General features: G+C 43.0%; 1 protein-coding gene across 2 annotated transcripts; it reads left to right on the forward strand.

Annotated features, from left to right (window-relative positions):
- Nucleotides 1–32,176: 32,176 nt before the first annotated feature.
- On the forward strand, nt 32,177–50,151 carry LOC111846186 (cadherin-10-like). Of its 2 annotated transcripts, XM_023816137.2 has the most exons (12): nt 32,177–32,313; nt 36,261–36,610; nt 39,329–39,623; nt 41,830–41,949; nt 42,312–42,479; nt 42,628–42,815; nt 43,312–43,565; nt 45,051–45,187; nt 45,901–46,022; nt 46,320–46,428; nt 46,643–46,894; nt 49,163–50,151. In XM_023816137.2, exons 2-12 carry the CDS (start codon nt 36,404–36,406, stop codon nt 49,651–49,653), a joined length of 2,343 nt encoding a protein of 780 aa, XP_023671905.1. In that variant the 5' UTR covers nt 32,177–32,313; nt 36,261–36,403; the 3' UTR covers nt 49,654–50,151. The 2 variants fall into 2 exon arrangements, with proteins under 2 accessions (XP_023671905.1, XP_023671906.1); XM_023816138.2 differs by lacking the exons at nt 32,177–32,313; nt 36,261–36,610 and adding an exon at nt 37,865–38,436.
- Nucleotides 50,152–64,584: the final 14,433 nt, after the last annotated feature.

Below are 64,584 nucleotides of genomic sequence, written 5' to 3' on the forward strand. Positions count from 1 at the left end.
CTTACCCGTGTCCGGTGGGGTCTGAAGAAGTTTCCAGATGACTTATAGTATTCTGGCATATTTAATCGACGGTGCTTGTTCATTAGTTGTGAGTTAGTGAGAAGCAGAAATTAAATGACACTAGGAACCTTCTAAGCCCCCCCCCCCCCAGAAGTTATTCAAGCACTTCCAGGAAATGCAACACACAAATATATATAATAATAGATGGTTTGACATGAACAAATGAAAATAATACAAGCAGATGAAATGCAATAAAGACATTGATAATGTGTATTCAATACCGAATAGCAATTTGCTCATATATTTGCTCATATATTACATATTTGATCAGTTACTGGCTTTTATGGTGGTCATTCACATACATATTGTTCATTGATTTGTTCACTATGTCCCTGTTTTTGTTCTACCAAATTTATTTGTTGCCATTAATAAACAAAATAAGTATGAACAGAACCACACCGGCACCACCGCCTGCCGGGCCATTTTGCCGTCTGTGATGGTCCTTCTGTCCCTGGTGTAGACCTCCCCGCTGGCTCCACCTATCAGTAGATGGGGAGCAGGTGCCAGCACGTGTCACCATGTGTCTCCTCTCTGAATGATCTATTGATTTAGCTCACTGACAGGCACTGCGAGAGACATATGAAAAAGCTCCTTCAAAACCAGCAGGGGGGGGCAGTGAATATTGATATCCCACTATTCAGTCACACGTTCCGAGCCACACACACACACACACACACACAGAACAAAAGACTTGCTCATAGCTGTTGCTCAGAATCCGCTTGGCTGCAGCCCTTGCACAGAGTAAATGGTCCGACTTTGGCCATCTCGTACTGATTTGCTAATCGTAAGCGACGGGAACTTGAAGGAGGCTGAATCCCGCTCCCTTTCTGCCTGTCTTCCCCCCCTTCGGTGACAGTTTTACTCCAGTTTTATCCTCTACTAATTTATACTGCAGCCACATCCGCACATCTGCGGCGAAACAGCCGCACGCAATGAATGCGATCTGTAAGCTCACGTCAGAATTGTCCATTAACTTTCTAATTTTCTTTTCATCAACTTGCCAATGCTTCACATCTCGGCGGGGTAAAATTTATCAAGTCGATTCACCCCTGTTTTTACCGTACTTCTTGTATAATGCACGGTATTATTTGCGGTAATAGGGCTGTGTTGGGAAGAGCCTTCGAATCCACAAATCTATGGGCCAAGATGAACGGATGCAGGAAAGCCTGTTCCACACCTTTTGTCTTTCCTTTGTGTCTTTCTGTGCGACTATGATTGAGTTTCCAGTGTTTACAATCAGTAACAGGCTCTCGCTCAGATCCCCATTCAGAAGGGCCCTCCACTATAACGTCCTTTATCGCTTTTCTGATTGACTGCTCTATCTCCATCTTTTCCTGGTAAAAGTGAAATTTCACTCTGGGAAAATTGCTGCTTTACATAAATGGTATTTTAAAGGGGCCGCATTGAAAAGTCCAGCCACAATAATTGCCCTGAGGTGTTTTATTTTAATAAGATGTTTGTCCCGGCGTGGAGTTTATTTTTCCTTATATCAAGCGGTCACAAAAACAAACGCCAGACAAGTGGGGAAGCAGTTCCTGAGAGACTAGAATATTAGCATAGATTTCATTTTGCCTTGTTGCACTGGGAAAAAAAATCAAAACAAAATTTGAGACAATAGAGTATGGTGTGTTAGAAGGAGCAAGACCTTGTCTTCAAGATGGTTAAAAAACAAAGAAGTTCAACACATCACTGACAATGTGTGGTGACCACCATCTAACTCAAACACTAGCTAGACATGATTTATTTAGGGTTCTCGCGGTCCACACTGCATCAGCCTCTGGTTATATATAATAAAATATACTGTTATCTATGATGCATAATTATTATGATGCTGAAACTCAATTATTCATTGGCCAGGAACATGGCCGCGCTTACAGATGTGAAGGACTGCAATTACGGGCAATCGCAAAATGCCTAGCCGCCTTCATACGATAAGACAACATGTAACGAACCTGTAAAGAAGAGTCAGACTATTTTGAGACTTTGAAATCTTGTGTTTTACTGCTTGGATTTAGTCCCACTAAATGTTTGAGCAGATTCATAACTTATTTTTTTTATTCTGTTAATCCATTAACAGGGCCAGGCTTAAGGAAAGTAAACGGTTTCTGAAAGACACCTGCCACTCCTACTATGAGGTGTCATCATCCGTCGACGTGAACTCTGTTAGGCTGCTCGCAAATCAAAGGAAGAGTGCAGCCATTTGGGAGTTTGGTTCCGAATTCTAGAGTTTCTGCGCTGCTGGAAACATTTATGTTCTGCAATGTTTGTCACTGAAAGATGAAGACCAGTCGGTGCAGAATCAATCCATTAATGTAGCTCTGAAAGACTGCAGCAGCCTTGCCGATTGGAGAGAGAGAGAGAGAGAGAGAGAGAGAGAATAATAATCCAGAGGTGAAGGTGTGTGAAGCTGACAGGGAAACAGCTCCAGGGCCACCAGCTAAGGGAGTATTGATTTGCAAATTACATCAAGGTAGCACCATGCCAAGCTTCTCTAAGCTAGAGTGACTGAGGAATGGCCTGTAATGAGTGCTAACATCACACTTACCGCTGAGCTGCACGTTTATTTGCACATGTGCGATGTGAGCAAATCGCTGTTACAGCCAACAACAACAATTATAACAACAATAATACTAATAGTGATAATAATGCTGATGAATACAGGCCTCGGAGTCAGTCATTCAGACCCTCGTACCGTCCTTTGTTGAGAACCCCACCCCCCTGCATCTTTCCTCAGGGGTGCTGTGTGATAGTTTGGGTGGCTTAGTGAACAAGACAGCGTGACATGGGCTATTTTCAACAGACCAGAGGTGTATTTTCCTATTTCCCCTATTCAGGAACTGACAGAAAGAGGGAGGGATGCAGTTTTGTCAAATCTTTCTATGGGAAAGAAAAAAAAAAGCATAAGGACACAACATCACATACAAAGAACCGCAGCGGGAAGGAAAGAGAGAAGGACAGGACAAATGCTGCAGTCACCTGCCTATCTTAGCAGTCACCGGATGGTTGGTGGGACTAAGCCCATCTAGGGTCAGAGGAAGATATACATGTGTTAATCGTGTTAATCGATGATGAAATACTGTATTTCAATATATTTAAGAATAAATGTTAAAAGACTGAAATAGGCTGACCCCAATATGTGGTGAAAGCCAGTTTGCTGCAATTACATACACATATACTATATATATATACATATCTCTCGACTTAACACATTTTTGTCCGCTCTTGGGGCTTGGGGAATTATGGGTAGCAGTACTCAAGTCTTTCCACAGGCTTCCATGGATTAAAGTCCTTCATGTTTACAAACTCCAGCTTTCCAGAAATCAAAGTGTTATTAGTCAGATAATCACATTAAAGTATAAGATCGATATGTGGATAGCGCAGGAAACGTGCACGAGACACGGAGGTCGGCCGTATCTCTGCACACAGAAATTTAATTGCTATTAGCGTGTCTTATTTGCACAGTGGCAAACGTCTTGGGGAGACTCTGGGAAGAGCCCGAGAACAGGGTGGATAAAATGATACCAGTTTTTATTACTTGGAGGATTTTCATGCATTTCATTTGGCTAAAAGTTTCAGTTATGTGGCCAAATGGACAAGTTACAGCTTTAGCCATGTAAAAATACTCCATAGATAGATATGATAGATGGAATGGGGGAAATTCCCAAATTTCATGAGCACTTCCTGTGGATGGGCCTAGCTAGCTATCTGAGGGACACGCACTCCGCGTTTGGTGATGGGTCCTGCTAGCCGTGCGTCAAGGGTTCGCAGGGAGCTCTCAAAAGGTTTGAGCCTGTCTCTCAATATGAGACCTCGTCCCCAATTTGTGTCCTAGTTGTTTGAGATTTGAAGTGTCTCTGTTTGCTTGTGAGAGTCTCAGGCCAACCTCGAGGTGGACCTCTGCTCCACACCCTACACCCCACAACCTTCTAAACAGTAATGCTGTGGGGGGGGGTGATGTTTATGTTGCCATGGAAACAGATGCTGTTTTTCCTCAGAGTTCAAACCGAAATGCATCCAGTACCAATCTTGCTTTATCACTGGTTTACTAATGCTCAAAATGGTGTGCTTTGCTAGGATGTTGCGGGAATGAAAATGCTCCTCTTCGAGACACGTTTCATTTCTGTTTCATCCTTCTGAAGGTCCATAGTAAATGTACAGAGCCTGATTGCAGTCTGTCTATGTCAGTCTCATTATTTTCTGTTAGAATTTCACTGTTATCTTAAATGGGTCCCAGTCTTGTTTGGCTAGAGAAGGGTTTATTACCATATAATTTCATCCACTGTTCCTCTAACCACTTGTACTATACAGGGTCATAGGATCAATAGAAATACTTCTATGAAAGTTTCTTTTTTTTTTTCCAACGGCAGGTGAAGTTCTTGAAGACTCAGGCTTGTACTTTGATCGTTGCTTCTTTTTGTTTGAGCCACAGGAAGTGCTGAGGTTCTCTCTGCTTCAGCAGGTCTCTAACTGGGATGACTGATGATCACCTGGCTGCAAAAATGGATGCAGCTGTAATTTGCTTCAGATAAGAGGCAACAAAGAACTGAAGCCGCAAGCATCTCCAAATGAAAGCGTGAGCGCAACAGTAGAGTAGCGAGTCGAATTTGAGCTTCCGATTACAGCAAATTCATCGAGGGCTCAGCTGCTCCAAAATGGCTTCTACAGGCTGAGGTTAAGGACCCCTAATCAGAAATGGTCTTTACATTGTAGCCCCAAGGATCCATGGGAATCATAAAATCCAAAAGCGGAAATGGATACGCGATCGGCTTGATGTTACAATCACTGGGTGGTCAATCATATGATTCGATCATTAATTCACACAATCATATGATTCGATCATTAATTCAGACGCAATTAACAGAACCCTCCAGATGAGTGTGGCAGCCTTTCCCTTCGAGGCGACATGCCGACGCGCTCTGCACATCGCCCGCTAGCCTGACTCTGGCCTAAGAGTACTGCTTGCATACAGTTTTCTATTGCCTAGCAACCGCTTCTTTCTTGACCTGCTCTGGGACCTGTGTGGACCTATATTCTTTTTTACGGTTCCTTTTCTTCTTTTTTAGGAAGCATGGAATCTGAATACACCTAGTCTTCGCCTAAAATATTTAATGGAAGGACAGTGGTACAAGCTCAGACAGAGGGCTGTTTATGAGGGTTGTCGGAAAGTGTGAGCATATCAGAAGGATGATCCACTATAGATAGAGAGATAGATAGATTAGATAGATAGATAGATAGATAGATAGATAGATAGATAAAAATATCCATTACTGCTTTTGCTATTATAGGCTACTGCTCCAACTACTGAAAGGATGTAGGAACGAAAGAGTACTTAAAATGGTTAAATTGCACCTATGGACTCCATACCTTCTGCCTGATGGGTAACGACTCATACTGGGAGAACAGAACATTGTACGGGTCACTGATGATTCTCTGTACCTGTTTGAGTACACAATGTTCAAAAATAGAATGAAGATTATATTGATCTGTATGACTGATAGCAGTCTGTACCAGATGCATTAACTTTGATTTTAATGTAGCAGGAAGATTCTAAAACCATGCAGTTAAACCATACCTACAGTGTAATTACATTTTTTTAAGGCAGCATGATAAAACAGAAACATGATTCATGTGGCAAAGCCAGTTCATAGTCACGCGACATGGACAGAGTCACGTGACATGGACGGGATCACGTGACATGGACGGGATCACGCGACACGGACAAGCTGGCGAAAGCAGTTGTCAAAGATTCAGGTGGAGCTGTCATTTTGACAGGGACTGGCAAGATTAGCAAGCCCCTCAGGCCCAGCCGATGAAGACAGTCATATATATCACCTGGGGGGTGAAAGAAACACCCACTCACTGAAATAACTATGGGAGGAAAAGATCGACAAAAAAACACATACAGTAAATGGACTATCTCTCCCAGCATGGACAGTAACCCCCCCCCCCCCCCACCATCATAAACCACGTTTAGAAACACCTCATAGTCAATGCAATGTTGAAGTGTTTTTCAGCAGCCCAATCATGATGAATTAGTTAATCACACAATTAAGAGACTGTTGTAAGGCTGAAGTAACAGGGGAGTCAGTCACAGAATGGGATCTTAAATGCATCAGATGTTTAAAGGGCCTCTGACTGGTGCCCATGAGCACGTAATCACACGTTTACAGCACCCGGGTTACTAAGCAACCGACGCCAGGATACAACCCACTGCCCCTGGCAACTTCACTTGTCTTTAATGTTTTCAAAAGAGATGATAGGAGCACTACATGTGTATGTGGAACGATTTAGGAGGAATACGATCGTGGTGAGAAGGAGAAAATAAATAAATAAATAAACAAACAAGTAGATATGCACAGCACAGTCCAGGTCCCTGGATACACAGTTTTAATGATACATCATCAACGACATCATCATCAACAACAATGACATCATCATCATCAACAATAACAACAATAATAATAATAATAACAATAATAATATTAATAATAATAGTGGTGATACAGTTTGCCACATGACTCCAGGGTCTGTCTCCTGACTCTTCGTGACGAGAGTTTGCATGTTCCCCTTGTGCTGAATGGGTTTCCATTGGGTGCTGGGTCCCCAGTTGTGTACTGTGGTGGAATGTGTCAGTGGCAACAGGTGTTCCAAGATGGTGCCCCATGGGATGAATTGTCCAATGTTCTACCTCCAGTAGGCTCAGGGTCAGCCCTGCGATGGAGCAGACCCTCCTGCAGAGTTTATTCAGGCATTTGGAATCATCTGAGCTGACCTTGCTTCCCCAGCAGTCCACAGCACAGAGAAGCATACTGGCTACTCCATACTGGTAGGACATCTCCAGCAGCTTGCTGAACATCAAAGGACCCGAGACTCTTTAGAAAGTACAGTGTCACTGCGTTGTCCGCCCAGTCCAATCTGCTGTTCAGGTGCACCCCCAGTTACCTGTGGAACTACATCACCTCCACTCCCTCCCGCTGGATGGCGGCGGATCCCAGGAGCTCCTTAGCTTGCCAGAATACAGCCACCAGCTCCTTTATCTTGCAGATGTTGAGCCGCATGTGGTTCTCCCTGCACCACAAGACCAAGTCCTCCACTAGCCTCTGATACTGTGACTCATGTGTGAGAAGAGAATGGCTGGTCTGAAGTCCTTCTTTGGCAATGAGGTTGCACAGGATGTCCAGAGCTGGGGCGCCTTCTGCGGGCTCAGGAAGTGGGAGAATAGGTAGTGAAGAACCCCGCAGAGTTGCTTGGCACATGCCTCCTGCACCCGGGGGCTGATTCTCTCAGGCCCTGCGGAGTTTCGCCAGCTCTCTCTGCACCTGGTCAGCAGAGAAATATGGTCTGGGAAGTGAGACGGGGGTGTCGACCCCAGGTGTGATGTCTTCAGCGGGGAAGTTACATGGAGGTGTGAAGATAGTGGAGAGGGGAGGGGCAGTGAGGGGCCAGAACCGCCCCCCCCCAACCCCAATCCCAGCAGGCACACTGAGGCTGGTGGTGTGGTGGTAAGGCCAGACTGGCAAGTGCGAGTCAAATCTGTTGAAGAACAAATTCAGCTCATTAGTCCTGTCCACGTTCCCCTTCACTGTGAGGTTTCTGGCCTACTTGTCCTTATCGCACTAAACATTTCCTTCATGATGTTCTCCTGATCTCATCCCCGTAGTGGTTTTTCTCCTTGTGGAGTTGAATCTTCAGTTCCGCCTGCTCCCGCTTGATCTCCTTCTTGTCTCCAGACCTGAAGGCGCTCTTCTTCTTGACTAGTAGCTCCTTCAAGTCCTTTGTGATCTACTCACAGAGAATGTCCCTGTCTGTCTCCTCTGAGCCATACCGCAGAGCCTACTCATCCTCCTTCATCCACGCCCTGTCAGTCCGGCAACAAATTCAAACCATTTACAAATATATTTTGAAATTACATTTCAACACAGCTAAAAGCGAAACCTTATTTTATGGCTATTGAAACAGAATAGTGATGAGCTGAGTGTTTGTGTAATCAGAGAGCCGTGCGTGTTAAACTACTAAACGTAGATGTCAAAGATAGTTTGCAAATCTATCATGCATGTATAGACAACGATAATGACCTTGGAAATCAGATTCCGCAATTAGTAGAAATAATCCAAGTTTGATATAATCTCAGATACATTCAAATGCATTTTCAGTTGGATCAAATAAGATAAAGGTTCAGTTAACAAGCCACTTAATAAGGCACTTTATAAGAGCCTTGTTAATTTTTATTTGTTTTTATTTATTTAAAATCAGGCACACGGTTCTGCAAAGGGATGCAACATTAGGCAGCGCACACATAAAACTGCACATTGAACGCGATTCAGAGATGCAGGCGGCCGGAAATGAGACTCTTCATGAAATAGGGAAATTATGTGTTAATGTTCTATGATGCTTATGAGGTTGCCATTTACTGCCCCACTGCCATATAGCCTCGTTCTTTTTAATTACGCAATTCGTAGCGATGTGGTGTCAATCACCGCTGTGGCTACAGAGTCCTTCAGTTTCATCTCAGCGCCTAATGCTAGAAATTACTGTTCAATGCCTGTTAGCCTCACATGCAATTAAGACAGATGACTTTGATCTAATTGAAAGGAAATTGAGGTTTGTTTGGTCACTGGAAATTAGACGGATTGTCTTTGAATTTTAGAAAGGAGCTTGTTATGATTCGTTACTGGGACAAGAGCAGACTGATGGAGCATATCTGAATGGTGATGTGGACGTGTATTGCTATGCACAGATTTGCAAATTATTATATAGAAGACCACATGTACAAATAAAATATAAGTAAATTTGTGCTATAACACTGACCAGATTACACAGTTTGAAGATGGATGGATGGATGGATAGATGGATGGATGGATAGGTTAGACCTGTTACATAGTAGGGGTACAGGACTTCCAGTGATGTGTGATGGTTCTTAGGGCTGCTGAAGATAACAGAAATCCTGAGGCCAAAGTGTGATATGATCAGCAACAGTGCTTCCCAATCCGGTCCTCGGGGGCCCACAGACGCTCCACGTTTTTGCTCCCTCCCAGGTTCCCCAGGGACTGTCTGGCAGGGACGTCCCGAGGGCCGGATTGGGAAACAGCGAGCTACAGGATATATATCAGGACCTTTTTTGTTGTTTAAATGTTCACATTCAGAATAAATGGCAAAGTCCATCCAATCACTGAAAGTTTCGTATACTATTTCGATTTTTTTTCCTATTTGATTTTAGCATTTTTATTTTACTTTCAGATGCTGTCGATTATGGATGATAAAGTTCTGCTGCCTGCTTAAATTAGCCGACACGCACGCTCGCATGCACGCACACGCAGCAACACCAGTAATATCAGCCTTTGAAAGGTACTAAAGGCCCAGCGTCTCTCACCGTGTCTCTTGCGATGAACGAGGACGAGGTTGAGCCATCTTCTCCAGGAAGAGCTGAGGCAGCTTCCTCTCAAAATCCACCTCCCTCTCTCTCTCTTTCGCTGTCCTTCTCTCGCTGTATCTATAATATGTGCGGAGGTCATGCTACAGTCACAAAGGTCTAACAGGTTATTCCAGATAAGGATTTAAGCCAACAAATTCCATCATCGTGCCAGAAGGTAATCAAGGTTATTCAGTCAGACGCTTATACCCAGCAAAAAAGAAAAATATATCTGATATTTATATATATATTTTGTGACATGTATTGCTTAGTATTAAATCAGTGTCACACTGGCCACTAGCTAGTACGAATGACTTTCAATCTCCTGCATGCAGATGAATAATTATTACTTATACTGTGGAAATCTCTCTTATTGACAGACATGTGATAGCTCGATGTCACACAATGGCGATGATGTTTTAAGCGGCGGTTTGATTTCTGATACATTTGACCTCCATTTCACGATTTCAGGTAGGCGGCGGATATTTGAGTGTGTTTAGAGGACAAAAATATTTACGTGCCATTCGAAATGGTATGCTTCAGGGTTCACAATGGCTGTGCTCGCAGGCACTGAAGATAATGGTTCATGCAAGTCAAAATGGAGACAAACGGCGAGGGCCGAATTACGAGGCTCTTCCTCCCAGGATTGCGACTTGTGGAGACCGAGAAGATTGTGGCTTTTCACTTTGCCTCGGTGATCCATTGGTTATATTGACGGCTGAGGCGCAATCTGAACCTGGAAATGGGGGACAAATGGGGCGTTTGTAGAAGACGAAAGGGATTTAAAGGCTTTTGCGAGGTAGCTTATGTATCGGTCACAGAAATTCAGGGTCTCTGTTGGCTACATTCCTCCGGAAGATTCGTTATGTCTTGCCGATATTCCGAGGAAAGCTTCGGTTTCTCACCAAGAAAAGCACACCTAAAGTAAAAACTATAAAATGCTCAGCTGAATAAAATAGATAGTAAGTCGTATAATAAAATATTTATTTTTAATGTGAACCATTTCCACCGAGTTTATTATTTTTCCCAGTCATGGAGGACTTTATTCTTTGATAAATATATTGAATTTTACTGTAAAGCCAAAGGCATTGTGTGGCAGAATCTTCAGTAAACGTGAGTTTTCCATGAGTAAATGAATAGTGTTTTCTCAGTACACAAAACATGAATTTAACAAATATAAATGTAATCAAAATGATGGTCTGAAAGACATAAAGAGTTATTGACTTTGAGGCATTAACCATTACAATATAATCTGAAAGTAAAACGGTCCTTGTTTGCTTCTCTGAATTCTGAAAAGTACCGACACAGAATTAATTTCACACTATGGAAATAGTTTTTCACCTCATTCTCGTCGGTCCCCTGAAACACTGCCTTTATGTCTGGAGTAGAGGTGTCTGTATCTGCCCATTCTGCCCAGAAATGTGATAAAATATTTGTAGTCTCTTCAATTAAAATATTACATTTTGGTTGGCTGGCAGTAGCTTAAAAATGATAGTGATTTCTTAGCTGACAGCAGAGAGCATTTCTCGAATCTTGAGAAACGCAGCTGTGATCAAACACCTGAGCCCTGTCCTTACTCAGCTTTTACTCGGTATGACTCAAATTCTTCAGAATGTGAGCTAATGACCCATCTCGTGACATCTATTCTGTGCGTAATCATCATCTTTAAAACTCACGAAACACATAGCCGACGTATAATGGAGAGTTTGGCACCGAAACGACATGTGAGGTTTATTCTCTCATTAGCTGATGATGCTAATCGCATTATGAATAACAGGTACCATCAGTCACCAACTTATGGAAACCTTCTCAGCGAAAGCTGAGCTGTTCTCCTAATGGGTTTCTGCTATTTGTAATTCCTCCAGTTGCTGGAAAATCTAATTAAACACGGCCTTGACTTCGAACTGGTGTCTATCTTTGCCCCGCAACATACGCTGTGAGATATTTTCAACAGTAAAGCACTGTTTCCCCAGAGTTACTGGAAGGCAACACTCGTTTCAGAATCAGAGCCTGAATCCTTTAATTCGCTGTGTGCAAAAAAAGTACACGGAATTTGTTTTGGTCCTGGTGGTGGGAAGAGTGTAGAATTTAAAACATACCGTCAAAAATACACAAAACAATAAATAATGTAAAGGTAAAAAATAGAGATAGAAAAATAAAAAGTGCTATTATTAAATAACCAAATAAAGATGAAGATGCATAATCAAGATGCAGGGAACAAACAGTGTGGCTGCTAATAATATAGGAGTATAGGAGAAAACAGTGGGTGACTAAGGATACAGTGGGTGACTAAGGAAGGACAGGTCCCATAGGTACCAGTGTGCTACTCAAGGCTCTTTGTTCTTTGGGAGTCCAGACACTGCAAGGCCACCATATCCTGAGCGAGTCTAAAGTGTGCTGCCAGGTAGATGCCTGGTCTCATTTGCAGGGATCCCGTCTGCCAGCAGAGATGGACTCATTGTACAGGTAGCTGGGCCCATGCTGGGCTGAATCTATGCACAGGCCTCATCATCCCTCGACATGTAAAATATCCACTTACAAGATATAAAACCCACAGTATCTTAAATAAGTAAAACATACATACAGTAGGCTTAGAAAGAACACGCATGTAACACGATCCGGACATCCCGGTTTAAGTGTATCGATTTTGGCGAGGTGGACATTTTGCAGGCAGGATGATGGGGGGGGGGGGGTGGTTGGTGGTAAAATCTGTCGACTTTCGGTGGCCGGGGTTCATGGTAATATTGGCCAGACGTCCAGAAGATTTTAAATGTTTACACGATCCTCTATTGGAGTACATCGACATCTTTCTAGCCGAAGTATCGGAGAAGATTTCTCATTGTTGTTATTTTTGTGGGTTATATTTTTATACAAATGCAGGACTCGGGACTCTGGCTTATAAGGGTGCTTTTCTTCTTTGTGCTCTCAAAATAGAACACTTTTACTAATGATGTACAGTAATACTAATAATATACAGCACACAAGTGACAGTTTACACAAATGAACAACCTTAACCCTAATCCTAATTATGTTGAATACACTACAATTATCAGTCAACAGACATAAGCCTGGTCCACTGTGGCGTTCACAGCAGACGGCTTAATGTTAAAGGATCAGATCATATACACCAAACCGACACCTGAACCAAGACTGCTTGTGCTGACATCTATAAATATCAAAGACCACATGTGTCTATGCGGAACATGTTAGCTAATTAAATGAGATACCCACAATGCAACGCTACACGACGTTTACATATCGAGGAGATAGACAAACATCAACCTGCTCGAAAACCGTCACATTTGATATACCCCTTTACATCCTTACGATGATCCAAAATTCAGCATTTAATCATAATCCCTATGAAAAATTTAGCTAATCCTCTTTAAAATTATAATCAGAATAATAAAAAAAAAAAAGATGTGGGAATCTCGTCATTATTAATTTTCGAGAAAATGTGGAGCCTTTGTAGTACTTCCCTGCAATCCCCCCCCCCCCCTTTTTGATGTGTGTCCCCCTCCCTCCGATTTAACATCACAGCTTTTTCGGCCCATATCAAGGACTCGGTGAATCGCTTCATGTTCTGGGTGATGGAGATGAAACCAAGCCAAGGAGGAAGGGGATCAAAAGGATGCCTTGGACTGGCAGCCTTGTGAACCATTAACCTGCAAACAAGAGGCCGCGAGCGGCACAGACAGGGGCGGCTTTAAAAACCTCTAATTAAGTAACACACCCACGGAGCCACACGGCGACGGCCCTCTGCGGGCAAACCTTGCATAACAGCAGTTCTTGGATATGCTTCACTGTGGCAATTTATTTTTATATTTAATTATTTTATTTATAACGATTTCCAGTCCGCTAATCCTCACAATTTTATCATTAACCTGCAGAAAGCACAGTTTGGTATGTACACTTCTGGTAAATAGCATCAGGTATGACTATACTAATAACATTTATTATTATTATTAGTAGTAGTAGTAGTAGTAGCAGTTTACACATATAGGCAAGTGTATTGGTAGTACAGTCAGGAACCATCCCATGCAGAGTAGTAATGTGCAATAGGGATCAGCTTTGATTACAGTTAGAGGAACACAACGTAACTCAATATTATTACATTTTTCATATCTCTACATTCCACATGCATAGAAGTTGACATTATTATTATTATTATTATTTAATAGAATGACCAATAATGACAATAATAATACTTATTATTTTTATTGTTGTTGTTCTTATTATTGTTGTTATTATGGATGCTTTGTGCCGCATTATAAAGGTATTTACTGTATGTTATAGATCGAGCCTCATAAGGCAGTCATAATGCATAATAAACATGGCTATAATGTGTTATGCCTTTTTATAAATATTTTTACCAATGCTTATAATGCTTTATGAATGCATTATGAATGTGTTTATGAATTAAAACATGCCCTTAAGTAAAGTGTTAACAATAATACTTTTGAATTTGGCCTTGTTGGGCGATGTGGTGTGGGTAGGTCCAACTGAACTCTACACTTCAACAGTTGTCACTGAACACTATTCTATTTTCTGTCATGGTGTTGTGCTTTTCATATAGAACTGAACACCACCCCCTACACATCAAATACCCCCCCCAAAATCACACTATCTTGGCGACTGGAAGTCCAGAGTTCCTTCTGCTTCTACTAACGTGGCCGCTTGAATGCGATCTTGGGATGGTCAGGAGTTTGCATCTGAAGCCTCTTCTGCACACACCATTCAGTGACCATCTCAGAATCTTCTGGAGGTAATGGCTACTGTTTAGAACCTCACCGTTGGAAAGCGGTCACCATCTTGGAGAGCATTCGCGTCCGGAGCGTCCATCTGTTGCCTGGCTTACCTGTAAATAATTGGCATGGATATATCTCATCCAGAAGGAGATTTAGAATGAGAGAAATATCTACATGCACACTGCAGTGCGGTACAATTACTGACAACAGGGATGCTGTACAGGTGTATGAATTTCCAATAAATATCATAAATGACTTAAATGGGTCACATACTGTACAACTAAAGAACAGACTGAACTCTGTTAGGTATAAAGTGTAGACATAAAATACATAATGTGGCTTGGGACAGGGACAGGGGACAGCACTAGAAGGCATCAGTGAGCCTTCTAGGTGCGTTTATTGAGTACTATTACGCGGTGTAGGAAGGTGCTGGGTTAAGTTCAGGCTGAGGTCCAGAAGTCAGGTCCTGACTGTGTACCATGGAGAAATATCGTCTCATACTATGTGTGTGTACAGCTGCTGATGACAATAAAGTGCCTTGAACCTTGAACCTGAGGTCAGTGGGCTGAAGCGCAAGGTAGAGGCCAGGGCGAAAGCCTTTGGACCTTTCCGGGCTGTTGGTTCCCCTTGACGTAACCAGCGATACAGCATAATAATCTAAGAACCGTCTCATTATCTTGTAAAGTGCGCATAAGACTGTATGATCACGTGGCACATTTATCAAAATCGTACCGTGATGAGTTCTTTGTAATTCCGGTTTATCCTGCTCCAGTGGTGCCAGTAGCATTTCGTTATCGTCTTTAATGGTCAGGCCCGACATCAGCTATCCCACGAGGTGAACTCTGCGACTTCACTTACATGCTCATAGCGACGAGGTCACGTTGTTCAGAATCATCGCTGGTACCCTTCACTAGAGGATCACCCTGCCGCAACTTTTTCAATTAATTCCGAAGCCTTTGTCAGAGTATAACGATTTCATTCATGTTCATCCTAGCAATATATCACTTATGTGACTTGGGTGCCGTGGTATTACTGGGGAATTTTATAACCGTATTCATGTTAGCTTAGCGGTTTGTTAAATCATTAAATCATGCCGTCAAGGACCTCCAAGCTACTCAGGATTGTAAAATGAATAGGAGTAAATATTTGAGAAGGAAATGTAATGGTCTGTAGACTTAGGGGATGTAAGTTTAAATACGGAAAGGGATGTCAGTACGCCTTTCATCTTAGCCAGCCCAGATAAGCACATCAGTTAAAGCAGTGTGTATTTATGCTGAAATGCTAAGCTAAGAAAACTGCTGGTGTTCTTACAGATGGGCATCTTATAACATATCCACACAGTCCATAGGCATCTTCTTTATTCATTCAGCTTCCAACCGCTTATTCTGGGGGGGGGGGGGGACCTGGAGTCTGTCCCAGGCAGCACAGGCCATGAGGCAATAGTACACTCTGGATGGGATGCCAGTTCATCACAGGGCACATACCCACACACAGCCTCCCACACACATTCACCACACATTATGGGGAATTATACAGACACCAGTTAACCTAATTGCATGTCTTTGGACTGTGGGAGGAAGCAGAAAGATCCAAGGGAGACGCACTCAGCATGGGGAGGGCTTACAAACTCGACCCACGCGGAAAGTGGGTGCAGTTCGAATCCTTAATCAATTAGAATCAGCTTTAAAAATACAATCAAAGGTCTCCATCTTGGATGAAGAGCAGATCTCATTAGTGAAATATTAACAGCATCAGTGTACTCTATCACTTTAACATAACTTTTATGACAATTATTCTGCAGTTGGACATTTTCAAACAATAAGAAGAAAAAAAAACATCAACATGTTGACTCAAATGAGTATTGCCAACTTTACCCCAATTCTTCAAAACGATTTCTCGTAATAACCGAGTAAAAAAGTACAATTCCTTACAGCCTCTGTGTGCCGGTGAGTAAATTAACTTGAGTTGCAGGTTTAATGGAAGCCGTTCGATAAACAGCTTCATTACATCAGGTGTAATTGGAGTCAGAGCCATATATAATGTCATTTAATGGTACATACACCTGTCGTGTCAATTATATGGTTTAAAGGCTAAAAATTACACTTATTTCATTAATGTTCTGCTACAGAATTTCTCAATTTGTTGCGATTTTCTGCTGCAATGTGTAAAACACATGTATCAGTCTGTGCATGTGTTTTGGCCCCTTTCGGCTGCATGAAATATTAAATATGTACTCTTCCATGTTATTACGTACATGCTGAACAAGTACATCGAATATGGGATGGAAAAAAGCACCGAACCCCGGAATTAATATGTGCCTTTAATTATTAACATACCACAGGCTGAAACGGCTCAGGTGTATTTTTAGATAAATGTAAGATTTTCGCATGCTATCTTTGTGAAGTGCATTAAAAAATGTGTGAAGACAGTGTTGGGGTGTTATGAAACAGTTTCACATTAATTTTGTTTTTATCAAACCCCCACCACTCCACCCTCATCCACAGTGCCTCATTAAGATCTTAGGTGTCACGTCCTACATTCCTGACCCTCCCGATTCTTCCCCAAAGTCAGCCTGATGGGCTACGCCTGTTGCTTGTTACCCCTCCTTGGTCTTTCTATATAAGACCCCCAGTCCAGTCATTGATGCTGAACCCTCTTGTTGCCTGTGTCCTTCCTTACCCAACTCCCCCCGTTTGATCACCCTGTTTATTTTCTGTCTCTGTTCCTTGAGTCCGGCCGCGGCGCCTGCCCCCGAGTTGTGACATCACGCGACATTTCAACAACGAGAAGCCCGCCTGTTTTCTCAATACACTTTAGCATGAATATACTTTTTGCGTATAACTCTATAAGAATTAGGCTAATAGCCCATAATGTTGTCAGGATAATGTTTTACCTGTGTTGAATAGGCCTATGTTTAAATTATAAACTGAAAGATGATTCATGGCAAAATGTCCAGATTGAGGTTCTGCACTATATTACAAATCCATCAATATTCATTATGCATTTTATCCAAACAGAGGCAGTGCAGGTAATTGTCAGTAATTAACTATTTATGTCTATGAGTCGGAAATGGTTTCTGCATCCGAAATCCTACAGAGGAGTCCAGCACAGACCAGTGCCTTGGTATGGAAATGGTACCTTTTTAAATATTCCAAAACTGTACGGACAAGCTAATGGCTTTGCCATCTACCAGCATATCCAATTACACATTTCACTTTAACGCATAATGAAATGAATGAGCAAATAAACAAAATTAGGCAAAATAGCATTTAGCTGTTCGACATTTGCAAGACTGTTCAACTACCATTATCGTAATTTTCTTTCCAACCACCAAATTGACAAACAGAATGCTGATAATCATTACCTAATTATTTTGGGAGATGTTTCTTTTAAAAAGAAACACGCACAATAATATTAGTCTGGAAATGGGATTTATAGAACCAAACCCTATATCATTATTACCAAACATCCTGTTATCTACACATTCACAGGAGCAAAACCAATTATGTGACTTCAGAATAGGAGCATAAGAGTAGAGGGTACAATGGATGGACAGTTAGAAAGGATGTTTGGTCAAGGGAAATCAATGGCGCAAGATGACAGGAGGGCAGGGAAAAGTCAGCTGACAAGCTCGGCCAATCATAATCCTACAAAACAGTCATCTGTTTGTCAGTGGCCCTGACAGCTCAAACCTTATTCTACTTTGTCGTTTCCTGTCCCTTGTCTTTCCTCCACTATTGAAACTGCTCATTCAGATCTTTATAAATGAATGAGATCTAAATACATGTAGGCTACTTTGTTTTACATTTTAGACCTGTTTAACCTTGTTTTCTGTGGTCTCATCAAATTTCAGATCTGCAGCAAAAAAAAAAAATGTATTGTGTGATACTACTTGATAAATCCACAAAACACTCATGTTCCGACTGGGTAAGTCCTTTGACAGATCCTTTTCATTAGTTAAGCATTATTATCTAAGTCTGTCTTTTTTACAGACAGATGGATGAAAACAAACAGCGATTAAAAAGAAGGAGAGATAGAGGAATTGGTGACCAACATAAACTTCCACTTTGAGATCCACAGAGGAGCTGATCTCCACCATAAACCCCCCACCATGATGTCCACAGAAGAGCTGACCTCCACCCTAAACCTTCACCTTGAGGTCCACAGAGCAGTTGACCTTCACCATAAACCCCTACTATGTGGTCCACAGAGGAGTTGACCTTCACCATAAGCCTCCACTTGAGGTCCATACAGGAGCTGACCTCCACCATAAACCTCAACTATGTGGTCCACAGAGGAGTTGACCTTCACCATAAGCCTCCACTTGAGGTCCATACAGGAGCTGACCTCCACCATAAACCTCAACTATGTGGTCCACAGAGCAGCTGACCTTCACCATAAACCCCTACTATGTGGTCCACAGAGGAGTTGACCTTCACCATAAGCCTCCACTTGAGGTCCATACAGGAGCTGACCTCCACCATAAACCTCAACTATGTGGTCCACAGAGGAGTTGACCTTCACCATAAGCCTCCACTTGAGGTCCATACAGGAGCTGACCTCCACCATAAACCTCAACTATGTGGTCCACAGAGGAGTTGACCTTCACCATAAGCCTCCACTTGAGGTCCATACAGGAGCTGACCTCCACCATAAACCTCAACTATGTGGTCCACAGAGCAGCTGACCTTCACCATAAACCCCTACTATGTGGTCCACAGAGGAGTTGACCTTCACCATAAGCCTCCACTTGAGGTCCATACAGGAGCTGACCTCCACCATAAACCTCAACTATGTGGTCCACAGAGGAGTTGACCTTCACCATAAGCCTCCACTTGAGGTCCATACAGGAGCTGACCTCCACCATAAACCTCAACTATGTGGTCCACAGAGCAGCTGACCTTCACCATAAACATCCATCATGAGGTCCACACAGGAGCTGAACTCCACCGTAAACCTCCACCATGTAGGTCCACAGAGGAGCAGATACCCCAGCGTGTGCAAAAAGATCATTTTTTGTTGTCTATCACACATATAGTCCCCCTTGAAAATCAATGTAGGGGGGCCTGAATCGCAAAATATACCAAGGGCCGACCGAACCACCACAAAATTTATTTCTGGTTATAGGCCAGCAAAATGCTGAAGGTTATCTCCTGTGTGGACCTCAAGGTGGAGTTTCATGGGGGAGGTCTGCTCCTGTGTGGACCTCATGCTGGAGTTTTATGGGGGAGGTCTGCTCCTGTGTGGACCTCATGCTGGAGTTTTATGGATGAGGTCTGCTCCTGTGTGGACCTCAAGGTGGAGTTTCATGGATGAGGTCTGCTCCTGTGTGGACCTCATGCTGGAGTTTCATGGATGAGGTCTGCTCCTGTGTGGACCTCAAGGTGGAGTTTCATGGGGGAGGTCTGCTCTTGTGTGGACCTCATGCTGGAGTTTTATGGGGGAGGTCTGCTCCTGTGTGGACCTCATGCTGGAGTTTTATGGATGAGGTCTGCTCCTGTGTGGACCTCAAGGTGGAGTTTCATGGATGAGGTCTGCTCCTGTGTGGACCTCATGCTGGAGTTTCATGGATGAGGTCTGCTCCTGTGTGGACCTCAAGGTGGAGTTTCATGGGGGAGGTCTGCTCTTTTGTGGACCTCGTGGCGGAGTTTCATGGGGGAGGTCTGCTCCTGTGTGGACCTCATGCTGGAGTTTCATGGGGGAGGTCTGCTCCTGTGTGGACCTCATGCTGGAGTTTTATGGGGGATGTCTGCTCTTGTGTGGACCTCATGCTGGAGTTTTATGGGGGATGTAACTGGAAATTTTGGGTCGCCTGACAAAATGCCATCTTGCCCCCCCCCCCCCCACTTATATAATTTTAGGTAAAGTCTTGGGCCCTCTTGAATCTGCCAGGGTATCTATGCCCCTACAGTGCACTTTCACACACACACACTTATACACACATGCATATACAAATCTCCTTGAAATTCCCATTCATATTCCCGTTCAGATTCCCATTCAGATTCCTGGTCAGATTCCCATTCAGACACTTTCCAGGTTTATAATATGTATAATGCAATGGGATGCACCAATGAAACAACTATTATGAATAAAAATAGCCATTCAAATAGGTAAAGCATATGGATGTCTAAATGTACCGTAAGCCAACATGACCAAACACAATTAGCAATTAGATGTTTTACTTTTTATGTAAATAAAGTAGGGAAAATGTCATGTATTAATGGGTTTTTACTCCTTTGAAAATGTGCAATAACATATTCAATAACATATGGTCAATAATATGTTTTCAAAATTACATTAGCAAAATTAGCATTTTAGACATTGAATGTAAGCAGTGCATTAGAAGGCAAAATGACGACGTTTCCCTGATTGAGGAGATCTGCAGTCGGACAGCCATCTTGACACAGAATCATTTCCTGTCTCCATTGGTAGTATTGAGAAACATGGCCCCCAATACTCCCCCAATCTGCAACAATGTCGTACCTGTATGGCGCATGATATGGTTAAGTCCACAAATCACCCGGACTGTTTTGAGTTTCTGGTGCGAGCCGCGATGATTAAATCCTCGTTTGAATTATGGAGATGTTCCAGCACGGTGGAAGTGCATGTGGGTGCCTCTGTCTGGAAATGTGGGCAATTTTATCATTTTGGCAGATTTATATTTGTAGTTGGGCAGTAATTAAATGTGCATCTGATCGCCTACAAAGCCAATCATAAGAGCGCAACGAGATTTTACTTCCAAGTTCTGATGAACATTGTGCAAGCTGACAGAAAAAAAAAACCGAAGCTGAAAATGGCGTAGAAGTAATAAAATTAATCAACTCATCTAAAAAGTAAAAAAAAAAAACAAATAGAACATTGAACCATTATCATTACGCGGAAGCTATTGAAATGAGGAGGCCAATTGAAATGAGTGTTTAGTTGTTCCACGGCTTAAGTGCATTTACAACTAAAGCTTTTCCCCCTCTAGCTGGAAGAAACTAAATAAGATGCTTTGTGGCGTCTTTCAGAAACCCACAGAGCTCTAACATAAATTCTGGGTCTACAAGTAATTAAAATCTTGAATTTGATTCCAGAAGGTACTGCAAGGGACAGAGAGGAATGCCAGGAGGACAGTAATGCGATTCCTCTGGCTGCTTCTGCTAAGGAGCCTCACAGCAGAATTTTGCACCAACTGTAGGCGGGATAAAGCCTGATGCCTTGGACCGCTGTATAAAGAATTACAGTAATCTCGCCTAGAACTAATAAAGGCCGGAATTACCTTCGCTGCGTCCCTGGAAGACGGAGAAGATCTGCCTCATGCGAGCATCCTTCATTCCTGCCGCACTATAGATCAGGACTCGTACTCGTTTTGCTGTGAAATTGTCAAAGAAAAACAAGCAGGCAGGTAATGCTTACATGAGAAATTATTAATGTAAAGCTAAATCAGTCCATTTTACAAATTGCCTACCTACTGTATGTGGCATTATAATGAAAAATAGCATTTCTGTGTGTTCTGAGGATCAAAGTTTCACCGAGTAAGAGTAAAGGGGAGGATATGGTCAGCAACAGAACAAATCTTGGGCGGGGCCAAGATTTCCATGGTGGGGGGGTAGACATGCCCATGTGAGAGACCAGACTTTTTTTCAAATAAAAACCTTTATTTGAAACACAAACACACATTAAGGATGTTGGAAGGGGCACGGATAATGTAGTATTATACTGTTACTCGTGTATTAATTAACCATAAACTAAGCCTTAGTTACACACTGATCTCATGTTAATTCATCATTAATGAATCGTGACGCCTGTTTTATTCCAAGCAGTTACTATATTTAAGGGTCCAAAGCACGTAGTGCTATGGAACCTTATTGTTTTTGTTATTATGTCTGTTAATTCTGTAAAACTGTGTGAACTACTGAGGGAAGAAGTCAGGAATAACACAACAAATACTCATCTTTTGTTCATTAATGAATTGTGATGCATCTTTAATCTCAAGTAGAAACTATATTTGTTCACAATTTATACCTCAGTTGTAACTGAGTTACTTCTAAATATTTGTGGCCCCTCAAGTGAAATGTTACCGAATTAAAATAGAAGACGCTGTCCTTAGTGGGTAGTGTTTGGAGTGGGGGGGGGCTGCATGGCCCCTGAATGACCCCCCCCCCCCAAGACACTAACCCTGGTACAACAGATCTATGCAGTATCATGACAAGATTGAGCAAAGCACACAGACAAGAGCTGCATATGAACCAGATTAAAATTAAACTGTCCATGATATCTGCACTTTATGGCTACAAAGCCGTTAGAGATGCCATTCAAACCTGCCATTAGCACCTTGAAGGAGGGAGGAGACTATTTGTTATTCATAGCATAATAGCAGCATGACAGACAGAGAAGCCGGAACAGAGACATGACATGTAGAGGCTGTGAGGCTGCTCGTTCACTGCTGATGCTGAAAGTGCTGGGAAGAAATCCTGATGTTATGCTAAATGATACTGTACATTACACCTGACTGACTGAGAGTAAGTCTGGCTATTATAAAACGCACAATTCGGCTGAAGTGTCGAAATGACAGATTCCTTAGAAATGTGCCCACTGAAACCCGCTCTAACTCTGAAGGATTCCGCAGCGTATTCATTTCCGCCGAGTACTTATTCCAAATAGCAGAAGTCCGCCTCTTAATGATCTTCTGACAGGTTGCATTTTAATTTCTTAGTGATGCCAGAGGATATGGGAAGAGGAGACATTTAAACCGGAAAACAGCGATGAAGAACAGAATGGCTTTTTTCAGAAGCCTGAGGTGGTGTTTGCGTGCGTATGCATGCGCATGACGAAGGAATCGGTTTTGGGCAATATGTTCACACACTGGTACACTTATATAACTAAATCTAAATATTTTCCATTGCTTAATGAGCTTCAGAAAAAAAAACCAATCAGTTTCAGAGCTGCTGTATCAGTTTGTACATGTAGTGCACAGATCCCTTCAAACAATCCTTCCAAACTGCACTGCACACGATCTTCAGAAAATCGCGAATATCTGTGTACTTTAAATATGTCTTGTCTAATATACATATTCACAGAAACACCATGATAGACTACAGATGCCCAATGCTTCTTAGGTATAAGTATATTTATATGGACTTCACAATTGGTTCCTGGTTATCTTCTATCCATTTAACTTTCCTTGAAAGTGGAGAGAGAATCTGACGACCAGATGTGGTTCAGTGAAATGAGGTGCTGAACTACCTCTGGTCCTCAGACTCCCTCTCCACTTTCAAGAAACGCTTCAAGACCCATCTGTTCCCGGACTACTTCTACTAGCCTGGAACCTCTCCATGTTCCCTGAATGTTCTTAATGTTGCACTTTTGGTCCTTGAATAGTCTTATTAGGTTCTTGCTCTGTTAGAAGTTGTTGTGTAGTTCCTGCTCTGATCCTGCTACCACTGGACATTCACTGGACACTCAGCCAAGCTGCACTTAAGCCTATTCGACTCCTTGACAGCTGAATGTTTGTAATGTGCTATTTACCAAACTTGTACATTGCCTTAGACAAAAGCATCTATAGTAAAACTTTACTTAAGGCCATGCTCTTAGTAATTTGTAAGCATATTCATAATAAATAATAATGCATTCATAAAGAATTATAAGCATAGCTATAAATACTTACCAAAAGACATAACACATTACAGCCATGTACATTACGCATTATGAATGCTTTACGAAGCTCTCATCCATAATGCGCTATATATACCTTTATAATGCAGTAGAAAGCATCCTTAATGCTTATACTGATCATTATTATGCGTTGTAAAGGTATTTATAGTGCATAGATACCTTTACAATGCATTATAATGATCAGTATAAGCATTAAGGATGCTTTGTACTGCATTATAAAGGTATATATAGTGCATTATGGATGAGAGCTTCATAAGGCAGTCATAATGCGTAATGTACATGGCTATAATGTGTTATGTCTTTATACAAATATTTATAGCCATGATTTATGAATGCTTTATGAATGCATTATAATGCATTAATAATGTGTTTATAAATTACCAAAAAACAGTGTTAGCACATCTGTTAAATGAAAGTATAAAATGTAAATGGAAAATAAGTAGTAATCTAAAGCCTGGAAGCACAGAGCACAGTTTGCCCTGGATGTCACAGAAGCACATCGCAATGCATTTGTACACACTTGTAGGTTCCATGACAATATCAGGTGCAAGGTGTAAATCAGTTTACCTGAGCTGACATTTGTACTATGCTACAGTGTAGTAAGTGTCACAAGCTGTTTGCAAACTGCAAAATGCTGATCACCAGTTTGTTTGAAAACCTGTTATACTGTACATTATACATTTGCATGTTTAATTATAAGCCAAATGATTTTCTTTTTTTCAGAATGCGAGACAAAGTGCTTTTAGCTTTTACTCCTCTGTTATTGACTTCCTAATTCAAGAGCTGAATGTTTTTTTTATTTTTGAAATGCGTAAGCAATTAATTGAAATATTTTCCACGTTTTTGAAACAGTGGCTTTAGTGTTACATTCATTATGGCACTGAATTGGTTTGGGCTCGTAGATAGAAGCTAAATAAATTAAAACTGAAACTAGTACAATGTCATATCGTTTATTCGAAGGTATGGGAGGGAGCGTTTTATTCAGCGCTTCTCTTTGGGATACATCCCCCCTCAGCACTACTGTTTGAAAGTGGAATTTCCTTACTTTCATCTCTGTATCACATATTCTATCACACGGAATTCATAAGCGCTTCCGTTTTACATGGCATTGATACGGCCATATCTTTTATTGAAGCGATTCAGATCAAGCACATAACGTAGGCAGACAATAGAGGCGTCTGATCAGGATTTTGACTCGCAAAACGCGGGTCTCTTCCTTTTATTCTGATTGAAAGCTCACTTAGGGCTGAGAGATTTCAGTTAATAATGTAGGGATACTGATATCTTTCTAATTGCATCGCATTTTTTAATAAATTTAGCCGTCACATTTTGTCAGGTGAGTTGTGCTTCTATTTGCCATATTGAAATAAGCTCGAATAAAAGTAATAGTGAATATTCTCAGACTTTTTCCCCGCGAATCTGTGCAAAGCGTGCAGAGCAGTGCTTTTAAAGAACCCGATGAAGCCAGTGTCGCAGATACTGAACCGTTCATTATCCTGCACTGGCCTCTTGATTGAACAGATCATCACAGCCGCTGCTTAGAAGAGCTTTTTTCATTATTTTTTGCTTCCTCAGCAGTCGTCATGCACTTAGTGTCCACCCGCCTTCCTGCTTCTCATTCAGCACTGAGTCTCGAGAACAGGCGTAATATTAAGGCTGAGAGGACAGCTAAGGCATTTCTACCTTTTAATGTTTGCTGTTTATAATGAAACATCTATTGTTTCTGCTAAATTCACCCCCATACTATATCTGATGACCCTGCATATCTGTATCACATCTTGCTGTTAGCACTCTTGTTTTTTATGCATTAGGAAATCCCATAATGCACCTGTTTACCTTCACTGCAGTACATAGGATGACCATGTCAATCCATGTCAGTAGGGACACTATGAGTTACTTTAGTTTTTACAAACTACTTTAAGACTGAAAGGCTCCTATGCATGGCTGAATTGTTTGGTTCGTCTGGTACTTTTACTGGTTTGTTTCCTTGATTGAAAGACTCATCCAGCTCTGTCACATTAAAATTAGTGACACACGTATGATTGCTGGAGATCGACCAATCAGCACACAGCAAGGACTCGGTGCTTAAGTGAAATCTGTGTTCTTTTATTTGAAATGTTTGAAATGGTAGTTTACAAACCCTGTCGCTCATAGTGTCCCTCCGGATATGGATTAGGTGGTCACTCGAACCGTATAACGCAGGCCTGCTGTCTTGGCGGTGTGGGGGGGGGGGGGGTAACTGGGGAAGATGTCCATGGACTGGGCCTGAGGAGAGGCAGGAGAGGGCCCATGGTGGGAGGGGTTGTGCATTACAGGGGCCGGGGCATTATGGTAAGCTTGGTCGACCCGCCATATTTATCAGCATAACACTCAGGCCTCGCTTCTGCCGTTTCCTCGGCCTCCTGCTCCAGGCCATTTGGTCCTGATCTAACTGATCGTCAGCTGCATGCCCAGGAAACAGATCCATGCAGTGTGATGATCCACAACATGGATATGATCTTCGGGCTCCGCTCACTCTCACTCCTCACGCCTCCACTGGATCAGCAGATCACGGTCACTCGTCTCTCGTCTGCTATCAATCTCACCCACTTGCATTTTTCACAGCCGAATTATTCTGTATTTTTATAGATACATTTGCTCCAGTGGTTCTTTGCAGTTGGGAGAGTCACTTTCCATTTGCAATATTGTTGTTTTGGGAATTTTACTCTCTACGCCATTAAAAATTCACAAAATTACATTACGATGGATAGACTGAATTAATAATCGATACTATTGTCATTCTCAGCCACTGAACGATATTGCAGGTAGTAAAATTATGGTTTGAACCCCCCCCCCCCCCACCCCCGAAATTTTGCTCTGAACCAGGCACATAGCCAGGTACTAAAATAACGAGTTTGAACTCCTTTCCATATTTTTCAGTCCGCTCTTGAAATTTATTTCTAGCTACAGGCCTATTCAACTAAAAGGTCGATTAAAGAAAATTATTTTTTTCACTTCCATTTGTTTAAATTGCATTTAGTTTGCATCGCAGTAATACATGAAAAAAAGTATCACACAGACCCAGCTACAAAAGTCACAGATAGCTTATTTCTCCGCAATATGTTAAAATAACATTACGCATTATGCGCTATACTAACGCACGCAGTTTTAATGCCACTTGAATCCTCCCTTCCGTTTAACCCCTGCTGAAACATGGTAGATTAATAAAGAACTGAGAACCAAAACCAGATACTCTGCGAGGACCACAGATGTGGCATTGAGTCAGATTCTCACTATTCCTCATTCGATTCTGCTCAAAATTGTTCCTCCTTTAACCATTGTCTTCATTGCCTTCATCCTGCTTCAGCGATGCTCTTCCCCCGAGGCGCCAGGCCGCGATGCACGAGTTTGCCGGCTCACGTTAGCTGCAGACGGACCTCCCCGGGCTGCTGGATCACCCCCTTATGTGTGATTAAGCTACTTGGGGGATTGGTGTTGAGAGAGAACCGCGATGCTGGCTTGGTGAGCGGAGTGATGCTGCTGCACTATGAGGTAACGTGAGGAGCCCCTCAGCTTCCCATTCCATTCTATTTCTAATTCCATTCCAGTCAGGTTGTGGCCCTCAACATGCGTTTCTCTTTATCAGTATTAGACTCTCTGCATCTATATGTGCCGGCTAATCCACATGGTGACTAAATACTTCCCCAGCAGTTCTGTAGTCCTCCCCTGCAATGACTACAAATGAATAGCTTGGCCTAGTCCTTTGAGGCAGACTTAGGGCATAAGTGACACAGTGCCTCTCTGAGAAAATCCATCCCCGGCCATAAATAGGATGTGACTCCTTTTGCTTCCTTGGTCTGGCTGCTCCCCTGTTTATCTGCCCCCCTCCCATCGCCATCGGTGAAGCTCACATCTCCGCAGGTTTCCGGGGGCCTTGATCGGCGTGGGATCATTTGTGGGTCCCTCTGCCTTCTCCGGAGCGCAGATAAAAGACGTGGGTCTGGATCAGGCCATCGCCTCGCTTCCCGTGGCGCAGAGCTGCTTAACTTGCTGGTATTCTGCCGGGAAAGGACCCGCGGTCGCGCGGGACTGTCCTCTCCAACCGTCTCTCGGCGCAGTGCGCGGACGACTAAGGACAGGACCCGAAACCGCAGCCATTAGATGTAGGGTTTCTGACAAAAGGACGGGCTTCCACGTTTGATGCAGAAACGGCATCCTTGAAGTATGAATACATAATTTCGAAATAACATCTTTGCCCAAGCAGCCACCCGTTTCAACATAAAAAAATAAACACTTATTTACAGAATAATGAGGACACTTCATGCTAGTGTCAGTAAAATTAACAGAAATGTACATATTAGCAAGGGAAGCGCTTCTGTGTTTTTTGTCCGTCCAGCATCTTTCCATCTTGTTCCACTGGCACGGCTGAGGTGTGCCTCTCCACACACATACAGTTCAAGCAGATTTCGGAGGAATCTCGCAGCAAAATTATTTACATGAAATGAACCGCCAGCTATTTGAATCATGTTATTTATTTTTTTGTGGCATTTTTTTTTTTTTTCAGATGCAGGCTGGTGGGAATCACTGCATTTATCACAGGAACATTCACACCCCTGGGCACCAAGTCCGGCTGGAAACCCCAGGTCTGCAGCTCTCTGAACTCACCGCCGTCCTCGGTCAGTGTGAAGACCAGCTGCTGAAATTGATTGGAGGTGCTGAATCGCTCCCTGTATGAGGCGGGTCCTCACCATGGGCGAGCGTGATGGATCTCTCCAAATCGACAGCATTCGGGGGGGGGGGGGGTATCGGAGCAGCCTCTCTGCCTCCTACGTAAACATCGTGGGCATGGCCCATTATTGAGTTTCACGTGGGACTCTATCGTATCGCTCCAATCGCCGCTACCGTGGGCTCGTCTCCGAAAAAGTTAGCGATGAGGCCTCTTTGTAAATGAGTCATATCCGCAAATATTTCCCCCTAATAGACTTTTGGGTTTGAGAGGCGCCAGCGAGCGGCCGGCAAACCCCAGGACAGCGCTATTGATCTCGGCCTTTGATCGCTAAATCAAAGCGAGGATTTCACGCTGCCGTCCGCACCGCTGGTGTTACGCTCCTTGCAATGCAAAGACGTGCCAGTGCCGTTTCCCGTCGGTCACGGGATCAGACACGACGGCGACAGAACGGTCCGTGCGGAGTGGCGGGAGGTACGCCGCACCGTTTAACGAAGAATGGAATAAAGATCCAGTCGACACCCTGAATTAATCACATACGTAACAATCACAACGATTTAGCCTTGGGGATAAAAATGTTAAGACCTGTTAATATAAGCTGTTAATTTCTTTTTCTTTTTCATTTCCAAGTAATGTCACACCAGGCATCCGAAGCTTAGCCCCAACCCTTGTGGCACTGTGCTTTTTCTAATTTTTTAAAATGTGAGGCATACGTACCAAGTACGTCTCATTATAAACCTTCTGCAATTAAAGTTTGCGGCAGGGTCAAATCCCGGCACAGCCTACTTCATTTACGTGATAATTGTGATAAAATAGTGACATGCTTGCACCTTGATTATTTTCCATCTTGATCACATAAAATGAAAAAAAAAAAAAAACGTGAAATCCTGCTTGGTGCTGAAAGTTAGGCCTCAGTGATTACAGACACATGTGGAAATTGCTCCTGACACTATTTCCAGCACATGCCACTGACTGGTAATCCCTGGCTGCAATTAGATTAATATTTATCCACAGATTGTAAACTGCTGAGCTCATGTGGGTGAGGATGAGGCGGGAAACGGCACGTGATGCTAAACCCACATCTGCAGCTTGGAAGCCCGTGGCTCACTCTTCTTCATACACACATTGGATTTAGCTACTTATCCGAAAACATTTAACGTCTCGCATTTGCGGCTTGGTAGCGATTAATCACTTAAGTAAATGAAAAGAAGAAACACATATTTTTTCCCTACTTAAGGGGATGCGTAAAATGTATGCATACCATTGACAGAAGTGTTATTAGAAATAGTCAGTTGCAGTACTCTTAGGTAAAAGTCTTAGGTAGTCAAAGAAAATGTTTAAAGCTATTTATCGGGGTAGTAAGTGTATATTTCCTCAAAAAAAATTACGCTATTTAAAATCAGTACATATGGAAATGTATAATAATTTTATGCAATTAAAGCTATGAAGAATTTCTTCACTTCTCCATAAAGTTACTGATACCATGGTGGATGGCTAGATGGACACCGCTTCAGCTCCCAAACCTCTCCTCAGGGGTGCCACAGCCAATCTATGTGTCTGTTAAACTTCACCACCAGCTCACTTAATTAATCCATTCATGAAATTATTTTTAAAAAGTCAATGAGGTATTGATCAGCCATAGTAGGTGAGCTAGTGATTGAGTCAAAATATACTTTGGTGTGTTGGACGGTTGCCGAAAACGCTGGGGTGACCTTAGGAGAAGTTATGAAAATGGTTAACCTGTCATACTGTGACAGACACCAAGATGAAGATCATTTAAACATCATTCTTCGACGGCGTAAGACTTTTGCACGATACTGTACGTATGCATTGGAACACTGCGGTCACACATTTAGACACACTGTGGTTACAGTACGGCATTGCCACAAGCGAACCCTAAAACACAGGCCCAGATGAATAGAATCATCATGCTTGATCATGACTCATTCTCTGCTTACCACACCTAAACAATAATGTTGCTCAGGTAATTTAAATGATTTTACTAACGGAACAATTACTGAGACAAATTCCTCCGCTAATCAAGCCCTGCTATCACAAGATATGGAATGGTAAATATTCAAGATAGGGAATTAATTAGAAAATTAGCATGCATTGGGGGGGGGGGGGGAAACAAGAACACAGAAGGTGGACGTCTTCATTAGACCGCGGGGATTTATTTTGCATGCAGACCATTCAGTTTCAGCTTCATCGGATATTCTCGGCATGTACACCTTTGGAAGGATGATTTTTTTTCTTCTTCTTTGCTTTTGTTGTGAAAGGCTTCAGCTGTTAACATAACAAGTGACCCTGTAGCATAGAATTAAATCTCGGTCATACAAGGCTTTCTTACTGAAAGTTTCTCGTGACCTACAGGTAGCAAGAATGAGGAAGATAAAAGAATGGTAGAATCCCATTACAGAACGGTGACAACGGAATAATGCGTCTTTACACAGACATAGAGTACATACAGGAGAAAGCCAAGTATCTGCTGAGAATGACATAGGAATGGGGAACCGTCTCCGGGACCTTCTGTCCCAGCACACTTCTGGTTCTCTGCCATTGTAGCTGCCGTAATCAACTCTGTGCACTGAAATGTGTGGCGATTCAAACAGAGCTACGTCGATGTGCGTCACTATGTGTTATTACATGTGTCTAAGTGATATTACGTATGAATGAATAATGTACTTTAAACCTAAACCAATCTCTCACAAAGGAAGACATAAGCCAAGCAGGCATGTGATGAGGCAAAGAACTGTGCCTTAGATTTGCACTGGCGTTTTCACTGAGAATGTCTTACTTATTGTCATAAATCCCCTGTGATGTCTTATCGAGATGGTTATTCGGGCTCATGCCGTCGGCTCCTAAGTTGTGAGATAATGATTTGGCGATTAGCACCAAGACAAACTGTCTGGTAAGAAAAGAGCCAAATGCAAAATTCTCTCCTACGTCTGTTGATCGCATCCGGGAGAATTAGACTGTATATCATTTCCAAGCGGCAGAAAAATGCCTGGATGGTGATAAGATACATGGAATCGCCCTCTCGAAGCCTTCCAGATAGGGCCGGATGATGAAACGCTTCGAGTGAGCGTTTCTGCTGCCCCGCTCACAATTGCTCAACAGCTGCTGTGAGGAAGTGGAAAATAGCATCTCCTTTGCAAGTGATTTACACGATAGCGTCCTCTCTCAGCCGGTTTTATCGCCGCGGAAAGAGGATTAAATTGGGCCGATCGCTCGAGGTTCTGAAGAACAGAGAGTCAGTCTATCACAGGGGCTTTGAGAGAGGCATAAGTGCCTCCTGTTTGCCCAGGAAGTCAACCCATCTCACTGGCGCTGACCTCCGGGTCCACGGTTCTGCCACGCGGTCGGGGGCATCTACTTCTCTGTACGGCGAGGTTCTTTTTACTCCTCTTTACCCCCCCCCCCCCCCAGCTTTCCTTTTTAATCAGGGTAGTTGCAAATGACAGCCAATCAGCAGTCTCGTCTCCGCCTGTCCAGCCACTGTGCCTTCCAGAGAAAGAGAGCGAGAGGGAGGGAGAGAGAGAGAGAGAGAGAAAGAGAGCAAGGAAGACAGAAAGAGAAAGAGAGGGCGAAAGGAAAGGAAGGGTGGGAGAATGAGAAAGAGCCAGTCTAACTGTAGTCAGTCTTGGAGTCTAGGTGCTGCGGTGACGGAGTGGGAGAGACACAGAGGGACATGGCTAATGCGTACTCACAAGGACAGTAGACTGTCACGCAAGGTAAGAGGCTCCTACAGCTGTCATATATCAGCATTTATATTTATTTATATGAAGCAGGCGTGGGTCTGAAATGCAATCGAGAGCAATTATCGTGGCATTAGCGGTAATGACGTGTCAATGTGGTTTTTTTTTTTCTGGAATGGAGCATCATGAAATGAAAAATAAACTTGCCCTGTTGCGATGCCACATAAAGAGAGAGCGAGACGGAGGCTGCAGGTTGTTCCTCCTGCCTTTTTCTTCTCATAAGTAATCTCCTACTGGTCCTGAGGCTGTTTAGCATTACATAAAACCTGCAGGCAGGAGCTCTACGGTAAATGTGGTCTCAGGTAGGTGGCTGCATCCCTGTAGTGTTTCAAATGCTGTTCATGGCACCCATGCATTTTTCTTTCAGTCTTCATGACGTGTAATGAGTCAAATTAACGATGTCATAGAGAAGTGAGGAAAATGAAGTAAGGTGGTAATCAACTGGCTTCAACTTCAGGAGGAATATTTGGCAGCTTGATAACAGAACAGAGCAGACGATCTTATTGAATTTTAATAGCCACCGACTGTTGGAATTGGGAGTTAAGTTCCTAGTTTTGGTGCTAATTATCAGAAGTTTAACAAGGCATATGGGTGGTTATTAATGTACCACTGCTTCGCTACAATCGCACACATGTGTTGCATCTTGTTTGCCGACGTTATCTTCGCTTTCGGTGCCGGGTTGGATGTTATTACACTCTTTCTATAGGTTCACTTCGTGTAGTCGTGCGTGTGATGAACAGCGTAAATACTGGCGAGTCCGACGGACGGCAATGCTCCGCGGTCTTCGTGCCGGGGGCCGTTCTAAGACACCCATCCCGCTGCCCGTCGGTATCATGGTCGAGGTCCGAAAAGTGCGTTAGGTTTCACGTTAACGATATGGCAGATACTAACAAAAGCTGCTAAAGTACTGCTTAAAAGCAGTGCCTTGTGTTGCGTGAACAATAAAGTCTCACCATATTCAGATAAGCAGATCTCAGATGTAAAAGACGTCTCGTGTTTGTCATATATAAGTATGAAGTGTGAGTATATTGCACATCTCCAGGCTGTAATGTTTTGTCCTCTGCCTGATTTTAGCACATAAAGTTCTTGTCTTCTCCTAGACGTTTGTGATTTATGACGGTGGGCTCTGGATGACTGATCGCACAGTGCCATTACTGTTCCACAGAAATTAAAGCATGCGCATCTTCAGCATCGTAATTACCTTTCAGCGCAGAGATAAGGGATGACTTTATCTCGCTGTTTGAGGCAAAAGCCCGAGTATGACAGGTGGGGGGATCGGGGGGGCAAGGCGGGACACTGAAGAGCGAAATCAAGTCGGTCGTTTAATCTCATCGGGACACAGTGGCCTGTTCATTTCAATAGAACAACGTGCGGGTTATATCGGTGATTTAAAACAACGGCCGTGTTTAATCAGAGTCAGGACGGCATGGAGGCAAGGCAGCTACCCTGCTGGGAATTTGTCTCGTTTCAATAGACGGCCATTTCAATGTGCTATTGCAGCTTTCAAATCTGCATTTTAACCCAGGCTGCTTCTTGTGGAAATTTTGCATGTTACGGTGCATTTATCTTCGAGGCTAACGACACGTGGGCAGGAGCTGAAGTCATTAACTATAATTCAGTCTAGAGACAAGCGGAGCGTTTTTCATTCCGAGTTTCAGTACATGTAATAATTCGCGAATGTATTCGCTTATTTAGCCCAGACGTAATGAGACGGCTTCGCTATACAGTATTCAGTCTGCAAAATGGTTAAGGGAGCAGCTGAAGTCACCCAGGATGGTATTTTTACTGTTTGTATTGATTTAAAAACCCAGAGCCCCAAATGGGGCAGTTTAAGTCAGAAACGGTTAGACAAACAGCAGGGGGGCTGAGGTGGTGGGGGGGCATACAATATGCTGAATGTCTTCCACTCGTTTTACTGATCCTACTGCTCTTATATTCTTATCCCATGTCAGACAAACAGGGCATTGTATTAATATTTTAGATGAAAGAGAATTTATAACTGCCATTTCATCTGGGTGGTGATGGGGCTTGTTTATGGGCTCTGGGAAGATCTTGGGCTCCCCCAAGTGGTGATGTTTTTCATCTGGACAGCAGCACCGCGTTGCTCGTACTGTATCTGCTGCCCATTTTAGCGGTCTGGGCCTTAGAGCACAGCATCCTCTTCCCCAGGCATTGGCTGCTTCCCAGGTTAAATCTGCTCTCCGTGCCCCAGAAACACATCTCAAGAGTGTTTGATAATCTCCAGATATTTTTTATTTTTTTTTTTGCCTTTTTTTTTATTATTAGTGTTTCTTTTTCTTTTACTCCTCGCCGTTCGGCCGTGATTGACTCACCTGCTGCTCCCGTCGCAAACGTCACCTTCCGATGACACCGGTGTCATTGCCTCCCGCCGGACTTAAAACTTGGTGCCTGATCACCAGACACAGCTCAGCTAAGCAGGGAACAAAACAGTCCGTGCCAGTGTGCCAAAGAGGAACAACCAAGTGCATTTAGAACGTAAGGAGCGAATGCGTCCGCTTGTGAGCGAGGCCTCTGTCATACGGTGTGTTACACCCTGGACAAAAGCCTACCTATACCCAGCTAATATATCCTTATTCAATGAGACGGACTTCCACTGGACAGGTACCTTCCTGTACATTCATTCTCTGTTTGAATCCTAGAAAATATCTGTGATTTAGTAGTAATAATAATAATAATAATAATGATAATAATAATAATAACATCAATAAAAGAGATCAAGATTCCAGCAGACATGCACCCATTCAAAGTGCATCAAAGAATAATGAGTATTTAAACGGCAGGGAATCCTTGAAAGATAATTACAATCTTCAGGCAGCCTAATTAATCAAAGGATTAATGGCTTGAAATACGCTTGACTCCCGTGCCCTCGCTAGCTATGGGGGATGGTAACGGTAATACGGACAGCGTTACCGGGGACCGTAACGGGCGGGCTTTGATCCACGCCGGTTAGGGGTGCGAGGCGGCAGCTAGCTGGCTAATGCTTGTGTCGAAGGTTGTGGTTTCGGATCTACTGTCTGTGTGGTGTCACATTTATTTTACTCTAGTGGTGTGGTTTATTCCGCTTTTATACGTTAAACACACGAGGAAGCACGCGGCTGTTTTGGCGTCAAGTGAATGAATGGGAAAACAGGGGGTGCTTTGTGGCTGTAGGTTAACACGCTGCCTGTGACCGGAAGGTTGCTGGTTTAAATCCCAGTGATTTTGCCATTGGCCCCTTGAGCGAGGCTCTTAACCCTCAATTGCCCCCGGGGCTGGCTGACTCTGCTTTTTCAAAAAAATGAGAAAAAAATGTCAGTTTGGATAAAAGCATGGTCTAAATAAGTAAAAATGTAAATGATTCATACAGGCACTGACAGAGATTTTAAATATGTGGACTTTGTGAACTCATAAAGAAAATGGCTCTTATGAATACATGATTACAGCTGCATTTTCCTTAGTGCCTAGTTAACATTCCTGTTACTTATACCCATTCATTTACTTAAAGTCAGCAGTGTGACCTGTACTCCAGCGGCCAATCAGCACTTGACACCTCATTTTTCACGCACAAAGTACCTCAGTCTGCCCCGCCATGATTTAACAGGAAACAACAGTGACTCTCAGGAAGCCATTGATATTTTAGACAAAGAGAGTAGAATAGATCTCGGCCAGTCGCAGTCAAAGGGCTCCTGAGATGATCACAGACAATGTGGCAGTTCTGTGAGACCCTGCAGGGATTTATATTTTAGATCCAGTTTCAGAAGTGTGAAATGGACAACTGTGGCCTGTCTTTGTGTCGGTTTGATATTGTTTTTACTGACTGCTCTCTGTCTTTCCTGTGAGTGCCATCCACTATGTATCTATACTTTCTAACATTTCTGTTTGTTTGCTGTGTGATGCTATTGTCATCGTTGTCGTTTTTACAGGGCTAACAAAAAGATGAAAGAGAGGGTCACACTGGCACATTCGGTGACACTGGACCCCAGCACTGCCGCCGAACTCAACTACTTTTCCTATTAAGGTTACTCTCTCCACAAGAGGCCTCAGAGATTAATTGGATACAAAGAAGATGAATCGATTTCTTCTGCTGTTCCTGCCGCTGCTTTTCCCCCATGCGATTTCCGTGGGACTTTTGGCGCCCGTGAGGGGGAGGCAGCTTAACGATCCGTCGGGAGAAGGCGGGAAGACACTGCAGCGCTTCAAAAGAGGATGGATGTGGAACCATTTCTTCCTGCTGGAGGAATACACCGGAAATGACTACCAGTATGTGGGCAAGGTGAGGCCCCGTGAGGGTTCCGTGCATTCGGCGTCGCTCGTGTCTACGAAATGTGTAGCAGTTACTCAATTAAATAGCGTCTGATGATGGGAATCATGAATCATCAGCTAGTACAAAAGATAACAGAGGAAAATACGGACAAAAATACCCAGATTTATGGCTTGATTATAGAACTGCAATACGCTTTATGTATTAGTCAAGACAACAAACGTGCAAGACAACAAATATAACTCAAAAAAACATGATTTAAAAATCAAATGTATTGACCAAGGTCAAAATGTGTTCAGCTAGCTCACCTATTGAAAGTTACATTCCTTAGGAAAGATGGATATCTCGTGTTTAGAAAATCACATAAAAGACAGGCTTATACTCTTATGCTATCTTTTTTTATTCATGGGCTCATGAAACAGCAAATATCAAATTTTATCCTACTTAAAGCTTGACTGCACTGTATACATTAGCTGTAGCTTACCCTGTAAAGAGGATGATTAAATTTCGCAAAGCTGAAAACATGCACGCTATTTATAAAATTATATCACATCAAGTACAGCATAATTAATCTTACATATTCCAGGTGATGCTGGTTACACTTGTGTCATGAGTCCATTACAGATGTAATTGCATTATTGTGTAATTTAACAAGAAGCAGCTTAATTAAAATGTCATGTGGTATTAATGAGCAATATGTGTACATCCTGTCCAAGCAGTTATTTTCTTTGGCTGTAACATCAAGTGTGAAGCAACTTCAGTAAAAAAGCAGAAATGCACACGCCAGAGAATGCTCTCTAGGGATAACATTTTCGTGTGAAAAAATAAATCAAAAATAAACATCTCTGACAATAAATGCAATTCTCAGAGACAGAATGAACAATCCAAGACATGCAATGGAAACATTAAGTCACTCTTAAACCATAAACACACAACGAAGCTGTCCAGCAATGTTACTAACGCTGAATAAAACGGCATCAGGGGAATATCTGCAGTGGAGTTACGCCGCTTTGACTGCAGGGTGAGCAGCACAGAGGCGTGTGAGACCGTCCGTGCCAGTGTGCCGTCATCCTTCTCCTATCTTCATCCTGCAGCAGCAAGTGCTCCAGAGTTTACTGAAGCCCGCAGAAGAGTCGCTCGGATTTGCTCTTCTCTGACTCCCATCCCTTTGTGTCACTCTGCGCGCGCCCGTGTGTGCGTGCGTGCGCGCGCCTGTATATGCAGACGGAATTTCAATTTGTCGAGTTGTACTTCTGTCAAGGGCTAAATATGGTCCCCGCTAACGAGACAGCGACTCACTTTAATGCAAGTGCATTATAATGCATTAAATTTTTAGTGCGGTCCTGGGCGCTTAGCAGCTCTGTAATTTCTGTAATTTCGTATAGACGGAAAAGGCATAAAAATAAAATAGAAAACATAAAAAACGGGCGGCAATAGATTGGAGCAAGGGTTCGACCTCAAGGTTCTGAGACGGTGGGGTTAGTTTTCTTACTGCGAAAAGTCCCACATATATTCTAACATTTCACTTGCATAAAATGTGCTGCCTGATTTCTTTTTCCACCAGTAAATGCCGTCATTATCTGCGCGCTTACGGCGTTACGTAACATTTGTCGCTGTAATGTTTTCATATTTTTAAAATATACGGCGACTTCCAGTGTGAGGTGCAGAAACGGGTGCTGGAGTATTTTCAGGGTCACTCTTCGATCGCAGAGCACATCCTACATTTTTACAGTGCTGTGATCGCAGCTTGCGATTTATACTGATTCTGGTTTGAATATGCAAAGACGCGGCGTAATTTAACTCGACCTCTACACGTAACACCTACTAGTTATACGAAAGTAAGTTGCAACAACAGAACTATTATTAGTTATGAGTCATCTGTTGATATCACATATTAAAAACCTGGTTATATATGTCTTAATTGGTTCCCTCCATAAAGCTTTCTCTGATCTATATATCTGCTTTGAATGCAGTTTTTTTTTCTTTAAAAACAAAAATATCTCGTTTTATTTTCACTTAACGTCAGATTTATGCTATCCCACGCCATTCTCATTCTACTCAGAGATAAAGGGCACCACAATGCATATAAAATAAACTTGCAGAATTTGATTAATTTTATCGTTCTGTATCTGCCAATTTGTTACTTCCGCTCATTAAAGTGTATACTTCTAAAGTAGTTGAACTACTTACAGTAGGTTACATGTTGATTTTCGCTTGCCGGCACCACAGAGGACATGAGTATTTCTAAGGACGCCAGCAATGTGAAGTTGGCTTGCTGGGGTGGCGTCCCTTCAGAAGACGCACTAGGCTGTCACCTGCCGGGTTCACCGGCACTTCACGATGGACAAAAATTCGTTGATGGTGCATATAAACCTACATTAGAATGCAATTTTCCCACATCTGTAGGATGTAAGTGCAGAATGGGCATACAATGAACTGGAGTACACAGGTCTAACTGCTTCCCTGAGATGCAGGAATTAGTGAAGAGTACAGCAGAGGTGGGGCCATTCTAAAATGCAGTCGTCAGTTCCAATCCCATCCAATCCATTTCCTGATTTGGATTAGAATTGATGAATGCATTCCGGAATGGCCCCAACCCTGGAGTACAGACAGCTAATAGGAACATCCTGAATGTAAGATTGAAATATGGATGCAGAATTGCATTCCGTATACATGGATGAATTTCATTCCCAAGTTGCCACCTGTTAGTAATGCGCATATCCTCCCCAGCTTCACTCTGACATGGACAAAGGCGACGGCACCGTGAAATACGTCCTCTCTGGCGAAGGGGCCGGCTCTTTATTCCTCATCGACGAAAACTCGGGGGATCTTCATGCCACCAAGAGGCTCGACAGGGAGGAGAAGGCCTTCTATACGCTCCGAGCTCAGGCCGTCGACAAGAAGACGGACTGGCCACTGGAGCCCGAGACGGAGTTTATCGTCAAGATCCACGACATCAACGACAACGAGCCCAAGTTTACGAAGCCGATGTACACGGCAAGCGTCCCCGAAATGTCAGAAGTAGGTGCGTACGTAAAGTCACGTAAGCGGGAGTGGTGTTTCCATTGTGTGAAGATTTGAGCCACCAACTACGATATAGAGCTCAGAATGCTACACGTGCGACAATGTTTTTAACGAGTTAGCATTCTTTTATAGGTTCTCTCTTTTGGCCTTTCTTAAGGCTGTGATTTTCTCTGCACATTGGCTGCTCACGTGACTTAAGAAGGTTTAAGTGGGGATGTTTCAGTTTGGTCTTTGGTTGTACAATTCCCGAGGGCACATGGATTCGCTGCAAATGGTGGAACAGATGAATGATAAAGAGTCATTAAGGAGAGGATGACACAACACAATCAAGCATCATTGGAGGTCGTTTCAAATTGACTAGTGCTTCACAAGAATGAAGCTGAAAAAGGACTAAAAGAAGAAAAGCATTGAACAAAGCATTTTAATTAGCTTAAAAAAATTTATTGTGAAAATATCAGTTATCTATTTTTTCCTCCTGAACCACTGGAAGGAGGCAAAAGTGCATCTGAGCCTGATCAAAGCATTCGCGTGAAATTCGGTCAATAGAACAGATGTCCTGATTAAATGATTAGCTGAAAACTGGTGGGGGGATGGGGAGGGGTTCAAGCCCTGATAAAATTTAAGAAATAAAACAACCCACTCGCACAATTGTTACGGCAATTACGGGACAGCTGTGGGACGACGGCGTGTGAAGATAAGGACGGCCCAGATCAAAGTGTAGATTAAATCTGGCGCTATCGTTCTTCACAGACCTCTGCGAGGAACCGCTGTTCTATAAAAGTGCCAGACTTCTGTAGTAAAGGTCAGAGACAGTGAGGGAACACCGGGAATTCAGGTGACATTTAAGCACCGGATATCAATTCACATGGAGAGTTTTGTTCCTCCCATGAGAGGAATGTCGGTGTCACATGGGGGTGGATACTATTATTGAGAGAGTTGGGATTTGTATAGTTTTCCAGTGACGAGTCATACGGACCCTCTTGTGCTTGTGTGGTCAACATCATCAAATTATTAAATCATCAATAACATGCCAAATATTTGCATGTACATTACAGATAGTCTGGTGTTCTGTGTGAACCTTCATACTGCATGAAGAAAAACATTGGGATTCTATCTTTATGATTCATCGTTATTTTATGCTCTTTGTCTGATTTTGAATGCATCAAATTATTCAAGAACCTCTAACAGAAATTCTAAGATGTTTTTATTTATTCTTTAACAAGTGAGCATGTAAGAACTTTGAAGTGAACACATTGAGTTATTAAGAGCAGAGCCTCCAGTTAAAATATCAGTGGGGTTGTGCATTATTTAAGCTCTTTTAAATCTTGCAAGAAAACATTTACACTCCAAAGAAATGCAATTTCCAAATGTTATGTTCTTTTAATCATGTCTTCTTCTTGCAGTAATATTGCAAAGAAAAGCCTTATATAAGTAATATATCAACTTCTGACTTGCATTATATAAATACATAGACCGATATCGTGCTCTGCTTAGATATGCTGTTTAGAATATTATCTATTAAAACAATCAGATAGCAAAAGCATTAGTTAAGCAGTTTGTTTTTGTATGATTTTTACTAATTATATCCATCCAATCCATTCACCTTCTACCTGCTAATCCTGGTCAGGGTTGGTTGGGGGGGGGGTGTGTGGGATGGAGTACACCCTGCCTGGGGTACACTCTGCACTATGCACTGGGGTACACCCTGCACCCTGCCTGGGGTACACTCTGCACTATGCACTGGGGTACACCCTGCACCCTGCCTGGGGTACACTCTGCACTATGTACTGGGGTACACCCTGCACCCTGCCTGGGGTACACTCTGCACTATGCACTGGGGTACACCCTGCACCCTGCCTGGGGTACACTCTGCACTATGCACTGGGGTACACCCTGCACCCTGCCTGGGGTACACTCTGCACTATGCACTGGGGTACACCCTGTACCCTGCACTGCGGTACACCCTGCACCCTGCACTGGGGTACACCCATTGTACTATTAGGCTCCTACCAGCTCAGCACTTTGCATTGGATCTATCTGTTTGCTTGTTTTATGGAGTATGTGTGCATATTTGGTCCTGACCCTGCACAGACTCACTCCTACAGTCAGGCACTGTGCGTCATTTCGGTTGCCGACAGCTACAATCGCTTTCTGAGTCGTCACCCGTTAACCTTGTTATCCCCACCCCCACCACCCACTACCCACAGGCACATTCGTAGCTAGAGTGACAGCCACGGACGCCGACGACGCCACGTACGGAAACAGCGCCAAGCTTGTCTACAGCATCCTGCAAGGCCAGCCTTACTTCTCCGTGGAGCCGGAGTCAGGTGTGTGGAGTGGAAGGAGTCCGAGACCTTGATTCTGGGGAGATACTGGAGTGCCGGCTACGTGGAGAAGACGCGTCATCTACGATGTCCTTCCCTTGGACCGTGTGGATCTTAGGAATGTCTTTATGATCCTTTACCGACTCCATATATTTATTTCGTTGTTTATCTACATATTTATTTTAATAAGGGAATTTTCATTATTTGGTGAAAGGCTCAAAGTGTATCCCCCCCCCCCCCCCCCAGCCCCTGGAGTCCACATACTTCTTCTCTGTTGGCTGCTCTGTTGGTGACGCGAGTTCCCTGGTGGGAGCCGGGAAGTCGAACGATGATGTCATTGTGTTTTTCGCTACGGTACTTTCCAGGAATCATCAGAACAGCCCTGTCCAACATGAACCGGAAAAACAGGGAGAAGTACCAGGTGCTCATCCAGGCGAAGGACATGGCTGGGCAGACGGGGGGGCTGTCCGGAACCACGACGGTCAACATCACCCTCACGGACGTCAACGACAGTCCTCCGCGCTTCCCTCACAGTATGCAGAAATATCTGACTGTTTGTCTTCTAATAGAGCCTCTTAGGGTTGCTCTTAAGGTCATCGGGACCTCAGAAGGCTTGTCAGACCTCATGTTTCCCAGATCCTTACGTCAATAAGCCCGTTGTAATGTCTGCTGTACCATTAGGCTCCTACCATCTGAGCATTTTGGAGTCCGCTGAGATTGGGTCGGCGGTGGGTCGCATTAAGGCCAACGACGGGGATGTCGGAGAGAACGCCGAGATTCAGTACAGGATCATTGACGGGGACACGGGAGACATGTTTGATATAGTCACCGACAAAATGACGCAGGAGGGTATTATCTCTGTAAGGAAGGTGAGAATGGTCTGCCTTTCATGTTTGGGAAATCTATAGGAAGCCTAGATCTCAAAGGGAGAGTGTTATGCTCTTTCGACATTGTGTCTGTTTTGAAATTGGTAGAATGTTCTCTCTATTTCCATGACATGGTAATCATTTCAGAAATGTTTCTGTTTTGGTGATGTGTAATTCTGTTGCCTGTGGGAATGTGCAACGAGTGCTGACCCTCTGTGTGTGTGGGGGGGGGGGGCATTCCTTACTATGTTACATTACATATGTATAAATATATAGATACATGGATGAATGAAGATATACATAATGTCAGTTTTTAAGGTTGAATTTTTTAGTAACGAAATACTTTAGCTTGACCTGAACTGCATTTCTTCAATTTAGAAACATATGTATTTGAGAGGTACCGTCATTTTGCCGTAGCACGGTTGGGTGAGGAACAGAGTAGGTCTTCTGGCTGCAGAGTAAGCAGAGGAAACCACGGTAACGGCGGTAAACCTTTCAGCTGCTCGACTACGAGAGCAGGAGGACGTACACGCTGAAGGTGGAGGCGGCCAACAGCAACCTGGACTACCGCTTCACGCACCTGGGGCCCTTCAAAGATGCAGCCACGGTGAAGATCACGGTGCAGGACGTGGAGGAGCCGCCCGTGTTCGGCACCACGCCGTACGTCATCGAGGTTCACGAGGACACGGCGGCGGGCAGAGTCGTCGGGGTGGTGACGGCGTGGGACCCGGACGCCACAGATCACCCTGTCAGGTCGCTCTTTTATCACTATTATTACTTTTGGAAATTGACCCTCAACCTTTGACCTTTAACCTTGCGGCCATATTGAATATCCTCTACGTTTCAGGTAGGGCTGCGCAACGACCTGATATAGCGCTCTAGAACCAGTTTACAAAACACTGAAACGGTTTAATCCGATTTAAACTGAGTTTCAGTAGAGAGTAGTAAAGTGTTTCGCTGTGTTAGATCATCCTGCTAATATACCACGTGTTAGATCAAAGCTTGCTAAGAAGGACACACTTCGGTCTTGTAAACGGTTTAATTTATTTATCGAAAGCTACACCAAGCAACGACAAAACAAAAAAAAAAAAAACAGACACTTTTATTTAGGCTGCATCAGATCGCATCACAGTGGGAGTGGCACTACAGCCGAGGTACCCATTTGCATAAACCCATTCACAAAAATCACAATCGGTAATCGGGGCAGATCGGCGAGCCACCCAAGGCTGTTTGTCCTCGGGCTGTGAGGGGAAACAGCTGATAAACGGCGGAACTGAGCTCAAAAAAAAAAGAGAGGAAGGAAATTCCCAGCAGGCATTTGTGGTCTTGTGTATGTAATTCAGTTCCGTTTCCAGGGGGAAGGTAAACAGTAAACAGGGCTCACTCCATTACCTCTGTTTACTCACAGAGACCTGAATTACTCCTGCAAATTGAAACTGACTGTTGGGGGAGCAGGTGGCCCCACCCAGATTCTTGCTGCTGTCTGCAGATACTTCAGGGATTCTACGCTTTAAATGTACTTTTTAGTTGAATTGTTAGTTTTTAAGTTGAACATCGTGAAAGAAGCATAGTGTTGGCAGCCTAATGTTTGAGATACCGATGTTGTTCCCGGGAGTTTAAAAGTACAGCTTTAATTGCTGGCAGGTATTAGCCGTGACCTTGCGATGAGACGCGTAAATAATATTCCACAAAACGAATTAAAGGACACAAATGTTTCAAACTAATTTTGAATTCCACTTGTAAATTTATCCAAAAAAATAATAATAATAATAATAGCAGGCATCTGAGAGGGTCTCGGTGCTGCTTTCCCACTTATGACTATCTCTGTAAAAAAAAAAACAAAAAACAACAGCTTCACTACTGGGAAAGGAAGCTGAATGAGCTTAATTAAATTATTTTAATCAGGTGCTGGAATACGGCAGCAGAGCAGAGAGCAGCAGGTCCTGCAGGCCCCTGGATGAGCGGCGCAGCTTTGCTTTAATTACCACTGTGCAACGTTTCAGGCCAGGAGTTTGCTAAAGACCTACAGACGTGGCACGTGACCTAGAGGCAGCCGTCGTATGGCCTTCTAAAAACAGAACAAATAATTAAGCATGCGCCGGTTAATTAGGCAGGAAACATGCTTTTTATATTCATACTGTGGCGATGCATTTTTTCCATATTTATTCATATTTATACAGCTTCTTAACCCACACATTTACTCATTATTTACTCATTTGCATGTGACTTTTCTTACAGATATTCCATAGACAGGCATACAGATCTCGAGAGGCTGTTCCACATTGACTCAGTCAATGGTTCAATCTCCACGCTGAAATCACTGGACCGGGAAATGTCAAAATGGCATAACATTTCAGTTGTTGCTACAGAAATAAGTAAGTATATAGCATTTATAATTTCACTTGGGCTGCCCATAGCTCATGTACTGGCACAAACAGCTTGTAAAAGTGTGTGTGTGCATTAGGTTTATATTACATTGTGAGGACCAAATGTCCCCCACAATGTAATAAAAACCTGCTATTTTTATGTTGTGGGGACCATTTTTCCAGTCCCCACAAAAATCTGCGAATGCAATCAAAGAAATAAACATGCCCAAAGTCTTGTATTTAGTTTGGTCACTTATGGTTAAGGTTAGGGCTGGGTAGGGGTTAAGGTCGTCATATTGGGATATGACCGGTTTCCTGGTCCCCATAAGGGAAAACTCTATTTTATAAAAATCGGTGACTGCTATGAAAAAACTAAAAATGCAAAAACTCTTGTATTTTGTTTGGTTACTTATGGTTATGGTTAGGGCAGGGTGCGGATTAAGGTTGTCATAGTTAGCGTTAGCATTTTCCCCATTGAAATCAATGAGCGGTCCCCGTAAGGATATGTTTACCCTACATGTCTTTGTGTGTGTGTGTGTAGCTATAGTTTGGCTGTTCCAAAATGTACATCTTGCCATTTTGCTCCTAAAAGGGATATTTAAAATATCCATAGCCTCCTTCACTTCAGGCCCGATCCAACCTGCTCCAGTTAGATTAATTGTCCAGGTGAGCTTGTCATCAGCCTGCTATCATCTCTGATTGGCTGTCACGTTTTCTCACAGGTAACCCACGGCAGATAAGCCGCGTCCCCGTTTTCATTAAGGTTCTAGACGTCAATGACAACGCCCCGGAATTCGCCATGTTTTACGAGACCATCGTATGTGAAAACGTTAAAGCTGGACAGGTATACTTACGCTGTATCCGACTGTCAGCTTCATCATCGATCAGTCTGTTTGGACAGTGAATGAGAAATTAATACAGTATAAATAGTACAAATCAATTGATAAATACTGAGGGCAAAATAATTTTTGTAATTTGTATTTGAAAAAAGAGAAATCTTAATACATTTTACAAAAAAAAAAAATAGAGGAATATAGAATTTACCATCACTAAACTAACACAAATATACAATATAGGTGTTTTGTTTGTGTGTGTGTAGGGGGGTGTGATTTTAATAAATTCAGTTTTGTCTTGTCTTCAGTTAATACAGACCATAAGTGCAGTTGACACAGATGAACCACTTATCGGACATAAGTTCGTGTTTGCTTTGAGTACAGCTAATCCAAACTTCACAATCCTCGACAATGAAGGTAAACAGCCCTGAAATAAAATATTAAATTTACTTATAGTATTTTTGAATAATCAAGTTTAGAAATTTGCCGGCAAATACGTCAAACTATGTTTGCTTTGTAAACGTTGTAAATTTGGATTTTCTTGATGACGTCAGATCTTGTTTGTGCGACAGGGTTTAATAGTGAAGTTGCACCTCTCTTCTGATTGTACGGTCATTGAAATCATTTGCAGATAACACCGCGAAGATCCTCACCAGGAGAGGCGGGTTCAGCCGGCGGGAGATGAGCGTCTACCTGCTGAGGATCATCATCTCCGACAATGACTATCCCGTCCAGAGCAGCACCAACACGCTGACCGTCCGCGTGTGCGCGTGCGACGGCGGCGGCAACGTGCGCACCTGCAGCTTGGAGGCGCTCCTGCTCTCGGCTGGCCTCAGCACCGGAGCTCTCGTCGCCATCCTCCTCTGCATCATCATCCTCCTCAGTGAGTGGCCTTCCTCCCTCGTCTGCCCATGACGACGGGATGTTTGCCTGAGCGGTTTACGTTAAGTAGCTTGTACGAGAATGTAGCTTAAAATAAAGATATTAGCACGTCTACGATAAAAGCCCACCCTTCTTCTTCAGATGTTCCTTAGAATGCAATAATATTCAAACCCTGCATTCCGAAATTAAAACAACAACTCGATTCATTTACCAATGCCTCTGTTTATCTGATTATAGCTTTAAACATGTACGCGGTTTATTATTCGGGCTTTATTGTCTTGGAAGGAAAAGGAGGTCTAAAATCCCATGAGCCAAATGTCACGACTGCTAGTATGGGGTCTTTTGGAGAGGATGAGACCTCGATGAAGCGCGGTGCTGACTTTTATCCGGCAGCTGCATGGAGACTCTCGCACAGAGCTGCACGTTACTCCACAGCAGGGGTTCTCTTGGTGACAGGACATCAGAGATCGCCGAAGCTCTTATTCCGCCAGGCGTGGGGGGGGGGGGGGGATAAGCGTCTGCAGCAGCCGCCTGAGGTGCCCCCGCGTGTCAGATCCCGACTTTGCTCAAAGGAAAATCGTTTGAATTGAAAAAGCCAAAACAAACAGGAATTCACGAAAAGCATGCGGAAATGTGTCAAGCTAATGGCACCAAAAGACATGCGGAAGGGTGAGGAGGATTTATAGAAAGGATACACATGTGGAAAAAGCCTGGATTCTATGCATGTCATTCCATACCATCATTTTTTGCATAATTATGAAAATGTGGCTCCTTTCTGACTTCCCGAGTTTCGCATATTTTTCACACGGAATTTGTTCATTTGCCGAAGTTGTCCAGGGAGAGAGTCTGGGCTGAAATGAAAATGCTCGGTACATTTTTAAATTTTCCGTGAATTGCAATAAAACCACGTAGTCTTCAGGTGTGAAAGTTATTGACCCCCAACGCCCCCCAAGGTAGCTAATTTTGGACTGTTGTTCAAGTATGTAAATCAGGCTCGCTATGAGAATGATGACTTCCCGTCTGAGTGAAGCTGTCGGCACGCGCTATCTCGTCACGTTGAAAAGGAATCTCTGAAGGCTCCTGGAAATAAGTTGTTGACACCTTTTGATCCTGAGAGAATTACGGATTCATTTATACAGCTCCGGGGCTCCAAAAAGCTACAGTCAGAGCTATCATACAGATGAAAAAATAAAAAATTGCACAGTAGTGAATATTCTGAGGCTGGCTTGTCCCATCACCCAAGAGCATATAGTCTTCACAAAGAATCCTCTGGGGGATCCAGCACTCTCTTACCTTAGCTGAGGTGCTCGTCATGACATCAGTAAGATGCTCTTTTCAAAGTTTCCGAAAACCATCTGTCGGATTATCAATCTGGAACTATTTTATATGGACAAGGAAGTCAAAAGTGTGAATTTTTGTCGTGCGAGAGCCATATTCTGTCTTAAGGCAGGACACTTCTCATACCGGTGGTGTTGGTAGAGTAGTGGTTAGATAAGCATTGGTGGATCTTCGCTATGACCGTAGAAACAACGTTGGTGTTTAGCGCCACTCTTTTGCGTGGGGCTCTGAGGTTTGGGCGACACCTGTTGGCCATAAGCAATCACTTCACAAAGGGGGGCCAGGGGTCCCAAAGTAAATGGGTCGCAGAAACAACAAACCCGCCCCCCACGTCGGAATTATCGAAGGCAAAGGACAGCTGGACCATACACCCACTGGAAAGTCAATGTTGTACTGTAATGGTAGGGAAAAAAACAGCCTCACTGTCATGGAAATGCCTAAAATGAGCAGCTCGCAATCCCAAACTGACAAATGTCACCGATTTGAAGCACTTCTCTATGGAGTAGTGGGCCCAGATTGCACCAGAACCCCAGAGACGTTGATCAATAGCCGTCGAAGGTCTTTGTTTGCTGAAATGGCCCAACAGCTTATTGAGGGTAGGGGCCATTTGAGTCCTGCCTCACTCTCTTTACCAAATGCATTTATTAAGAATCAGCTTCCTTTGTTCACACAGGTTCCCTTTTACCTAAGAACCAGTTGTGGAGTGAAGATCAGAGAAGATCCAGCATCAGAAATATCGAAATTTTACAAAAGTGTAAAAACTTAACTATAGTGTCACAGGTAGAGTTATTAATAAAGGGTCCTTCTGCTGAGACTTTGATATGAAACGATGCTCAGAGACAATTTGCTGTCTTCCCCTGATGGACTTGAGAGCCTCTTAAAGCTACGATAGATGTTCTCAAACATGCTTTTCTATTTGATTCCTCTCCAGTGATAGTGGTTCTGTTTGCCGCCCTGAGGCGACAGAGGAAGAAGGAGCCGCTGATATTCTCCAAGGAGGACGTGAGGGACAACATCGTCAGCTACAACGACGAAGGCGGCGGCGAGGAGGACACGCAGGCCTTCGACATCGGCACGCTGCGCCACCCGGAGGTGATGGATGCTACAAGCCTTCGGCGGGATATCATTCCGGAAGTCCTCTTCCCCCTGCGCCGGACTTCGATCATAGAAGAGAACCCGGACGTCCGAGACTTTATTAACAGCCGGCTGCAGGATAACGACTCGGATCCGACCGCCCCCCCTTACGACTCGCTCGCCACATACGCGTACGAGGGCAGCGGCTCCATCGCGGAGTCCCTGAGCTCGCTGGAGTCGGCGCCGGCAGACGCTGACCACGAGTATGACTACCTCAGTAACTGGGGACCCCAGTTCAAGAAACTGGCTGACATGTACATCGGGAAGAATACAGGAAAAGATGTTTAGCCCTGAACTCTGTGGTGGCATCTTCTGATTACACGAAAAAAGGAAACACACGAAAACTGGAATATAATTTAAAACAAACAAATAAAAAATTATAAATGACCTTTTACATCCTCTGGTTTTTTTAACCTATTTTGCAATTGGTTATGACTCTTTTTGTGGATAACTGTGTCAGCAGTGTGTTTTGTAATGATGAGGTATGAAGTAAGGTATTCTTGAATACTGTGAATATTTAAAGAAAAACAAGCTTGTACTTTAAACTGTATTTAAAATAGCTAGACACCTGTAAAAATGTGTTATACTGAAAGGCCTATTTAAGTATTTATCGTTCTTTTTCTCTCCGTGTATTTGGTAAAGATCTGTGTCAAACTGTGGAATATTTTCTTGACTGTGTAAAAATGTAATACAAATCTGTCTAGAATAATTTCCTGTACATTGATTTTATGTTGTGCGGATGCCAAAATACACTTTTCTATATATTTTTGCATATTTTTATTAAAAAAAAAACAATGCCTACAACCATTTTTTTTATTTAGAGTTAATCTGAAATAACATTTATTCGGAGGAGTGACTTCATTATTTACATAGCTGTTTTTTTATTTTTCAAAACACACCGTTCCGGTGAAATCTTCGCGACACATTTCCGTACGTTTCTGCAGTATCTGGTAGGTGCCGGCCGCCTCTTTTACCGGTTTTACAGGCACATTTCTTACTTAGCATGCAAAGCGAAAGGTGCGCAGCTAACCCATGAGAAAACAGGAAGAGGCCCCATCTGCTTACATGAATCACAAAGAGTCACGAGGCATCTTCAGTTCAACTCTGTACACTGAAAAGAAGAACTTGAGAGTTCAAAAAGTGCAACTCTTTCGGGGACAAATATCAACACAGGCCTCGTGTCCACGCTTGCATTACTTCTTGTTTATCTTTGCCGAGATATATTTGTACTCCTTCATTCCTCCATCTGCTTTTCTTTTCCATATTTCGATGTTTCCTAACAAATCAATATGCGGACGTTCCACCAGCCCGCGCCCGAAACGGACAGAGCATCACCGGTTCTCTTATACAGCTTATCCCCTAAAACCCCTACCTGCATTTCTCAGAATCTCCTGGACCGCGTCTCCGATCCGCGTTCAATATAGCCTCTGGCGCAAAAGTCACACGAAAGTGCGAGTCCACCGTTCATAGCGGCCGACGCACTCCGACGGCACTGTGAAGGTCTCACGCTAAGAAATACTGTTGCCATCTTTATTTGAAGGCTGGCAGAATGTAAAGAAAGAAAAGCACGGCGATCTATAGAAATGTCGATTGTTTCCTTTAATGACTGAACTGGGACTGAACTTTAAAGACCTTTAAATGTCATATTCCACATGGTTTAATATAAACCAGAAAAGTCTTTGCTTCTAATATTGACGAAGGCAAGCAAAGGAAGTTAAAAATCCCCGTATTTCAACTTTTTTTTTACCATAATATCTTAGTGTAGACTTTACCTGTAGTATGACTAATGACTGCAAATAAAACCTTTATTATAACAGCAATTCTTGTTCTTCTTCCCCTGAAAGTCAGAACACAAACATATATTCCCTGGTCGTCTTTACAGGCACTGTGAGCACTGTGGATTGATGTGACACCCCCCCCCCCCCACCCCCAACCTGCAGTGGACTGATTTTCCCCCAAAGTGTTTTGTTGTTCCAAAGTCAAAAGTAAATGTATTTTTTTGTCATCTCAGTTCTATGATACATGGGTCATACACTAAAGACGCTGGAATTTCGTTCCTCACTGGAAAAAAATAATGCAAAACAATAATGAGTAGAATAGAAATTTTCAAGACAGACTGTACAAACATAAGGCATATTTAAAATGTAAACCTGAGACATATTTAAAATGTAGACCTGAGACATATTTAAAATGTAGACCTGAGACATATTTAAAATGTAGACCTGAGACATATTTAAAATGTAGACCTGAGGCATATTTAGAATGTAGACATGGATGTACAGGTTCAGGCTTCTTTTTTCTGGGACCCCACCTCTCAAAAGTCACCTTGGGACAGTCAGCCCTCATTACACATACATGCACATATAAATAAATACACGCGCGTGATTGGTTGGGAAGATCGTACAAATGGGCAGTGGGGTACAATGTGTAGAATGGATAGACAGAGGGAATGTGCAATGAATAGATAAGATAGATTCCACTTTCAGTGTTTAGCACGCGGAGTATGAGGTATTAAGAGTGCAGTACATGGAAAGGGGAATGTTACCTAAAAGTTTATCACAAAAGTAACAGGGACGCAGTTACAGTCCAGATCCAATATTTTTTATCTTAAATAACTCATATAATCTCATAAGTCTTATAATCTTCACAAAGGAAGTAAATTTTTATTTAATTTTTTTTCTCAGTGAGTGACCTTGTGTCTTGATCGTCACTTGATGCTCTGCTTCTTGTTTTGCTTTGTAATAAATATTCTCCTCCACATTAAAGAGTAGAACGCACTGTTTTGCACTATGGGACAAAGGCGAGCGAGGTGGAAAATCACATGCACATGGCATAGCGAGTGCGGGTAAGGAAGGCATTAGAGGCTGGCACCGCGGGTAAGGAAGGCATTAGAGGCTGGCACCGCGGGTAAGGAAGGCATTAGAGGCAGGCACCGTGGGTATAAGGAAGGCATTACAGGCAGGCACCGCGGGTAAAGAAGGCATTACAGGCAGGCACCGCGGGTAAGGAAGGCATTAGAGGCAGGCACCGTGAGTAAAGAAGGCATTAGAGGCAGGCACCGCGGGTAACGAAGGCATTAGAGGCTGGCACCGTGGGTATAAGGAAGGCATTACAGGCAGGCACCGCGGGTAAAGAAGGCATTACAGGCAGGCACCGCGGGTAAAGAAGGCATTAGAGGCAGGCACCGCGGGAAAGGAAGGCATTAGAGGCAGGCACCGTGAGTAAAGAAGGCATTAGAGGCAGGCACCGCGGGTAACGAAGGCATTAGAGGCAGGCACCACAGGTAAGGAAGGCATTAGAGGCAGGCACCGTGAGTAAAGAAGGCATTAGAGGCAGGCACCGCGGGTAAGGAAGGCATTAGAGTCAAGCACACACTTATTACCCACACTCAAGTGGAAATGAGCTCATGAAGTAAACGAGCCCAAGTCACACGACATCTTTGTGGTAACAAGGCGACAAAGCGACAGAACAACAGGAGGACAGGTGGGGGAAATGGAGCTGTAGACGGCATGCAGATCAGCCCCGAATGCAGCTTGTACTTAAAGCAGAAATATAACAGCTGGAAAGGTTTTTAGCATCTCTCAGAACCGCACGCTTGTGACTGTCAGAGGCCTCATTTCCCCAACAAGCTGCTACATGGATACCGTTTTACGGAGGAATATATCAGCACTGTCCAATGAAAAACACGCATCTCCAAAAATCCATTATTTCAGCATGGAGAAGATGCATTTTCTCACAAGCCATTTTACTGAAAAAAAAAACAACGTAATGAGACCCCCCTTAATGCCACAAACGGAGGCAGCTGTCAGTGCATGGTTTAATGTCATAACTCACACGCCTAACCTGGGGTCAGATTGACCCCAAAGGCACATACAGTATCAGGTGACTTCTCACAGTAACATAATTATTGTAGGAGCATTAGATGGGCTTATGTGGATTGGTATCAGCAATGCAAATACGTCAGTGTCAACATGATACAAACTAATCATGCGTTATATTCACAATTAACAATGATGCAAGTTAACTATCTAGCTGCCAATGTTAAGTTGGCAAAGTTAGTGATATAAAATAATCCAATCAAAGCACTGCACCACCATGCATACATGTTAACTAGTACAAATATAAATGCTAGTTGAATAAAACATCTTTCCATTGGCCACTTAAATGTCAAACGCTATCACTAGATGTGGAAAATGTTTGTATTCCATTACAGTAAAAAGTCACAATTGGTTTTCATCAGACAGCAATGATAGAGAGTCCAGTGAATCTCCTCTGTTAATGCATCAGTTTGTTGTTGGTCTGGCGCTACACTCACCAGTGCTGCTCAGTATAGTAGCCGCTTTACTCTTTGTCCATTGGGGACGTCTATTTCCCCATTCTCCCTACTGATATTGTCCAATGGTTTGCTGTTGTGTTTGCAGGTCTCGTCCAATGGGAGCTCTGTTGTCTGAAGGTCTGTAACAGTACATCTATTATTATGTGTACATAAATCTCTATTATCTGCCTATATAGGAAGACATTCAGAGAACAGTCATGGTGCTGGGCTTAGTACACATGCACGCACACGCACACACACCTGTTATCATATCTTTGTGGGGACCGCTCATTTGTTTCTATGGGAAAAATGCTAATGCTAATTATGACACTCTTAAACCCTACCCAGCCCTAACCATAAACATAAGTAACCAAACAAAATACAAGTTTTTACATTTTTAGTTTTTTGATTGCAGTCATGGATTTTTTTAAGAATTGAGTTTTCCCATAAATCAAATATTCATCATGTCATGGGGACATTTGGTCCCCATAAGGTACGGTATATCTGGACAACCAAACACATACACACACACCTACTGTAGCTGAGACCTACCCCTGTCCGCCAAGACCCTCTGCCACCATTTTACTTTTAACATCCTTTCCCGATTCATTTTTGCTTCACGTTGGAATTAAGTCAAATCTCTCTGGCTTCTGTTTATTGAAAACCTGCATGAATAAGAAAGGAGAGCTTATCCCTTTATGGATGTCATTGGGCCTACAGTGTATATGGAAGGTACATAATAATGAGCACGGAGTAGACCATGCATTGGGAATAAATCAGGTCGAAACCCCTGGTAACCCCACACAATCATAAAGGCAGAGCCTTTCAATTAGCAACGAGGTTTTACCGCATGACAACGATCGCCACGGCAACCTCCGGTGCTATTCGTCCCTGCGCTGAATGGCTAATTTTTCTTGGTCAAATTAGCGGACAGCTTGGAGACCGTGCATCCTACAACCCCCAAAATCAAGCTGCTGTATATCCGAGCGGGAGAGACCATCGGCCCCACCCGATGTTCATTAAGACGCTTCATCGGGCACCAAAGTAGTTTTGGGAATGTGTTTTTTGTTTGGTTATCACTGTATCCCTTTAACAGCTGGTATGGTGGCCAAGATGTAGAACATATGCCCTGCAATTCATCCAAAACAAAACAGATGCATATTATGCTGAGTGTGCTGCCACCTGCTGGTCAGACAGGCATCCTGCGCTCACATTGGGAGCCTCTTCACCTCCTACATTAAACCTAGACAGGGTGTTTCCACACTAGCATTGTGGGTGGGGGGGGGGGGGTGTCTTTGGAGTGGCAGCATTGGGGCAAAACAGCAGCTAAAGCAACCTGACAGTTATCTGAGCTGTTTGCTGAGTGACTAATAACTGATAACTTATAATTGGCCCATTGCCTGTCCTCTGCCTGAAGGCTGATCCCAGATCAGAGGCCTGGCGGAGGACGTGCCACGTGCTCTAACACAGCCAGACGCCGTTGACCTGCACCACATCTTAGCTACTGTCAGAGAGCGTGAAAGGCACGGGTTCATTATACGCCTCTGCAAATATATACATGAAACATGAAAGGACAGCAGAGGGCAGCACTGAGAAGGAATTAGGCATGCTAGTAAGTACATGTGACCTGACTTTCTGCATGGGTGCAAGCTTGGGGAAGCTGAATCAAAGGCAGCCAGTGATACATGGAGTGATGACTGTCTGTCGAAGCGTGTGGCCAGGATCTGTCTATACCTGCATAATGCAGAAGTGAGATAAGCAGTTATGGATTTTACCGGAACCCAGCCTCCCCCGATAAGGACAATCTGCACCCCCAACAAAAGAAGAAAAGCCTCACAAAACATTGTTATTATACTCAATCTTTGTTCTTCACTGTGCACCTGAATATGGATTCAGCACTTTATTCCTTTCAATACGAAGATAACAACTGGTTTGACACTGGAAATAAATGGGGAAATGGACAAGTGGGAACAGGCTTTCATTCCGAAATTGTTTTTCACGTTTGTGTTTTGTGCATTTTTTATGTGTTTGCACTATGTTTACGTCAATTCAATTCAAAGCAGTTTATTTTTTTATGGCACCTTATACGACAGAATTGCCCCAAGGCACTTTACATGGGTGTGTTGTGATACATTCCTGCATCATTTATACAGAATAATTATACTTTATATAATCACAAAATATACTTTACAGAACTATGAGAACTATCTTAAATCTATTTTTCAATTCTTTTGCATTATATGTTTGTTTGTCTGTATTCTGCCTACCTGACTGTTTTGGGCACAAGAAAATTTTATCTAATATATTTTTTAAATCTCATCGTAAGTAGTGTGTGATGATGTCCAGCATGTCCACGGTCTAATGTTCTGTTGTTTCTTGGCAATACGTCAAGTGCTAGACATGCATTTGAAAGATGGAGTCACACTGCAATTCTGCATAGCGCACACTAGGTGGAAGCAAATCACAGATCTTGGCATCCTGAAAAGCTTAGTATTTGGAATAAGAGAAACAGGATAGATTCCTGTGTACAAATCTGTTTTGTGATTCAGCGAGAGTGTTTTGTGCACCCCGGGGGGGCCTGTTTACCTTTACCCCATTCTGTGGCCACACGCTAACACTCGTGTCAAGTTTTACGAAGAGAAGTCGACACCATGGCGAACTCTAACGGAAATTTTGATCAAAACGCAGTTTTGTACCACAGACATGGTATTTAAAGATGTAGCTCACATAATCTCTGTTTCGCAATTGAAAAATTTTGCCACAAACGCAGATGAGCCTGGCCTCAGACATGTTTATCTGTGTGTGGACAGGTTGACAATCCTTATGGTTGGAAAAAAGACTGGTGCAAATCGACGTGAGGCAAAGGCAGCTGCGTTCCTTGATTTCACACAGAAGGGCGATCTATCATATGCCATAAGAATCCCATGTTTCTCGACAGAGAATTTTAAAAAGGGGAGTGAGGGAGAACAGCTGTTTGAGATTTGATGGATATTTCCGCAGTCACTGCTGTGTGCCGTGTATTTTAATAGGGCCTTCAACCTTGGCCCATGCACTAACTACATTTAAAGAAGCTTCAATCAAGGAGCCCTCCAGAGCCAACCCCCCCCCGCATCACTCACAGCCATTCACAGTGTGCCTCCTTCGAACTACACACGCTCCATTCCTCAGTCATCACGCTCAAACTCAGCCCTCTACGGAGAGCTGAGAGGGTGAGGAATGAGGGTCTCTGTCCTCTGGGGATTTTGACATTGCCCTTTCTAGCTAATGAGATGCTGCTGCTCTAAATTAATATGATGGCACCGTTATGTAGGAATCAGGACTGGTATTTAGCCATCGATTTTAATTTCATCTGCCAATCAGCTAGTCAATGGCACTGAATGGTTGTTTCAGTGACCTGAATGTGTGCTACTACATTACATGCTGCTGATGAAGTCCTGCTGGATTTTCTTTAGCAGTAAATCAGCATGGCTGATAACATACAGCTCTGGAAAAAAAAAATCCACTCCATATTATTTAAGATTCTGCATTGTTAAATCCTGGTTTAATCCTGGTCCTGCTGGCAGAAGGCTGCACTGCGAGGCAGGCTGCTTCCAGGCTTAAAGTTTCTAAGACAGCAGTACACAAGAACAAAGTGAAGCAGGAGATACTGGGAATGACTAAAAACCAGCCAGGTAGAGGACGGAAGAAACATTCTAATGCCAGGGATGACCATCAGCTTATCCGGCAGTGCCTCATAAAATGGAGGATGACCTCAAGTGACCTTCTAAAAGAATGGGAAACAGGTGCTGTGAAGTGCACTGCTAGTTCATTACAGGCTACTAGAAGCAGGACTGAAGACCCATAAAGCAAGGAGGAAGCCCTTCATTAATGAGAAGCAGGGAAGAACTAGGCTGTAGTTTGCAAAAAAAAAAATATATATATATATATATATATATATATAATTCACAGATGCACACCCATATATTTAGAAATAAGTACAGTAAAACAAAAATTGTGGTCTTGCAATTTTTTCCAGAGCTGTATATGGTATTTAAAGACAAAGGATTAGTGTGTGTTATTTTTTATAGCAGGACAGTTTTTAGGTTCGTTTACTTGTTTTCCACGCAGCCTGAAGTTTTGAAAAGGGAACGGTCAGTAAGAGTCATGTTGAACGGTGGTAGCGGATTTTAATTGCACGTTGGAGATCAAACAGCCCATCCCACAGGAGGCCTTCAGATGGATTTTAAAGTCGCCCGTAATTTTAAGCAGCTTTCTGCTTGAGCAATGCTCCAAACCATGGAACCGAAGGGGCCACGGAGACTCGCGAGAGGCAAACCAAAATGCGACGGGGGAAACGGACGCATTTATAATACCAGCCTGGTATGGCGGCGGCCATCTTGGGAGCTCTCAGCCTCATTGGGTGGTTAGAAGCTAATAGCATCGGTCATCCATGTGACGCAAAGCCTCGGGTGGGGCTTCAACAAGCTACACAGGATACTGGCTCCAGTGCTAACTCATTAAATGCTAACTGGACCATTCTAAGAGTCATTACCAGCATGCTTTGATGTACTCAATTTTGATGATAGACTTTCAAGAAAGTAGTACTAATCTGTTTGTTTCATGACTAGTAGTTATTTCATCCAAGTTTTATATCTATTGGGACTCATTTTCAAGTGTTTTGAAGACATTGGTCATGTCCACAATCATACCGTTTGCATTTTATTGCTTCACCCGCAGAAAAACTAACTATTGAGGAATGTAGTAACGATCTTCAATTAATTACTCACATGATTTTTTAACTACGTTTTCACTCTGTGCTATCGACACAGTCCAAGGAGACATTGAATACAATTATTCGCTAACCGCAAGTGCATCAATTAACATGCACAAAAGGGCAGGCAGATAACACACAGATTTTAAGGCGCTAACTCCTTAAATCATCATGCCTGAAATAAATGAGTCCCGTGTGTGTGTGTAGTTAGTCATTAAAAAGAGTCATGCAATTAAAATTGAACGACCACATAATCTGAGTGTGTTTCCTTGACATGTATGTAAGGAAAATTATTACTAAAGTTCTATAGAGTAGAAGCACAATTAATATAATACCAGATCATTGCAGTACGATGAAAACAGCTGCTTGAAAACCAGCCGTGTGTGGGCAGAAAAAGATTTTGATTAAAAATAGATGAGATTTAAATAAAAGATTTATAACAAAGAGTAAAGTCAAGAATCTGTCGTCATAGGGCATGAGTGTTGAGAGCCAATGGTGAAAGTTAGGTAGATATCAGTGTTATAGAAGTGAGAGTAGGGTAAAAATCAGTTATAGAGGTTAGAGTAGGGTATACCACTGAGCTATAGAGGTGAGAGGAGGGTATACCTCAGAGTTACTCAGGGGAGAATATGTTATTTCTCAGAGTTATAGAAGTGAGAGGAGGGCATACATAAAAGTGAGAGCTATAGAAAAGTCGGGTATACTTTAGATTTACAGATGTGAGAGTAGGGTATACCACAGGGTTACATAGGTGAGAGTAGGGTACAACTAAGAGTTACAGAGGTGAGAGTAAGGTATACCTCAGAGTTACATAGGTGAGAGGAGGGTATACCTCTGAGTTACAGAGGTGAGGGGAAGGTATACCTAAGAGTTATAGAGGTGAGAGGAGGGTATACCTCAGAGTTATAGAGGTGAGGAGAAGGTATACCTCAGAGTTACATAGGTGAGAGGAGGGTATACCTTAGAGTTTTAGAGGTGAGAGGAGGGTATACCTCAGAGTTATAGAGGTGAGGGGAAGGTATACCTCAGAGTTACATAGGTGAGAGGAGGGTATACCTCAGAGTTATAGAGGTGAGAGGAAGGTATACCTCAGAGTTATAGAGGTGAGAGGAAGGTATACCTCAGAGTTATACAGGTGAGAGGAAGGTATACCTCAGAGTTATACAGGTGAGAGTAAGGTATACCTCAGAGTTATACAGGTGAGAGGAAGGTATACCTCAGAGTTATACAGGTGAGAGGAAGGTATACCTCAGAGTTATACAGGTGAGAGGAAGGTATACATCAGAGTTATACAGGTGAGAGGAAGGTATACCTCAGAGTTATACAGGTGAGAGTAAGGTATACCTCAGAGTTATACAGGTGAGAGGAAGGTATACCTCAGAGTTATACAGGTGAGAGGAAGGTATACCTCAGAGTTATACAGGTGAGAGGAAGGTACTGTATACCTCAGAGTTATACATGTGAGAGGAAGGTATACCTCAGAGTTATACAGGTGAGAGTAAGGTATACCTCCAAGTACTACAGCAATAGCAGTGTGAGAGAGATGATTGCCTGTTACATCAGATAGTCAAAGGAACGTAAAGTGAGGCAGTGACACAATGGGTTCAGACGTAAACAAAGCGAGGAATTGTCCTCTTAATGACATGTGCGACAGGAATCAATGCACATTTGTTGAGAGTTAGCAAAAGGTACATACTCCGAAACTGTCTCTCTATACTATTTGCATCAGATTAAGGACTTGCCATTTTCTAATGCCGAGGGACAAAAAGAAATGAAAGTGTGTTCTCTCCTAGACAGTATAAGCCGTGATAAAACACAATCTAAAGTCTGCTGGGTCTCATCACTGCCAAGCAACACAAGTGACGCAAAAGCCTTCATTGGTGAGACTAAAAACAGCTGCAGATGGTTCTGGAAGCTCTAAGGTTATGCCCCTTAAGGCCAAGTTAAGGACAGTGATGCGACTCTACATACTGGAAAAGGGGAAAATATTCTTTAAATTATTGGAAAAAATGCCAAAATTGTGTTAATTAGCATTTCTAAGTTAACATGCTAATTTCTGTATTTAGTTGTTGTTTTGCTAGAGTGGTTTGGTTGCGTACCTTTTAGGAAATCCGTAAAGCATGTCTGAAGGCTGCTTACAGTAAGTCACATGACTCAGTTCATGATCAACCGCTAATTGACCTTGTAGTTGATTTGGTTTTACACCGCTAGCATCTGAAGGCGCTAAGCTGTCAGTTCAATACCCGGAGTGTTCTGCTGTACTGGGACACCTGCGTGTGGAAGGGGATTATGTATTCTGCTAGCATAAATAAAGCATGTTTACCGCAGCGTCAGAAATACGGCATTCATCTATTTTCAATAAATACCTCAACCAGAAGCCGGCCACTAGGAAACATAGGGTACGACCGGCACGAAACATTCAATCATAGTGCAGCAACACACACACGCGCACACACACGGGGCCGTTTGGAGTCCCAGATTCACTTGGTTACCATTTCTGCAGATGGTGCACAGATTCCCAAATAATTCCCAAAGGAAAGTCATGTAGACGGCATGGTAGCATGCGTGCTCAGCCCGGATGCGGGCAGAATGTGATTCAAGCCCTTGTAGCCTGAATGCTCGCTGTAAATATCTAATATATCATTGACTGTTTTCAGTTAAAATCTGCCTGTTCTGACAATACGAATGGCAGCTAGGAGAGTGTAGCAATAGCCTCCGGCACCAGATATGTTGGCTAATCCTTAAGTATGATCAATTTATTAAAGATTAGGAATTTCAGAGCTAATGTGTTAAGGCGTTAGCATTAACTTTCAAGTCATAACGCGTTAGCATTTTTACATATAGTTCACTCTACCGCAATAGTGTGCATTTAATTACAATTTTAAAGAATGATTTGCATGAGTACTTTCATTTTATTATTATTTACTACTTTCTTGTGCAGCAACAGCAAACCAAAAAAAAAAAAAAACCCAGATCCACTGAGCAAGAACCGTGTAGGTCTCTAATGACATCCTGGGAACAACATTCACCCGAGGATTTGAAAAATACAAAAAAAAAAAAACACAGAGAGCTGGAATGAATGAAACAAGAAAGAATTACCAGTGATAAATACATGCCTGGAAACAGAAAACACTTTTTAAGTTTGCAGTTTAAGCATCCGCACACTTTGTTCATTTTTTTTTAAAACTTCTTCGCGATTTGAAACAAGGGTTTAGATTAAAGGAGCAACAGAATACATCATGGAAGCAAATAACAGAGTTAGTCTGTGGGGACAATGAAGTATTAGCTGGGATCAGACAGAAAACTCAGGAGAGAAAAGAAGAAAATCAGGGAGCCCAGCTCTCCGACAGAAACACGCCCGTTATGATACCTGGTTCTAGAACACCATCATTTGTTTTCACTCAGTGTGGGAGTCTGGTGGAAGTGAGGGGCTCAGTGGTCTAGGGCTCTGTGCCAATGATCGGAAAGTCGCCAGTTTGAGTCCTGGTCTTAACAGAACGGTCACATGTCTCTGGGCCCTTGAGCAAGGCCCTCAACCCCCAGCTCCAGGTGTGCCACATGATATTTGACCCTGTGCTATAACCCCTGAACGATGAAAAAGAAGATGGCGGTCAGCAAAGAGATAAATATCCTTCATATCTGTACTTGTGCAATGGGCAATAACGTTTATTATTCAGTCTACGTCAATCATCGTCTATCATCGGACATATTCGGCAATAAAAATGGCACAAAGGTACGACGTGGGGTTCTCATTTTTTATGTGTTTTCTTTTCCACCCCAAACTGGCATAACAGTCCTGAGGTCTAAAGACACAGAAAGAGTTCCAAATCCAGGCCGTGTTTTCAGTTCTCCCAGGTAGTTAGTTTCATTCTGATTGGCTGGAGGCTTCACAGCTGCCTCACAGGTAAAGGTAAAATGGAAAATCAGCAGTGCTCGGACCTTGAGGACCGTGATTTGAATAGCCCAGTGATAAGCTAACTCTGGGATGGCCCCGTAATAACTGACCAGTTACGTTCTGTTATCGTCAAGTATCCCAAGGCATGGAAGGTACTGGAATCTTTGCACCAGGTACACAGCAGGCAAGGTGTGGCCTTATATCTGTGCTCCCCAGCATAGGCTGTCAGCTACTTCACGTATCCTCTTCTGATTTGAGTTCAGTCGGATTTGAGATCAGTCTTTGCTTCGTTCCCCCCATTTTAAGCATTATGTAACAAATAATGAACCTGATTTGGGGCCTGTTACTAAAGGCAGAGTCCTGCCCATCCAATCCGAATGACAGAGTGCAGATTTCTTGTTTCGCAATAGATATGCAAGTTATCATACTCAGATTTTTAGAATGAAACTCTGCCATACAAATCTTGTGTTATGTATTTTTAATAGCCACTCCATGCGAGAAAGCTTATATTACCGGTATTAAATTTTATTTTTGTATCAAATAAGTTATATTTGTGGGGTATTTGCCTCCATAATGGTGAGGAAAACATACAAAAGTTTAGCTACAGATAGGAATGAGGTAAAAAAAAGTGTGTAAACGTGACAGGACCAAAGACCGGGACCACAGGGCTAAGGAAAAGTATGTAACCGTGACAGGACCAAAGACTGGGACCAAAGACCGGGACCACAAGACAAAGGAAAAGTGTGTAACCATGACAGGACCAAAGACTGGGACCAAAGACCGGGACCACAAGACAAAGGAAAAGTGTGTAACCATGACAGGACCAAAGACTGGGACCAAAGACTGGACCAAAGAACAAAGGAAAAGTGTGTAACCATGACAGGACCAAAGACCGGGACCACAGGACAAAGGAAAAGTGTGTAACCATAACACAGGACAAAGGACGAAAGTTTTGGTGTTTAGCTACTGTACTTAAGTACAGCTACTGTACAGCCACCGACCGCTCATTTAGACACAGACTAATCAGTAGATGTTTATTAACATACTGCGATTAGCAGGACTTTCCCACAAGCTGACCAGCACAGTATCAGCGGATTCTACACGAGCGAGAAGGGTTACGTTTCAGAAAGCCGCAGATTTAATGGCGGTACAGCAGATTAAAATCCTTAATTCGATTAAACAAACAGAAAGGGGCGGGGGATAAAGGAAAGCCCCCCCACACCTGATGAGAGTAGCCCACGCTGGATGTGTTTACTTCCCCATTCACCATTGAGGCGCCCTTCAGCGGTTCCTTATTCAAAGCCGTCAGCTGACTGGTTCAGTCCCCTCGCTACCTCGATCGGCTTAGCCTCTCCCTTGATCAGAGTTACTGCGCCCATTCATCTGGCTGAAGGATGTACAACTTTGTGCCGGGATTCACTGCAGATATATAAAAGGAACAGTAAAACAAAGAAATAAAAACTGAATACGTATCTGTTTGGCTTATGCATTTAGTCAATGGACATTTTTACAGCAGGATATTTACCTGGGCTAACAGTTAAGCACCCTAAGGCATGTGCTTGTATAATAACAGGCGCCTTTGCAGGCACAGAAGCCTCTAAAAGACTAAGTACAGTAATTCATATATGATTTATATATGTATTTTTGCTCTTTTTTTTACAACACAGTAGTTAATCACTTGTGCTCCTACACAGCAAAGGTCATAGCTAGTGTAATCAGCCGGTAACTCGGAGAAGAAAACCTATCAAATCATCCCGGTGTATTTATCACCACGAGCAAATTCAGCCCTTATTTTCCCCAATGACAAAAGCAATGACTGATAGTTGGTTATACTGTAGCTATGAGATGCAAGCCTCTCGCATTCACTATGGGACAGATCATAGATTCTGGAGCTCAGTGATACATGTGTTTATATTGAGAAGTTGTTCACCCCTTGAATTCACTGTGTTTATGCGTATGTATTTAAAGAATGATTCCTGCAATCCGAAGGCACGGTGTAGATTTAGTCTCACAATAAAGTTCTCCGGGTATAAAACACAAACCATAAATCAGAACTCAGCCTCGGGTCAGAAAACAGGCAAATAATTAGACACCCATCAACTCAGTAGTCAAATAAAACAGATTTGTACACAATTCCACACAAAGCCTGCTCAATACCTCATGAGGAAGTGATTAGCCAAAACCTCTGGCAGGAAGGTAAAGGCTGCATGTATGTTCAATACCCAGGCCTTTGTGACTCCCTAACGAATCTGGTCATTT

Source organism: Paramormyrops kingsleyae, chromosome 4 (assembly GCF_048594095.1).
Source record: "Paramormyrops kingsleyae isolate MSU_618 chromosome 4, PKINGS_0.4, whole genome shotgun sequence".
Lineage (NCBI taxonomy): Eukaryota > Metazoa > Chordata > Actinopteri > Osteoglossiformes > Mormyridae > Paramormyrops > Paramormyrops kingsleyae.

Excerpts from the sequence above, each read along its gene's own strand:
- LOC111846186 (XM_023816137.2), top strand. The coding sequence starts at position 36,404 with ATGAATCGATTTCTTCTGCTGTTCCTGCCGCTGCTTTTCCCCCATGCG. Across the intron at positions 41,950-42,311 it reads CTCCGTGGAGCCGGAGTCAG|GAATCATCAGAACAGCCCTG; the intron begins GTGTGTGGAGTG and ends GGTACTTTCCAG. Across the intron at positions 46,895-49,162 it reads CTGCATCATCATCCTCCTCA|TGATAGTGGTTCTGTTTGCC; the intron begins GTGAGTGGCCTT and ends ATTCCTCTCCAG.